The sequence below is a fragment of the Folsomia candida genome, unplaced genomic scaffold (assembly GCF_002217175.1).
Source record: "Folsomia candida strain VU population unplaced genomic scaffold, ASM221717v1 Fcan01_Sc030, whole genome shotgun sequence".
In the NCBI taxonomy this organism is placed as follows: domain Eukaryota; kingdom Metazoa; phylum Arthropoda; class Collembola; order Entomobryomorpha; family Isotomidae; genus Folsomia; species Folsomia candida.
In genome coordinates, this window is record NW_019091222.1 from 1,464,122 (window position 1) to 1,536,210 (window position 72,089).

Genomic DNA, 72,089 nt, shown 5'->3' on the forward strand with positions numbered 1-72,089 from the left:
TGATATAATTTACTTTTCAGGCTCCAAAATTTGACAATGTGAAAAAACTTAAAAAAAAAAAAAATAGGTTCATGAAGATGTTAACCAGCCATATTTTGGTATTTAATTTTTACGTGCAAATTAGATATTTTTAAACACGCCCGTTTTGATTAACGTCAACCTTTCACTACGATTAATTTATTTTTTGCGCTTAGCACTATGAATAGGCATTCCATGAACATATATTTCAGGAAGATATTTATGGTTCATCTCAAATTAATAGACATTCGGCCAATGCTAATTTTTCTAAAACGAGTTGGCCGACCTCGTCCATAACTAAATACATTGGAAACTTGTAAATTTGCTGTGGGGTCAGTTCTTGACGGATTTTCAAAATCCCGACTGTTTTGGAAACCTTAGACCCTTAGGCGAAATACATAATTTCAAAGACAGTGATCGAATTTTATGCTCAACTTTGGGGCCGGATAAAATGATATCGTAATTGCGCCGGTTTTTCGAGTCTATTTTTATTAAATTGCAAATGTGTTGAAGATTGAGAAAATACAAACATAAAAAAACCGGCGCAATTACGATACCATGATTTTTGACCACAACCATACATAGTTTTGCATGCATTTCTCATATGTAACCCACTTTTTACTGATTTATTTCATACATTTTGTTGCTAATGGTTGATTTTTTTTTGTAAAATAAAAAAAATCAACAATCAATAGTGATGTTTTTGCAAAATAAAAAATTACTTCTGAAAACTTTCTTCTCACCCCACATATCATCTCGCACCAACTACTTCAAAAATGCCAAATATAAAGTGTTTCATGGAAGATTGTAATCATCATATTACTACCACCCAAAAACGGAGTCGATTAGGGCAGCCTTCATTATGGCCACTTTACCAGGCTTACATGAATGGAAAATCGGACGATAGCGATAAAAAGGAGATCATTTGTCAAGGATGCTATATGAAGGTAAGTTGATATTTGTATAAATGGACGCTTATTTAATAATTAAATATAATTCCAGATACGGGGTCAATTAAAACCTCTCGGTTTGAAGAATTTCGTCCGGAAAACTCCAATTGCTCCAACCCTTGTACCAATTTTTCCGGAACAGACAAGGTCGAAACGGAGGGCCAATCTGAGCGGAGAAGTTAACGCAGAGGAAGGTGGTGTTCGTGTCGCACAAAATGACGCTCGTGGCGCTGAAGAAGATGATTCTCGTGGCGGAGAGGAAGATGATGCTCGTGGCTCTGAGGAAGATGATGCTCGTGGCGCTGAAGAAGATGATTCTCGTGGCGGAGAGGAAGATGATGCTCGTGGCTCTGAGGAAGATGATGCTCGTGGCGCTGAAGAAGATGATTCTCGTGGCTCTGAGGAAGATGATTCTCGTGGCGGAGAGGAACATGATGCTCATGGCGCTGAAGAAGATGATTCTCGTGGCGGAGAGGAAGATTATTATCGTGGTGAGGACGACGCTGTTCGTGGCAATGAAGATGCTCGCGATGGTTGCGACGACGAAGCTGTTCAGCAAGAGATTGATCGTTTCGAGTATGGACTACTGGATATGGAGCTAGATGACTTCCATTTAAATAGTGAGTGAAGTATGTTTAATTGTGACAAGAAGATAGTAACCATCTCATCTATGTACCAGGTGGACAAGATATTGCATCCCACGATGAGTTCCCAATGGCTATTTCAATCAGCGGCAGAAGCGAAGTCGTGTCAGAATGGAGCACTCAGGGAACAACTATCACAATGACCACGACCGGAAATCATTCGCAGGCATCAACCATTTCTTCTCAAGGTCACGACTCATTTATCTCTCAAGTATCGATGTCCAGCTCTACGTCAAGTAAATCCCGGCGACTTCCGACTATCAACTCTGTTGGATCCACGCAGAAGCGGTGCTTTATATGCAATAACGACTCTGGCAGACATCGAATTCCCAAATCCGCCATCACTCAAGTTTGGACAGAGAAAGAAATATACATCCCACATGATAATCGCTGCTGCGCTTTACACCTTGAGAGAAAACTTTTTACGGATGAAGCGATGGATTTGATCATCCCGACTAAGCATGGTATTTTGATGTCGGATGAAGAGCTTGCACAGTGGATTCTGAATCTCAGCAGTAACAAATACAAGATAGGTGCTAGAAGACGTCGCTACAACTTCGATGATTATACTGACGTGAATAAGGACGACTATCCCAACCTTGTCGGCTTCTCCAAGATCCAATTTAATTCGTTGCTGACAGAAATATCCGGACACGTCCATAACAGTGTGAACAGGAGCACCAGAAATGCTTTAGCCATCTTCCTAATGCTGCTTCGCCACAACTTGTCTCAGGTGCAATATATAAAATCTATTCTTATAGCAGAATTTAGTAAAATTAGTACTCAATGTTTTTATTCCATTCTATGTAGAAAGTCTTGGGCAGTCTATTTGGAATAACCAACCAGTCTTGCGTGAGCGAAACCATTGACGCAGTGGCAACAGCTTTGGACAACAACTTCGTTAAGAAGTACCTTGGATTTGAGCACTTGTCTCGTGAACAAGCCGTTCGTGACCACTCCAGACCGATATATTCCAAGTTATTTAAAGAAGACGACCCGACCAAACTATTTCTCATCATGGACGGAACGTATGTCTACATTGAGAAGCCAGCGGATTTTCATCTACAGAAACTCACGTATTCTGGTCAGAAAAAGCGTAACTTGGTCAAACCATTTATGATCGTTCTTCCATCTGGGTATATATTGGCTGCGTGTGGTCCCTATTATGCTAACGGTAAGTGGATTTTAACAATAAATCAGGAAAATATGACAAATTCTGGACTGACAACTGATCCGCAATTACTTCTCGCAGGTAAAAATAATGATGCTGGGATCCTAAAATCCATCCTGTCAGAGCTACCTACTGATTCTCCTTATCTACAACCCGGGGATCACCACATTCTGGACAGGGGGTTTAGGGACGTGATTCAGATGCTGCTTCGTCTTGGACACCTTACACACATGCCAGAACTGATGGACTCAGAGGACAAGCAATTTACTACTACACAAGGAAATGAGTCAAGACGAGTAACCCTGGTTAGATGGCTGGTGGAAGCAGTGAACGGGAGAATTAAGAAAAAGTTCAAGTTATTCAGAGAAACCGTCCCTGGAGGTAAGTTTGTATAATTGTTATGTATTCATGTCAACGATTGTATGATTGGGATGCAATTTTTAAATCTTGCTACACTGCAATTTCAGGATACCTCGAAAAACTTCCAATGTTGTTCAGAATTGGATGCGCGCTTATCAACTGTTTCTGTCCTCCTCTTTCCACTCACTCCCCAAAACATGACAAGATAGCCGAACGAGCCCTGGAACTCGTCGACCAGGAGAATGTGTTACAAAAGCGAGTGGAAGTGGAGAAAATGGATCGGCGGACCCAGGAATGGAAAAAAGCCTCGCTGGATCAATTTCCAGAATTCCCGAAACTTTCCATCGAAGACATGGAAGATATTACACTTGGAGTGTATCAAATCGGATTAGCCAAAAGATATGCGACGTTACACATGAAAAATTCCACCAACTTCGAAATCAAGCTGAATTCAGAGTTTCCCAACATCGTGAGAGCCAAGATCGAATCCAGATTTACGGCGAACAAAGCCCATGATCTTTGGATCGAATATTCTTCCGACCCCAATGATGAAGGTGCTGACGCCATAAAAGGTTTCTATTGCAAATGCAAACAAGGCGCACGTACTTTGGGTTGCTGTTCACATATTTGCACCGTAATTTAAAATTGTTCCATGCAAATTATCGTAACTGGTAAATAAATGATTATCTTGTATTTTAAAAGGTGCTGTGGTACTTGGGATACCAGAAGTATCAAACCCCAACAACAATCAACGTGCGGAAGCGAAAATTGGAAATACTTGACGCCGGGCGTCCAATGGAAGTGGTGGCAGCGATCTGAGACGCAAAAGATTTAGCTTAATTTTTTGTATTAAAGTTATGTATGCACTTCAAATCATTTTACTCTCTAACGCACAATCATTTAAGTTAGTAATTAAGTCAACATTTTGTATTTTTTGATCATTTTATTCATTGTATTAAGTTGTATGTATGAAATATGTATGAAATATGTATGTCGTCGGCCTCATTTTAAATAACCCTAAGTGCAGTCTCGTCTCAATTTTAAATAACCCTAAGTGCAGTCTCATCATAATTTTAAATAGCCCTAAGTGCAGTCTCATCTAAATTTTAAATAGCCCTAAGTGCAGTCTCATGTTAATTTTAAATACCCCTAAGTGCAGTCTCATGTTAATTTTAAAAAGCCCTATGTGACATATAAAAGCGAGTAAAAACCCCTAACTGCAACTTAACTTTCAAATCATGCATAATTAATTAGTTGTGATAAACTACGGTATGTTTTTATAATTAGAACTTTTTTCTTGAATTTTTTGGTATGTAGATTAAGTGGCCGACCTTCTAATGCCAAATACATTGGAAATTGACATGGTCACCAATTTGTCAGTTTTTGACCCATTTTCAAAGTTTTGACCGTTTTCTAAGCCTCCTACATTTCTACGAAATATATATTTTCAGAATTTTCAAATACGACCACACCCCCTTGAAATGAGGGTCACAAGTTAAAAAACTATGTTAATTACTGAAATTGAGTTTCAAAGCGGCAAATTCTAATTGTATGGCGAAAAAATAAACCGACACCTAGGTCATCCTCCTCAAGGTTGAGGTGGTCACATGCCCCACCTCAGTGGGTGTGGCTCTCCGCCTCTTTTCGACTTTTATAAAAACATGGGTTGTGATATGTCACTTTTCTCACCTGGATGAGGAGATCCCCACGCAATAAATAAAATTCACGAACCACACCCCCAGTGGGTGTGGCTCTCGGCGACTTTTCGACTTTTGTCAAAACATGGGTTGTGATATGTCACCTTTCTCACCTGGATGAGGAGATCCCCACGCAATAATTAAAATTCACGAACCACACCCCCAGTGGGTGTGGCTCTCGGCGACTTTTCGACTTTTGTCATAACATGGGTTTTGATATGTCACTTTTCTCACCTGGATGAGGAGATCTCCCGGCAATAATTAAAATTCACGAACCACACCCCCAGTGGGCGTGGCTCGCGGTAAATTTCTGACTTTTGTCAAAACATGTGTTGTGACATGTCGTTTTTCTCAGAGCAATGAGGAGATCCTGATGCAAAAATTAAATTAAAATTCACAAACCACACCCCCAGTGGGTGTGGCTCTCGACGACTTTTTGATTTTTGTCGAAACATCGTTGGCCTAATTCTTAAAACCCCTAAAAGTGCAGTCTCATCTTAATTTTAAATACCCCTAAGTGAAACTTCTTCCTAATTTTAGAAATCCCTAAGTGTTGTTGCTCGTTAATTTTTAAAACCCCTAAGTGTATTCTCGCATTCATTTTAAAAAGCCCTATGTGAAAAATAAAAGCGAGTAAAAACCCCTAACTGTAATTCAGCTTTCAAATTATGCATAATTAATTAGTTGTGTTAAACTAATCAGAGTATCACACAGTATCATTATAAGTATTATGCAAAGCTTCACTCCTCAGTGAAGCTTTGCATAATACTTTAAAAATCTAATTTGTAATCATAGAGTATCATACAGTGATAATGATACTGTCTGATACTCTGATTAGTTTAACACATGTCTTGACAAAAGTCGAAAAGTCGCCGAGAGCCACACCCACTGGGCGTGTGGGTTGTGAATTTTAATTATTGCATCGGAATGTCCTTATCGAGCTGCGAGAAATGACATATCACAACCCATGTATTGACAAAAGTCGAAAAGTCGCGGAGAGCCACACCCACTGGGGTGGGGCATGTGACCACCTCAACCTTGAGGAGGATGACCTATTTGTCGGTTTATTTCTTCGCCATACAATTAGAATTTGCCGCTTTGAAGCTCAATTTCATTAATTAACATAGTTTTTTAACTTCTGACCCTCATTTCAAGGGGGTGTGGTCGTATTTGAAAATTCTGAAAATATATATTTCGTAGAAATGTAGGAGGCTTAGAAAACGGTCAAAACTTTGAAAATGGGTCAAAAACTGACAAATTGGTGACCATGTCAATTTCCAATGTATTTGGGATTAGAAGGTCGGCCACTTAATCTACATACCAAAAAATTCAAGAAAAAAGTTCTAATTATAAAAAACATACCGTAGTTTATCACAACTAATTAATTATGCATGATTTGAAAGTTAAGTTGCAGTTAGGGGTTTTTATATGTCACATAGGGCTATTTAAAATTTAGATGAAACTGCACTTAGGGGTATTTAAAATTAAGATGAGACTGCACTTAGGGCTATTTAAAATTTAGATGAGACTGCACTTAGGGCTATTTAAAATTATGATGAGACTGCACTTAGGGTTATTTAAAATTGAGACGAGACTGCACTTAGGGTTATTTAAAATTAGGCCGACGATGTATTTATAGTTGTATTGATGAAATATGTATGAATGTCTTAATAAATAATCTGAGTTCATAAATCTAATAATATATATTTCCAAAAAAAATAAAAAAAGAGTTACATTGTTTGTAAATACAAAAAAACCCCACAAAGAAAGTGGGGGGGATTGGATTCGAACTCGCACCCTGACCGGTGCGACTTTCAGCCCGCTACTACGGTTAAGTAGGTGAGGAACTCTTCTACTCACTGAGCCACATTGGCAGCCGGCTAAGGAGATGAGGGCGAAACTCAGTCTTAACCTCCACCATGCATATGTTCTGACATATGTACATATTTATTTATTTCATCCATTTCATTTGACATGCATGTATATTGTCATTATTTGTAATAATAAATATGTATCATGTGCAACTCTTAAATATGATGCTCATAATGTCAAAGAAAACGAAAAAATAGTTATAAAATAAAATTCTACAGATTTTTTGCATTGTTAATTATGTATCTCAACTTGCACAGCAGCAAATATATACGCTTTCTCCTCTTGATTAATTTTCTCATCAATTCATATTTTGTTACCACACAACCAAAAGTAATATTTATGTCTAATAAGGGGGCCCAGCATTTTGCATGGAAATTAATAAAAAATAATGCAAAGGGGCCCACGGTTACCATCAATTTCGATAACTGTCTTTTTGAAATTCGACCCCACCCCCTCGATATCAAGGTCACAAGGTCAAAAAAATGAGGCATATTCTGGTGCCAAGTTTTTGAAACTATGCAACGTAATTCGTGCGACCGGTGGGTAAACTCTTGGCAAATTTATTCGACACATCTAGGTCATCAATAGAATGGACGTGAGTCACACCCCCATGCCTGGAGGCGTTCTGGGGGTGGTCGAAGTCTGAAAAATATACGTAAAAGCCCAGTTGCCGACTGATTCTCAAAGTTAACCGTCGCCATTGAACATGGTTTTGAACATTATGTCCAGCTCAACACCATTACCTGGCCGTAGACGTTATGGCGACTTAGGGGGCGTGGCTCTCAGCGCTTTTATGATTATTTGAGAAATGCATGGCATGCGACATATCATTTTTCTCAGCAAGACGAGGACATCAAGCTCACGCTATTAAATTTGAAGACCACTCCCCCTGTGGGTGTGGTCCTCGGCGTTTTATTAATTCTTACGGCGATATGGCATGTGATATATCATTTTTCTCAGGAACTCAATAAAATTTAGGTTATTATGTTAAATTTGAGAACCACACCCACTGTGGGTGTGGTCCTCGACCCTTTCTCAACTCTTTCGGTAACATTGCATGTGACCTACCATTTTTTTCAGCTAAATGGGAAGATGAAGGTCACTCTATTAAAAATCATAGACAACACCTCTTGGGGGCGTGGTCCTAAGTGGTTTTTAGCTGTTACGGCGACATGGCATGCGACATATCATCTGGCTCAGGAAATCAAGAGGGTTAAGGTAAATCCATTAAATTCCGAAATCACACCCCCAGGGGGTGTGGTTTTCTACGTTTTTAATTTTTCTGTAATATGACATGAGCCGTATGATTTCTAAAAGCTCTTCAAGTGGACTACGTCAAAAAAATCAAATTCAAAACCACGCCTACGTCGGGTGTGGTTCTCGGTTATATCCTCAGTATAGTTCTGACATTATCTTCATTGTATTCAGTCTGGTAAGAGTGAATTGGAATAAAAGCCATGCACCATATGGGTAGGGTTAATATTTATCAAACTTTTAACTCTTATATAATTAAGATAGCTTATATTACATGTGCAAGTGATAAAATGAAACCCTCATGGTGGCCATGATTTGAAAAACAATCTTGATGAACTTAAGATTATTTGGTAGTCAAGTCCATGGTATCCGTATGTTTAAACCGTTACAAAGGCAAATAACCAAGAGGCAGCCCAAGTGTCACACAAAGAGACACGTGCGAAACGTTTAGAGCGGCAGCACGAGTTTAAGAGCAAGAGCGCGAACACACGCAAAGGTAGACGGTGGACGGGGAGACACAACGATATTACATATAGGTTTCGCCCCTTAATAATTCTCCAAAGGTACATTTGGTAAAGGTGCAACAGTGCAATTTTTATCCGAAAGAAATAATGTTTTTATCAGAAAGAATTAAAAAACGTAGAAAACCACACCCCCTGGGGCTGTGGTTTCGGAATTTAATGGATTTACCTTAACCCTCTTGATTTCCTGAGCCAGATGATATGTCGCATGCCATGTCGCCGTAACAACTAAAAACCACTTAGGACCACGCCCCCAAGAGGTGTTGTCTATGATTTTTAATAGAGTGACCTTCATCTTCCAATTTAGCTGAGAAAAATGGTAGGTCACATGCAATGTTACCGAAAGAGTTGAAAAAGGGTCGAGGACCACACCCACAGTGGGTGTGGTTCCTGAGATCCTGACTTCCTGACTTCCTGAGAAAAATGATATATCACATGCCATATCGCCGTAAGAATTAATAAAACGCCGAGGACCACACCCCCAAGGGGCGTGGTCCTCCCTGATTGCGATTTGAATAGTATGGCCTTGATGAGCTCATTTTTCTCAGAAAAATGATATGTTGCATGCTATATCTCCGTAGCAATTTAATTAGCGCCGAAGACCACACCCACTGTGGGTGTGGTTTTCGATTTCTTATAGCATGGCTTTGATGTCTTGGTTTTGCTGAGAAAAATGATATGTCACATGCCATGTGTGGCTCCAGTAATCACAAAAGCGCTAAGAGCCACGCCCCCTAAGTCGCCATAACGTCTACGGCCAGGTAATGGTGTTGAGCTGGACATAATGTTCAAAACCATGTTCAATGGCGACGGTTGACTTTGAGAATCAGTCGGCAACTGGGCTTTTACGTATACTTTTCAGACTTCGACCACCCCCACAACGCCTCCAGGCATGGGGGTGTGACTCACGTCCATTCTATTGATGACCTAGGTGTGTCGAATAAATTTGCCAAGAGTTTACCCACCGGTCGCACGAATTACGTTGCATAGTTTCAAAAACTTGGCACCAGAATATGCCTCATTTTTTTGACCTTGTGACCTTGATATCGAGGGGGTGGGGTCGAATTTCAAAAATCTGGAATTATATATTTCGACAAATTGGTCAAAGTTTTCAAAACAGTCGGGATTTTGAAATTCCATCAAGAACTGACCCTGAACTGAAGTTTACATGTATTTAGTTATGCGCGAGGTCGGCCAGATAACCTGACGAGCTGGCCAAATGTCTAGTAATTAGAGATGAACCATAATAAATATTCACTCAGGTTTTGTAACCAATTTTTTCTAATCAATTTTTTAATTTGTTCAAGTCTCACTATAATTTTCCGTACTTTTTCTGAATAAAAGTGAAATGCTGAGGTTGTATGAGCTAAAGTAAATTGTAGATATAAGGAATTTGCTAAATTATGCATGTTTTCGGTACTTTTTATAAGTATTTCTAGAACCCTCTTAAATTAAGTTTTTCCTAATTCGAGTCCACTTATTAGACGGAGTGAATTTTGATCTGTACTCTTAATTTATTCGGCGGTGGCACCTCATTTGCATATTTTGACGCATTTGCGAGAGTCATAGAGTTTACTCAACATGAAAACCCCGTATCGCCGAAATTGGGCTATTGAGATTTATGCAAATGAGGTGACTTCGCCCAATAATTCTAGAGTATCTCAAAATTTCTGAACTAAAAATGTGTAGATTCATACTATGACGTTTTACACACGCAAATAAAGTTGATTAAATTAAATGTTTCACCTATAAACCAAAAAACTAAAAACATTTGTTAATCCCCTGGCGCCACAGTCTTTTAACATTGGAAATTTTCTAAATGAGTTGCGATTACAAGACGTTACAAAGTCTTATCACGACAACCCGTTGTCGGGAACGCTTCCGGAATGTATACCTGATACATTTAATTCAAACCATAATTTACGTGTTCGTTCTAAGTTTTGTCCAACACTAAGTTTTCTTAAAACAACACTTGGAAAAATTTGAATGGCATGAACATTACACAAAATTAGTAATGACTTTCTAAAATACTTAATTGTATAAAAACCAACCAACGATATTTTTTGAACGCAATAAAAAATTAGAAAAGATTGATATTTAGAAAATGCCACAAATATGATTACCTAAATTTATGTTACATAATTTCTGCTTTAGAATAAGGAAAGAATATATACGGAGTGTAATGCATTTTGTTATATTGATACACATTATCACTGTTATTTAGTTCAAGCAATTTCAAAGTCAGAAATTCATAGATGCAGGAAATCTACCTTAAATTTATAATTAATTCCTCAATATTTCTTCACGTACTTTTTCGGTGTGGAAGTCTGACAAGATTTTAACATGGTGGACGCTGAGCATGTAAAAATTTTATTAAGGGACAAAGTTCCTTTATGGCAATGGCAAAGTCGTCCGTCTGCCCGTCCGTCCGTCTGCACGATAAAACCCGTAAATTTCACAATTTCGAAACGAAATTTGTATATGTTGTTCCTAATAGCAAAACACAGCTCAAGTTCGTAAATCAGCGCTTCGAAGCGCGCTTGTGGGGCGCAAAAACGCTAGAAAAATAGGGACCGGTCCTATGGATTTTTCATTTTCATGGACTTGCATGCAAAATTTTCATAGCGTGGTATGAAAATTGTATGAAAATTGAGTTCCATGAAAAATGAAGACCTAACGGTTTTAACATAAGCGATGATGTCAATCCCAGCAGTTATCACTCAGAACCCACTAGATGATGACCCCACAGGTTATCAAACCCCCCTTCCCCCCACGAAAAACAAATGCGACTATGATGATGACCCCATCGGTTATCAAACCTCCCTCCCCACAAGGAAAAAACTAGGTTATAACGGCCTAAAATGCTAGTATAAACAGAATCGTGAGGGGTCATGTCGGTCCAGTGATGTGAGTACCTCATTAGGTCATCACATCACTCGCTTCAACCATTTAAACCATTAAATGAATTTTTGCCACTTAACTTCGTCCCTTGTGTATACTGTTGCTGAAGTTTATGGGAACGTCTGGTCTGTCTGTCTGTTCGTCTGTCTGTCCGTCCGTCAGCGCGATAACTTTCGAAGGAATAAAAATATCAAGGTGCGGTTTTTTGCAACGTCGATCTAATTTTAAGGGGGAGGCTAAGCTCTAAGATGGATAAGAAGGACCACACCCACTACCGCAGTGGGTGTGGTCATAGTCGTTTATGTGAGTTATTTTTTATTTCTATATGTAATTGTTCCCACATATCGAACTACATCGAACAACACATAAGCAACTTAGAACCACACCCCCTGACACTCAAGGGCGTGGTTCAAAGTGACAAGAACTAAAATGAGATTTTACGCGGAATCGATGCGTAAATAATGTTAGATTCGTTTACAAACACAGATTTTGCTCGAACCGCGCCCACAACGCCCAGGGGGTGCAGTTGGGGGAAAATGAGATTATACGCGGAATCGACATATATACATACGATATATGAACGGACGAACATATGGTCTAATATACGGATAATTCGTCTAGCGCTACATATTTACATCCGTTTGGTAAAGGTTTATTTATTTAAGATATCTGCTCCTGATATACTTGTAAATTTGCCCAAAGTTTATAGTAATAGTTTTCCCTCTTGCAGTATATTGACCCCTTGTGTGCCACATTTTAAGGGTTGCAGAAAAAAGTTGAATATGGACCTCTAGGTTTTCCGCCAATTATAAGATTTGTAGTCTTAAAATTTGTCTATAGAGATGATGTTGATTTCTTATCCGAAGCTTCTAAAATGGTCCAATTTTTTGTAAATCGAAAATATCCTAATCAACTATTATCGTCTCCCCTGACTTGATCGTGTCCACCTGCGTCTCAGGTGTTCGCATACCTCGTTTGAGGCAAATGAAGAAATATGTTCTACGTGGTATGGAATTATGAAGAATAGAAAAAGATTTGCAGTCAAAAACAGAACTTATTCAATTTTCTAACATATATGTTGAGAAATTGAATAAGCCGGAAAAATTTTACGGCGACGAGACATATATGTCGATATTTTTGTCACTTTTTCATTATTGCTTATTTTTATTTTTTATGCTCAATTTTAATATCGCATGAATGATTCTAGAATGTAATAATATAGTAGTAATTCCGTAACAAAGTTTGATTAGAGGAGTAACGAATTTGTATAAAGTAATAACAAATAAAATTTTTTAATTCCCGACTTCCCCGATTTCTAAGACTGCATAAGTTTGAAGGCTGAAGTTTGATCAGAACTATTCACCGGACGAATTGTTCCTACAATTTTGAAATTTAGTAATTCGTCCACTTTTAAAATTTTTATTATGCTGAAATTTTTCTTACCAATTTTCTCAAATTCAACGTCGGAAAATCAAACTACTCAATATTAATTTAACTTTAGAAAATTATCAGATTTATTAGAGGTTTTCCGGGCGAAGCTATTTTGCATTTTGGTTTCATATTGGGTTGAGTGACGTCACGGATGACGTCATTATTTCCTCCGCGAAGCTCAAATCGTAAGCCAAAATGAAACTGTTAGCCTATGGAGCTGGTCCAGAAGATAAACTTTTAACTTAACTCTTGGCCAATCAGAGAGCTCACTCTGAAGTGGAAAAGGTTTGAATTTTCCTTTTACCAAACAGTGAGAGAAACTACATTTTGCGCTTAGTCCAAACTCATTTTAGCATGTAGCGGAAAGAGCTCTGCAGAATAATATTTCTTCATCTTGGCTTCACGAATTTTGAAGCCAATCTGAAACCAAAATGCAAAAGAGCTTCGCCCGGAAAACCTCTATTGCCAGAAACCCCTCCCCCCCGGCATAACTCGCAAAATGTCTATGAACGGTCCTTGGTCCATCATGTATTCTTATGATGGACCAAGGACCGTTCATAGACATTTTGCGAGTTATGCTCCCTGGCTTAGATAACTGTTTGAGAAATAGTTACGGAATTTGAATGTTCTAAATGAATCTGGTTGAAGTCAATTTGAACTAGAATGTTCTTTTTTCATCAAAATAAATCTGTGCATATTTTATTTCTCACGTTTATATTAATAATTTCTATTAGCGTCAAGCCCTTCCATTGGGTAAATTTTAATTTTGACATACACTTTTTATACCGTTTTTGCGAAATTCTGCTCTTGCCAACATCCCAGTTAATTGCATTCCTGAAGTGATTTTGTTTTTTAACAGATTTGAATAGTAGGTTCACCAATACTTACATTGATTTCACATCTATTATAATCGTTTAATCTTATACTTAGTTAATGATAAAAAACAGCCAATTTTTAATTTGGCGTCCAACTTAAAATAGTCGTTGTTATAGGCGTTAGTGGTGCCAATTTACGGCATTTCAGTAGCACATTTTCTGCTTTTATTAAATCCTGAAAATTACTAATTTCTATTGGGAAGAACCAATTAAATTCATGGAGTAATTACAATGTAGAAATTTACCAAAATTTCCAAAATGCAGAATATATTTTTAATATTACAATTAAAAATTGTAATTAAATTTTATCCACAATTACTGACGATTCCCTTCGCGATCCCGATTCCCGTTACACAATCATGCTCGTGATTAAAGGAGAAAGCTGGGAATGGGGGAACGAATTTGATGGTGATGCCATGGGAAATCATATCGTCGTCACGTTTAATTACGGGTGAGCGTAACCAGATATAAATCGACATTGCCGAGGGTAATTTTTTTGTGATATGTGGCATATAACTAAAAGTATTTTCTATTAACGTAATTTCCAGGTTGGGACATTTAGGTGGTGGGATTTATTTAGTTTTTTAATAGAATTATAGAAAAAGAAGGTAATTGTTTATTAATAATGCTTATAAAGGCTAATTTGTCCTGGTCACGGTTTCGCATCCGTTTGGTTGTAGTGTTTTATTGAGGATTTCTGACATTCTGACATTTTGCAACTAATATGTTTTTTATACAAATTTAATTATATTTTAAAGTTTGAATCATTTTGTCCCCAACTTCTGCAGAGATAATTTCATCATTAGATAACTCGAATTTATCACGAGCAAATCTGATGATAAAAAACAAGTTTTACATTTCTGCATGTAGTTCACTGTTAAAAATGTGTGTAACTTAGTGCTGAGTTACTTGCCAGTATACACTGACAGGGGTATTGGTAATTCTGTACAGGGTAAAGTGGCAAACCTATCATCGGGTTGCCCCAATACTTACTCTGTTTAGTCTACTTTGCTTGGATTTAATCCAGAAAGAGTTAACAATGCATAACTTACCCGTGGCAGAGTTATGTGAGTTGGGCGGGAGGTTGGCTCTTACACCACAAAGCAGCGCATTTTCCACTCAATCGCCTTCCACCACGCTGCGAGTGTAATTCGGGCAGTGGAAAAATTTTCATTTCCTTGCCCCCGTTTAACCACCCCCACTCAGAAATGGCAACGCAAGAGGTGCGACGACTTCTGCAGCAGTGCGGATTAGAAGAGTACGCCAAAAAATTTGAGGGTAAATAGTTAATTTAAAGTTGCAAATTGTCGAAATTGTACAATAAATTTTATTCTCATAAATGTGATTGCAATTTTCCCTCTTATTTTCAGAAAACCATATTACCGATGATGAATTGCTGGAGTTATCGAAGGAAGATCTCGCAGACCTCATCCCCAGTATTGGACATCGCTCAAAACTCAGCAAGGCCATTGTTAAGCTAAAATCAGGGAGTATTTACGTATGTTTTAAATGTACAGATAAATTTAGAAATTTAAGGCTATTATCCCTACATTTAACAAAGTTTCATAAACTAAAGCTAGAGAGTGAATATAAATGCCCACATTGTAGTGGTTCATTTGCACGCAGGGCTTATCTTGGTCACTTTGCGAATATTTTTAAACTTCATTCCCAACTTTTAAGTGGTGTATCACTTACTGATTGCCATACCGATTTGCTAAATCAAGAAGAGTTAGAGGAAAAAGATGACGAGTTTTTGTCCCCTCCTAAATTAGAAGACTTTTCTGGTCCTGAGTCAGTTATACATTTCGAATCATGCATTGCAAAATTATACGCTAGTATCTTGAAGGAAAGCATAGCAGAAGTAATTAAAATTAGCGAATTTCGTAACAGTTATAATGGAAATCCAACCAAGTACAGTCCGGTTAGGGATTTATTAGCCGTTTTTGACCAGTTTAGTTCAAGATACAAAATGGATAAGTATTTATTAAGTAGAAATTTCATGATTGAACCCAAAGAAATTGTCCTTGACACCGACATATCCTTTCAGTCTAGAAGTTTGGGGTCACGAAAGCAGGAATATAAGAATGTCACTATGCAATATATTTCTATTAAGAAATCCATTCAACAGTTGCTTCGAAAACCAGGATTTTTCTCAATTTTGCAAACTAATAGTAACTTTAACGGTGAAAATTTCTCTTGCTTCCGGGATGGAAAATTTGTAAGAGATTTTAATCAGCCCAGAGAAACAATATTTATCAATCTCTATTACGATGATGCAGAAGTAGCCAATCCTCTGGGTTCAAAAAGTGGAAAACACAAACTTGCAAACTTTTATTTCTCTATAATTGATCTTCCACAACACCTCCTTTCAAAATTAGACAATGTTATTCTTGTTGCATCACTTAAAACCGAGGACTTAAAATTATGTTCCTCAAATTCGGTTTTACGAGTAATTACTAATGAATTGAAGGAGCTTTGGGAGGAAGGAATATTGTTTGTACACAATGGTGAGCAAATTAACTTAAAAACTGCATTAGCTCAGGTATGTGGAGATAATTTAGGATTACATACTCTTTTAGGATTTTCCGAAGGTTTTAATGCAAATTATCCCTGTCGGCGTTGTAAAATGCATAAAAAAGAGTGCCAGAGTGTTTGTTTCGAATCAAAATCTAAACTCAGAACTGTAGCAAATTATTCGTTAGATGTGGAGATAAATAATCTCAGCGAAACAGGGTTGAATTTTTCTTCCATTCTGAATACTTTACCATATTTTCATGTCATTAACAATTTTGTCTTCGATATTATGCACGACTTATTTGAGGGGGTGGTGCCTGACTTATTTCATTCCGTTGTAAATTACTTGGTTTCAAAAAATAAGCTGTCGGTTGACAAATTGAATTATCGCCTAGAGTCATATGATTTTGGTCGCCATTACGGGAAAAGTAGGCCGTCACAAATTAAACCAGCATTTATGAAGGGAGAAACCAAATCTGGCCAAAATGCTTCGCAAAATATATGTATTGCTCTTTATCTTCCTATTTTACTTGGCGATTTGATCGACACTTCTGATAAAACTTGGTCACTATTCTTGTTATTAAACGAAATAGCCAGGATCCTCCTTGCAAATTTTATTTCATCTGGTGGGCTTGTTTTACTTGATTCTCTTATCGCTGAATTCCTGCACCAATATCAGGACATGATTCGAAAGCCATTGAAACCAAAACATCATCACATGTTGCACTATTCTTCCGCCATTAAGCAGATAGGACCCCTTCGTCAGTTTTGGAGCATGCCCTTCGAGGCGCGCCATAAGTTTTTCAAAACAACTGCACATGTCGTAGGCAATTTCAAAAATATTTCGAAATCATTGGCATATCGTTTTCAATTATCTCGTTGTTTTAAGCTGCTTTCTTTGGAAACATTTTCGCCACACTCATTTGCTTGCAATGATTACGAGTTAATAAATTTGGCAGACACGATAGAAAATGAATTATTACTGGGAAAATTTAGCAAATTGGCGACGGATGAGATAGTTGTGACGACTAAAATTACAAAAAATGGCTCTGATTTTGAGGTGGGTGGATATATCTTGTTAGATTATTGCAGAGAAATGCCAATTTTTGGTCGCATTGACAGAATCATTTTGGACAATGACGATTGTCACTTTGTAGTTAAAAAGTTTAGTAGTGAGTATATTGCTCAATATGCTGGATACAAACTTTATGAATCCGGACTATCCATACTTATTGACTCTAATGATGTAAAATATTTTCAATGCTTTTATTCTGCTATATCATTTAGCAATGACTCAGAGCATTTTATTATTCTGCCAATAATATATATTTAAACTTATTGTGGTAGTAAACAATAATTTATTGAGGGGATGTCCAAAAATTAAGATAATTTAACTATAAATGAACATAAGTTCATAACATAACGTAGGTTCACATAACTCCCATTTGCGCCATATGTAAAAATGGGATGTACATAATGCATCACGAGGGGAAGAAGGGTTTGAAAAGTCTGCATTTTTTCGTGAAATAATTTATGGGCGTTCCCTTCAAATTATTATGTAAGTTGTTAATAAATATATAATTTAGGATTCGCAGTCATCAGTTTTTAGCGGATCAATATTAGATGAAGCCGAAATAAGAGAACGGGGGTTAAACATTTCGCCAACATTGTTTAGCAAACCTGAGCGGAAACGTAACCCACCAAATTTTCAGCCAAGCAATTTATTTGTAAGTTAAATCCAGTCTTATTTCATTATCAAGAGCGCAAGGATATGATTTAATTGCGAAAGTTATTGGTTTGGTCTGTACTTAGGAAGACATATCACCAAATCACGAAGAATTGACAACCAGAGAGCCTATTATTAACGAGTCGTCGCAAGGAGAGATCATTAACCAAATCTCCGATCCAATTCCCATAGAGATTGATGGCTCATTTCTGCAATTACATAGTACCGATGAATTAGAATCTGGACCATTACACCAGGTGTGCCATCGGTTTGATTAAGCACATTTTAATTTTTTAGATTAAAGTCAATAGAAAATTGATTAAATTACAGATTAACTTCTCGAACAACAAATCCAATGTCCTGAACGTTCCGACCATCCAGAAAAAATTTTATGGATTCGTAAATGATTATTTTTTGCTATTTATTTTAACAGCCTTAACAATAATTCATAGAAATTAACAGTAATTAATTTTGTAGAGCATCCAGTCCGTGCTTTTGGGAACCGAATCCACTAGAAGAATTTTAAATGAAAAAATTCCGGCCAAAAGGATGCTAATCCGGGAAGATAGGATTGCAGTGACTAATGCGTTGGTTGATGCTTTGATAGCAAATTTAGGAGTTAGGTAGGTATATACTAGTAAAAATGAACCCTCGTTTTAATTAATTTTGCTTATTTTATCCCTTTAAATTCGTTTGATTTCAGTCCAAGCAAAGAAGCTTTACATCAATTAGCATTGGATTTAGTGACTAGTTATCCAGAACTAGGAGATTCTAGGAAGAAGAATTTTGGATCTACAATGTGGTTCCAAAATATCACTCATGGTTCAGGATCACCAGGTTATTTAATGGAACGCATTAAAAACCAGCGCAAGAAATTGGAGTCACGTAAAAACACCGACTATCATGACGAGACAGATATTTTGTCCTAGTGCTGGGATTCTGAACTTGATAATGGTGAATAACTAATTGTAGTAAATAAACATTATTCGTGCATATACATTATTACAACAAATCATAGATAACCCTGAGCCGGATGAAAAAGTTTTAGAATTTTTACGACAGAATAAGGGTCAGGATGTTCTTCCTACTATGAAATCTTCCACATTTATGAGGCGAACTGTAATTCGCGAAGAAATGCAACAGAACTTGGTAGGGTTTCGAAGGATCCCGTCAATTTTACCACGCTTGTTTGATATTAAGGGAATGGTAAGAATTATGTTGTGTACATAATATGCTTAATGCTATTTATATAAAAACATAATCCTTTCGTATTGTTCAGATTGTTGAAGACTTCAATTCGAGACATCCAAGGCTTAGTCTTGTGATGTATGAGCGGTGGCCGAAAGCCTCGAAATTGCTCCTCACCTATGCAGAGGAAAGTGGCGTTGATTACCAAAAAAAATTGGATATTCGAAAGCCAAGGTGTGACTTAACTGGGGGTGAGTTAACAACATTATTTGCTCTTCAACTATAATTACAATTACCTAGCTAATATTCAATGATTTTTAGATGACATAGCATTGATTGCGTTCAGCCTCCTGCCACATATTCTCCCATCCTGTGCTCGTAAAATAAACCCTGCGCCCACTGGGGACAATAATATTAGTCAGTCGGACAGCGGTCCTAAGCCAAAGCGAGTTAAGAGATCAATAAAAGCAACAGATTTGGATGCTCGGAATAGCTTGATAATATTTAGATCTGTAAGTTGAATGATTATATAAAAGTATTAAATTAAGGTAAAAATAACATGAAAGTAATAGCATTTCTTTATTGTTGCAGAAAAATACGCATGTCGCGGAAGTCCTGAGTGAGAATAAGAATGTTGCCCCCCTCATACTGGCTCTTGGTTCTACATACGATTTAAGGATTGAGTCTTACTTCGTAATTTTAGATAGGATGGCTATCCCTTGTGGGGATAGTTTCTTTGTAGCCTTAGATACATGCATTAAAAGCTTTAGTGTTTTCTACCTGCCCCCTCCGGTTGAAGCAAAAAATGTATGGTTATTTTTGTTACACGGTATAGCTGGAAAACCCTGCGATAACTCAACATTAACCCCGGTTGTGCAAGCTCTAATCGGCCAAATAATGCCCAGGTTGTAATTTTAACTAGTAAATTATATTTTATTAGTGAAATTTTTAATTGTTGCAATATTTTAAGCAATACTGTTCTTGTAGAATTTTAAAATTAATGAATAATTAATAAAATTCCATAAATAAATTATGTAAACAAAATTGAATGGATTTCAAATTATTTGCATATACCGCTCTCATAAAAAGAACACCGTACTGAGTAAGCAGTACTCCAATAAGGGTTACCGACTCACAGTGCCCTTGTGGAAGCGTTACTCCGCTGAAGGTAACGGTGTACTCAAACGGGGTAAAACGCGTAACTCTTTTGCATTTAAGCTCCCACGTACACCATAGAGAGTGCAAACACTATTAACTCTGCCACGGATAGTATTTTACTCCGTAGGGGTTTATTTATTCTTACAGTGTTGAGCGCCATTTAATCAAAAATGAGAAGGCTAATGTTAAGTTGAAGAGTTAAAGGTGCACTGTTTTTTCACTGGAATGAGGATTTGACCTTTCTGGATTTTAGGCTTACACAAATCTACTTTCTGTTCTGATTCTTTTTCCATATTATCATAATTTCGTGGGCATTACTATGGTTTGGGTTTTTAAACGGTGGCAAATTTGACATGTATTACTTATGTAAAATTTGACTCTTTGTAATAAGTAACACAATTTCCAAACAAAGTCAGGTGTGAATAAAGCAGCTAATCATTTAGTAACTGCATGCTCTGTGCTAAACACAAGTTAACTACTTGAAGCTCTATAAATTCATGAGATGACAATAATTCGTGTACCTTTTGATGCATTACTTGTGATTAGTCAAGCAGATTTACAGTTGTAAAGCGTTTTATATGCACTGGCTATCTTTGGGGTCAATTAATAAATTAATGAATATTTCAAGTTCAAATACTAAATTAGATTTTGACAATTTGCGCATCTTTATGGTAAGACAAAAAGTGACATACCATTAATATTCTTGCTTAAAAACATGTAAATAAATTGGTTGCCTGAACTTATTAAATTTGAGATATTTTTAGCTATGTAACTCCACCTGTTTATTGTCACTCATAATAAGGATTATGCGAGTGAACTAACATGTAATCGTTTTCATTTGAATGAAAACCTCACAATGCAAAGTTATTGGGGGCCATACTCAGATTTTCATGGGACCAATTTTAATTTGTTCACCAACAAAATTAAGCAGACTTCTTAAATACTTCTCGAATGGGCGGGTTTGATTGCGTTGCAGAATTTTCAAAATAAGTTTCAGCCAATATTGAGTATTTTCATAATTCTACAACTTTCTCAATTTTGACGCGATTTAAAAAAAATCGAAAACAGAATTGTATTGTTCATTTCTAGAACTGGAATATATTTATTTTTTGAAAATTACAAATTGTCGAGATTCTTGGGAAAGGATTGCACATTTTTGAATTGTCAACATCGAATGCATTTCATGAATCACTTACGGCTAGCGGGAAATGCCGAGTAAGTAATTTCTTCATGGGGCAAATTAACTAAATTTAATTTTGTGCAAATTTATGGCCTTGACGCGAGAAATTATAGAGGACAAAGTTATAATTTGTCTAATAAGAATTCAAAATTCTTGCAAAATTCCAACACTTGAAGATGTTTCACTTCACATTGTGAAGTTCACAATTTCGAATCTGAGTATTCAACTGATACTCGGAAAAATCACAGAACATGGCGTGAATATTAAACACAAAATTTAGTATCTAGGAAATACCTAAAATATTCAGAAAGTGTTGAATTTTTTAAATAAAATCCATATTTTGAGTGATTAGATATGAAAAATATTTCGGGCGACGTCATTTCAAAATCACAAGGTTTTTAGAAAATAATGTTAGCAATACTCTCTCTCACAGTGAAAATTCGGGAGGCCTTATACCGTTCATGAGTTATGAAAGGTCCAAAACGATAATTTTTAAAACTTCGTCCTCCATAATTGGCAACTACTAACCTGAAGATTGTGTAAAATTTTGGAATAAATTTCTCTACCGGATTCGTGGGTTTTGATTTTTTTCTATAATAAAAAAACAAACCGATAACAAATGTATGCGTTCATTTATTGACAATTTGTTTTGTTGACGAACATTATTTCACACATTAATTATTTCAAATAATGTAATGTGGAAATCTGCACAGGTTTTTTAGCTGCTTAATATAACGGCGCACATAATTTATACAATAAAGTATATAAGTTAATCTGAGAAAAAAAATAAAAAAACATAACAAACAATTAATCAAAACAATAAAGACACGAACAAACAAACAAACAACAACATTTACGAAAACTTGAATAGATTTGTGCGATTATTATCTATTAAAATGGTGACTTGAATTGGAGATTTTAGCTCAAATTGGTAGATCGTATCTGTAGAAATACAGACATAATAAAAAAATCCGGCTATTTATGATAATACCGGATTTAGATACGTATAAATAATTTTTGTCTGACTCCCACACCGAAAAAGCCAATAAATAACTTTTAACTAAAAAACATAACGAAAAGATCGACTCACTTGCAGAATGAAGTCCTAATTTATTGAAAAATTTGTCATAATGAAACTTATGTAACTAAATTTCAGACACGCTAAACAATTGGATATTACCGACCGGTAGTCACATATAACTATTCCGCGGTAACGTCGTCTGGTCCCCGTAAATATATTTTATTACCCTCCTTGTTACAAATTTTTATAGGTTGGAAACACATAACAAACTGGAAAAAAAGTTACACAAAGTTTTAACGTTGGCATCCAAAACTACCAGGTTTTTACAAAAGTGTGAAAGTAAGTACTAAAGTGCTAAGCTACAAATTCTAATAATTTTAAATCGTGTCAAATACACGGCTACTGCAATGAACTTAATTTATCCACTTATTTCTTGAAAATTTTATGGTTAAATTAAGATTTAATCTGATTCGTATTTATTTTGTAAAATTGACCTCCAAAACGTGAAAAATAAAGAAGAAATTGTGATTTTACAAATTCTTAAACCTATAAAAAATTGATCATAAATGGAAAATAAATAAATTTCTGTATTTCAGCATTTCGCTGTTTGTGTTAATCATCAACATTTTTAACCTTAATTTCACTTTTGAACATATCTATTTACCAAGAATGGTAAACAATTTCTACAACATTTTAACATTGACATGAAACTCTAGCATCATCAAAATTTCAAATATGTTTGCAAATATGTGGAATAATATTAAGTAAATAATAAAATATCGTTATGCTTTTTCGAAGGTTTCGTAATTTATGAAGGATTTCAACACTATTTACGACAGAATAAATCAGGGATAATGCTGTTTATGTGGATATGTAATATGCTTGTGCTTAATTTGATGATTTTGAGGTTAAGTGAATCATTTAACCAAAAAGCTCTTACAGAATTTAAATTTCTGAATAAATTTTACTTATGTTCTAAACATTCTACACTAATAACCATTGTAACGGGAATTTTTGATGGACGGCCAACGGATCTATTTACTTAATTTGATTTAAGTAAAGAATAATTTTTCAAAACGGTGATTTACAAATTATGTAAACGAAATTTGGCATCCTTCTCCACAATCTGGAACAATCTCCACAAACAAAACTTTATTCAAATTCATGGAAATTCATATAGAAATTTAACCAATGTAGAGGAGATATTACAGTTTCAACTTATTCATCCTGGTTTATTTAACTGAGAACAATTGACCTCATAACTTTTGAGGTGTGAAGAAGAAACAATTCCAACTGATGGATAAATTATCTTGATTTTATTCACCAAGCTGCGACCGGTTTCGCCGTCTGATATAGCTTCTTCAGGCTATGGAATCACAAATTTGACAAATAAGATAAACTTGTAAATTTAAGATTAATTATGAAATTTCAATTATAATTTTAAGTAAAATTACAGACATCATTGTATATAAATATGTACATTTTGAAGTATAAATATCTACGTCGTTAAAATAAGTGTAATTTACTAGAACACACAATTAAAAAAATATAGAATTACCTGCTGAGTGAAATTTTGAAACGTATTTATTTGAATTGGCTTTGTTCAGGCTGATCGTTTTATTACATGTTGCGCCTCGAGTTGACTTAAAACTAATATTTGTCTTTGCTTAATTTTCTGGTTTACAAACCTTGTCTAATTGGGTAGTCTTTGTGTATGATACGACGAAATTAAGGTTTCTTATTATTTCCTGGTATTACACATTTTTACCTTTCATTGCTTCCTTTACAATAAAATCCAAACACAACCTCTTAAAATCATACATGTTTTTGTAAAAAGGCATTACTATAAATACTTTGTCTTTTATAGCTTTATTACTTAAATTTACATCGGTATACTTATTTAACACTGCAGGGTTATTATGCTACAGATGTTTAATGACAAGTTGAGTTTTTGGTTTAAGAATCTCATGCCTGCTCATTTCCTTAACTTTTAAATTACAATCATGTAATACCTTCGAAGGGTATCCTCGTTTTTCAAATTTTTCAAATAACAATAATATTTCTTTTTTAGCATCTTCATAATTAGAACAAATCTTTTTTATACGCAAAGCTTGGCAATATGGTATGGATTCAGTGAGCGACTTTGGATGGTTTGACTCATAATGTAAAAAAAAATGCTTTTAGTCATTGGCTTTGAGTACAGTGATGTGGTTATCGTATTATTATCATTAATTGCCAATTTTACATCCAAAATTCTATAGAATTAAAAGCTATCTTAGTAGTAAATTGTAAATATTCATGAATGAAAATTGAACCACACCATTCCTCCATGTCTGAGATATCCGTGCTATCTACTATCTATAAGAAGTCCATCATCTACAAATCTGGCGTTGAAAACAATTTCATTGTGATTTTTGAACATTTTTTCTAATTCATAGTGAGCCGTTATATTTGCAATTGTGACTGACGCTGAATTCCCCATCTGAATCCCTTGAATCTGCTTATAGTATAAATATTTAAATTTAATATCGTTATAGTCAAGACTATATATCAAGACTATAAATTTAATAGACCCTTAATTTGCAGTGAAGTAAAATTAAATGGAAGATTTAACTCGTTTTTGTACACCTCAAATGCATGAATGCAATATTTTTTACATTTATGTAATTTAAGACTGGTATAGATACTTGAAATATCATAAGTAACTAAGCAGTATTTTGTTGCATACTTCAGTTTAACATTTTCAAGTAAAAGCAACAAATGGCTTGTATCGATAATTAGATTAGGGATGAATGTCGTAATTGGTTTCAAAATAAAATCCACCAGTTCACATATATATGCCTGTTTATTGTGTTACACGTACCCCTAATTGGTCTTCCAGTAGGAAATCAATACATCAAATTTCTTATGGATTTTTGGTAAAATATAAAAATTGGCCGGTTGATATTGTTGATTAATTAAATAAGAAAGTTTTGTTGCGTATTTATCATTGAATTGGATTTTCATGCTCTTAGTTTTGTCAAAAAATTCTTCTATATGAATACTGAACTGTGATTTAATGGAAGGATGATAGATATTTTCATCATTTAGCTGACGTAAAATTTCATTATCATAATCATTTTTGTCCATGATGCATATACCAGCATATTTGTCGGCGTTTTTTACAATTAGATTATTGCTCATAAAGAAATCATGGAATCTACTCAATATTTCAGGTGGGATAAAATGTTCCTTTCTATATTTTGCCTGAATCAATGACACGAATTTTTTAGTCATACTAGAGTCTGGGAAAATGGCACCTTGTTCATTACAAAGCATTTTATTTGGATTGTTAACTTTTTGAATATTGATTAATAATCGATCAAAATCTGATAAAGTTGACTCCTCATTTCTGGCTTTAAAAAATCCACCCAATTTTTCTCATCATTTCATTGAAACTATTTGCTATGTGTTTATAATTGACAGGCTATAACAAGGAAAAATTAAGACCAAACGACAAAATAAATAATACAAACTCTGGTATTTTTTTCATTATGGTTAAATTGTGGCTCCTGTTCTTTAAAAATCTTATACATTTTGTAAAGTTTGCTATTTTGTTTTTTAGATAATGGAACCTGGGATTCTAGAACGTTTTGCATGTTTATAAATTTTCTAGAATTTATATGTACACTTATCTTAACGACGTCGTTTCCTCAAGTGAACGCATTGAAGATGTTTGTGGTATTAGGTGGGTCGATCTGCACATCTGGATGATTGGAATCTGGGTTGCTTTGTTGTCCTTGTAGTGTAGGATTAAAATTCCTCCGTGTCAAAATTCTCCTAGAAAATATTTTCTTCCGAGTTGTCGTGTTTTGTAGTATTGGCTTGGAAGGGGACTCTGGGAAACGCTAATGTGCATTATCTTGATCATTGTATCCTCCTCTGCCAACTCCATGAAACTTATCAAAACTTCCTCTAGACGATATATTTTGATTGTTGTGGCCACCCCTGGATCGATTGTTGTCTTCCTCGCCATCCACCTCGATGGTTGTACCAACCTCTATTATAATTTCCTCTGTATTGATTCTGAGGGAAAGTTGTGTTTCCATCCATCAAAGCATTGTACTCTTTTTCGGCCATTGCTCCTTCAATTTTTAATTTTGTGGTGAACATAATGTTTGCTGCTAATCAATTTTGAACATTTTCAGGTGGGTTTTCTGGGTCGACCTTTCTCCACATAGCAAGAGCATGAGTTGTTTTCGTCCAATCAATTGCATGTACTTTTTTTTGCTTTGGGGAACTCGATAAGGGCAAAGAAGTAATTGGTGGGCAGTATGTATTCAATTAAATCTTGCTCGGTCTGATCATTCAAATCTGTTTCTCGTGTTTTTATGAAATCCTTGATATGTTTTAGGATCTTGAGTAGAATGAGTTGGAAAGTAAAAGTCGTGGCTTGTGCAGCTTCTTTTTGTATATTGAATACGTATGCTTGTTTTAGAGTTGTAAATTTCTGCAGAACTTTTTCTGGAAGATTTTTAAAGTTGGGGATATTAAAATTAGACTTTGGGTTAAATAATTTCTTATTGCTTGCTACGGCCCCATCCACATTATTCTTAAAGTATTTTGCTTGGAAGTAATCCATGAACTTGGTGATTATAGTAGTGGCTAAATCTGTTGGAATTTCAATGGATTTTTTCTGTAGCCAACCCTTCATGACATCGGTCATGAAGGGAATATTTACATATTTCTTAAGTTTATTTGTGATAGACGTATTCACGGCAATGTTCGCATATCACCCAAATTAAGCAAGACAACATAACTTTTGAGGTCGTGGAAATTTCTCGCCGTTATCAAATTGTTTGTCCAACTGAAATAACTTGGATTTTGAAGATACAAAAATCTTTCAGTTATCGGTATATTCTCCTCAGTTGGCTAATTTAGCGAAATATGTGCTAAATAATTTTGAAATATAATAAACTGCCTCACCTTTGTCGTATATGAAGTTCCTATATAATATATGAGTAGTTAATTGAATAAATCGACTTCGAACCGATTATATGACTTTGGTATGGGAAGCGTTTTACTCACAAAACGAGAAATGACGGATAAATCTAATAAAAATTAGTATTCATAGGTTGCAAAATGATATACATATTTTAAGTTAATTATTTTGACCAATGATCAGCAAAATCATAGTGTCACATTTTAGGTTTGTGGTTACGCCAAATATTTGGACCCGAGCAGCTTCTCTGAAATATAGTCGATAGTATGTACTCGATACCCTGACGACCTGATCACGTTGTAATATCTATGATTTATTGGAAAATTGCAAAACGACGTCCCGATAAGACAATTAATGTTCAAAGAATAAATCGTCGAACTAATTCTAAAAAGACGTAACTGCAGTCTTGTGTTAATTTTAAAAACACGTAGGTACATATGTTTTATATTGCACTTTTTCATTTTATTAGTAGTTTAAAAACTATGACAAGACTGCAGTCACGTATTTTTAGAATTAGTTCAGCAATATGCAACTTGGCACACCTAAGAATGTTGAATAAGTGAATTTTTAAATTATAAAACCTTCATACTTTCAAATTATTTCATTTCCATATCAAAAATATTTTTCTCTGGAGAAATATGTTGAACCTAAATAATCAAAATTATGAATTTTTCACTCATTGTAATTCACATGTTGCTAATGCCAAGTTTCAATTTCGTAATCGCCATTATGCTTGAAAGTGGACAGGAATGTTGACGAGGTTATTTTAATTGTTGCGCATTAATTGCGTCATTGCGTCTTAAATGAGTGGATAAGTATGACCCAGCCTAAGTCTACGGGCTCTTCGACTACTATTTTACGACTCACTCAATCCTAACATTATTCTAATCTTGGTCAATATAACGACGTGATTTATGCAAGGATGCAAACCAAGTTTCCAATTTCTTCCAAACTCATTGGACATATGGTCTGTGTATTTAAAGAAGAGCAAATTTTTCATGGGTTTCTTATGTATAATTTGCTCTCGTTTTAATGCACCGACCATAGTACTTATTGGTTTGTGGGTTTCACAGTTTAGAGAGACATCCGAAATGTTTGTTCCTTAATGAGAATTGGAGTAATTCTATGTCCGGCAAATTTGTCATATTAAAAAGCCGGTTTCAAATGTTCCTGCGAGTTATGATTTTGAATAGATATTATAGGTTACATATTTTGAATAAAGTTATTTTTCCAAGCTTTTGGTAACTGTTACATTCTTCAGGGAGCAATATTCAAATTACAAATCCTCAAGAAACAAGTGGTGCTATTCCTTTTGATTCTGCTCTAATTGAAAGCATGCGAATGCATGGACACTAAATCATTTATTTTTTTAACCCGTGGAAAATCCGCACTCTGAAAAACCACTAAATTGTGTTACTTATCCGTCATTTAATGATTTATAGATAATTTTATTACGTAATTGACGGTTGATAAAATTTGACACATTTGAAAAACAACGGGGAAGAGGGTTTATTATTATCAAGATATTCTGACAAGTTTGAAAATTGTAATAATTTGTGTTCATTCATAATTTCTCTTTTCTTGTAAATCTAAAATTTGTTTTCATAAAACAATTTGGATTGGTCTTTTCGCATTTGCAAACCTAGAAATAATAATATTAATTTAGTTATGAATTTTGCTCAATAAATTTTGATGCATCCATCAATAATCACTTTATTGATAGAATCAGGATTTCATTTTATTACATTTTATCAGTTAATCTCGTTTTCTTGAAAATCTATTATTTTACAAATCATAAAACAGATCAAGTTGGTATTCAATTTTGTGTATTCAATTTTGTGTAATTTAAATTTGTTAAATGTGACACGCTTTAATATCATTTTGGAATCTATGAATAATAATTTGTATGGGATTTATCCGTTATTTCTCGGTTTGTAAATTTCGCATACAAAATTCATATGAAAATGAATTGTTGGGGACAGTGGGCGTAAGTGCTCATAAATTATATAGAAACTTCGTAGATTATGTGCGACAAAAAGGTGTCAGTTTATATTATTTCAAAATCACTTTGCACATATTTGGCTAAATGTTTATATAAATCTTAATTCTACGCACTTTGTTATCATTAAAAATTGGTCGGTGCTGTGCTTAGGTTTTGCTAGCACTTAACATCCAGATGTGAATTGCTGAGAGGATTTTATATCAAAATAATGCATGCATTAGTTAGATATGTTAGGATAATGTATATTTTAATATCATGAATTTCTGCAAAATCTGAAAAATTTCCAAGACCTCACAAGTTATGTTGTCATATGCTCAATTTGGGAGATACGCTAACGGTGTCGTGAATACGTCCATTACAAATTCACTTAGGACATAAATATTTACAAGAAGTTATTACGTCAACTACGTTATCTCCTATGAGTAAATCGGGATGAATAAGTTTAAATCTGCTATACATTGGTAAATTTGGATATGAATTTCCATGAATTTGAACGAAATTTTGATCGTGGAGATTGTTGAGAAGGTGGTAAAATTTCGTATATATAATTTGTATGAGTAACCCACCGTTTTCAAAAAAATATTGTTTTACTTAAACTAAATACGTGTAATAGATTTGCTCGCCTTTTCGTAAAATTTCCGGTTAAAATTATTATTAATATCGAATTTTTAGATGATAAAATAAATTCATTCGGAAATTTAAATTCTGTAAGAACTCAAAGTTAAATTCAAAATTACCAAAGGTATTTTTTAGGTTAAATCTCTGTTTTGTAGAACAGTTTGTTTTATAAGAGCTAATTTACCCTGTAAGATCTACCGGCGGTATAAATGACATACACACCGCTGCAAAAAATGCCAAAACTTTTTCAGGTACACTTGGGAGTCAGAGATTTGGCGGATTTGTCTGGTCGACGGCGTGGTAAAATTTTTTCTTTTGAATTTCTTCACTGTTGATCAGTGTATATAAACAAAATAAAGGAATGAGTAACTCTTTAAAAAGATATGGAAATGGTACAAAAAGTGATGTTTTTGGACTTCTGGTAATCTGTGAGAATCGGCCTATTGGTGTCAATTAGTAATCGATCTTGATAAAAATTATTTGTCTTGAGAATTTCTAACACTGACGAGCGACCATGTCTACATGACACACACCGAATTCCTTCATATTGATATCAAACTAAAGATTCTAATGTGTAGATTAAGCTGTGAGATATTAGTTTTGGCTGTATCGGATTTACATAAATATGTATTTAATTATTAGAGAGTTTTCAAAATGTCAAAATTATCAAGATTTATTGTCGCCCTTCCAAAATATGACGTCAGTTGGCATTCTGTTATTGTATACCATAAAAGTTTTATTTCGTATTCCGTAAATGTTAATTAGGGGTCGCATCCCCGGGGATCCCCGTCCCCCATTCCCCGAAGTTGGGTTATCATATCCCCGGGGAATTTTCAAGTTCCTGATAACATCAACAAAAATGAACCTGGAAGCTTAAAAACAATAATTTACAACATTAATTTAAAACTCATTAGTGCATCGTATTTTTCAACTTAAAAAATTCTGTTTTAGTTTGAATCTGGATGCTCAAGACGGAGGATAGTTGGACCGAAAAGTTTCGAACACGAGTAACGTGACAAACGTACTACATATTTCGGATAAAGTTACTAAAACCTGCAACTTCCACCTGCCAACTTCACCGAAGACTCTTTGGGAAAGCTTTTTATATTTATTTTTGAAATTTGTTGGGTCATAATTTTTACGAAATTCTGGGAATTTTCAAATTTTTAGAGTTTTTACGTTTTCCAAGCTTATTATTGTAAAAGTAAGGAATTAAATTTGCCAAATCATATTGCACATATTAATAAAACGATCCATTCACAAAACTTTTTTAACATTTCAAAATTTTCTTTAAAATAGTACTAAATTAGAAAAATTTATAACCAATTATCCTTACTCCACCTGATTTGCGTCTTGGTGTTTTTCAACCAAGAATTTTTCTGGATAATTAGATTTGTCGGGATTAATGTCTAAATGCTGTAAAGTTAACAAATAAGCGAAAATCTCCAGTTTTCCCAGTATGTCAAAACTTAGCAAGAAACTTAAAAATTATGTTCTGGGGAACTTCCATACCCGCGTTTGGTGAAATATTCAGTAAATACATCAAAATGTAGACATTTTAATCAGATTTCAATTGCAGACACACTTTAACCGAAAACCGGTACGAAATTACCTAGTATTTTTTCAGTGGAAAAAATTAATTTTAATAAATAAATAAATTAAATACATTTCCCCCTATATTTTATGTATGTTTCCCATATTCTCGTTAATTATATGGAATAATTTAATTGCACGAAATATCGGGGAAACCCCGGGAACGGGGAATCTCTGATCCCCGGGGAATAGAAAAAGTGGTCCGGGATTGCGACCCCTAATGTTAATAGGTTAACCTGTAATTTCTACAAAAATTACTAAAGGAGCTAAAATTGCCATAGTTTTCAGACTTTTAGTTCGTAAGTTGTTAGGTGTTGCTTTTGTATTCCTGATTTCTTTCGAGCCTTCAATCTGCTTAGTGTAACGAAAAATTCATCCAAACATAACACAAGCAATGTGGAATTTCCACACTATATAGAAATGACCTCGACATCTAACAATATGTAAATTTAAATATAAAATAACTCTGTTATAGAATTTGTAGAGTACAAATGCTTTACAGTGTATTTGCGAGCATTTTTTACCTAATTTTTTTTATCTAATTTCTTATTACAAACTAATTATACAATTGCGTTTATTTCAAAAATGAAATTATAAATCGTACCAATTTTCTGGCAATTAATACATATTAGATCCGGAATGTCCAAAATATTTTTCAGAATAGTTCAAATTTTGGCTCAATTTCAAATTTGAAATTTGAAATGTGGGACCCGCAGGTTTCATGTTTATAGAGCAAGTTCAGTAAGAAATGGGTACAATTGTAGAGGGGGATTTGTAACTTCTGATTAGGAGCAGGATCGAAAATCATAAAAAGTCACATTTTAAGATTTATTATTCAAGTTACTGAATTAATTAAATCCACCAGAAGTTTGTTATTTTATTTGCATCATTATTTACAAAATTTTAAAAAATGCTTACAAAAAAACTTTTGCTCAAGAATTAATGTGCATAAGCTGAATACAGTGTCAGAACGTGGCCACTGACAATTAGACCTCCCATACAACGAGGCTACCATATAGGTACCCACGGCATTCGACCAAATTCGACCCACGGCATTCGACCTCTTGTTTTGCAGATCATGTACCTGCATATTTTCAAGTGGTGCAAATTTGCTGAACTTTTCATGTTCGACGCCAAGTTGAAACATTATGAAAAATGTGACCGAAACCTTACGCCATTTAGTAATTAATTTTCCTAGCATAAAGTTGAGTAATAATTTTTCCGGTGTGTTTTAAAATATGGTGCAGCTGGATATTCATATAAAGGAATTTTTCTATCCTTATGTACATTGTGAAATATTTGTGTAAAATATTTATATCATCGTGAAAAATTCGTTGTTTTCCAAATTTTCAAATAATTGGCTACAAATGTACGAAAAATGGAGAACATTTCCAAAACCTGACTGAGAAAATCGTATATCTTGGCAACAATTTGTATTTTGTTTATAAGTTGATTAAGCTGGCAATGAATTTGAACTTATTTGATTTCTTCAATACAAAATAGAAATCTTATTTAAAACGATACATTGAACTAAGAAGAATTAATAATGTAATGTAAGTCTTTCACTTGCCCCCTTCACAAGTATCCTTGTCCGGAGGTAAATATGTCGTGGGTCCATTTGTCGTGGGGCCATATGTACATGGGTCCAAGTGTCGCTGGGTCTAAGTGTCGCTGGGTCTAAGTGTCGCTGGGTCTAAGTGTCGCTGGGTCTAAGTGTCGCTGGGTCAATGTGTCGCTGGGTCTAAGTGTCGCTGGGTCAATGTGTCGCTGGGTCTAAGTGTCGCTGGGTCAATGTGTCGCTGGGTCAATGTGTCGCTGGGTCTAAGTGTCGCTGGGTCAATGTGTCGCTGGGTCTAAGTGTCGCTGGGTCAATGTGTCGCTGGGTCAATGTGTCGCTGGGTCAATGTGTCGCTGGGTCAATGTGTCGCTGGGTCTAAGTGTCGCTGGGTCAATGTGTCGCTGGGTCAATGTGTCGCTGGGTCAATGTGTCGCTGGGTCTAAGTGTGCGGGTCAATGTGTCGCGGGTCTATCTGAACGGGTCAATCTGGCACCCATTCATTTTTTGCTGAACAATTTTTACAATTTCTGTATTCTCCCGTAATATTGTTTAACTATGTGAGTGATTTTAAACCGACAGAACGCGGCTCTTCTTAACGTAAGTATTTGTCAACTTAAATGAAAAAATATACCAGCGTTAATCAACCGACATATTTAATTTAACCATATTATAATACTTGGAAACACATTGTGTAAGCTAAAGCAACTTTCATCCATGATTGAAAAATAGGTTTGTAAATTGAAATGCTGCTTTTTTAGAAGGGGCCAATTTATCTGAAAATTTCGAAAGTTTTTTTAAAATTTTAAATATTCATAAACGATAATTAAATTATGGTTAAAATGATTTCCAAAACATTTCTTAACTTTTTACCATAAATATGCGTAATAGCATGCCGGAAACATTTGAAATCTAATTTAGTATTTGAACTATAAATATTCAGAAACGTATTAATTGACTTCAAAGGTTGGCAGTGCATATAAAACTTTTGCAACTGTAAATGCTCTTGAATAAGCAAAAGCAATGCATCCAGAAGCACACGAATTATGCATTGTCATCCCCCGAATTTATTGACTTTGATGTCGTTAAGTTGCACAGAGCAAGCAGTTACTGAGGTGCTTTATTCACACCTGAATGAGGAATTATTTACTCGGCATTTATTAAAGGATAAAGTTCCTTTATGAACGTTCCACACGGATGGGCATAAAAAGATGTCATTTTCGCCAAGATTTTCCTCATTCCACTCAAATTAATGTTTTCAAGGATTCCTTGGTTAATTGCGCTGTTTGGATTCGTGAAGAAAATTGATGCTCCAAAAACCCCAGCCCACAAAAACCCTAGCTTTAATAGATGTATAGATACATCTATTAATATTATCCGTGTAAAAATAAATTTATTTTTCATAATAGGTTGGTGAATCGTGTCACCGTGAATCGTGTCGTGAGTCATGAAAATTTCGTCTGCAAAACACGAAACGATTTTACAAAATAATATTAATATATTTAGCCTACAATCGAGCCTGAGGACAGGATCAAGATTTTTTATTATGAAAATTTTCAAAATACTCGCGTTACAAGAATGAGCATACGTTCTAAAACTCTTTTCAGCAAAAAATTGACCCACGTCAGCATTGAACAATTACTGTCAAGTTATAAAAATGCCAGACTTACAGGCCAAACTCCATTATAATGAAGAACCAATGAAGTTGAAATCTTCACATTTATTTAGGAAATATATACATATAGTATTGAACAAATATGGTTTTTGTACATGGTCGAGTTGTGAAGCCAGTGATGCAAAATATTGATGGTTGACGTATATAAATGCAAAACAGGTGCATTTAAGGAATTAATACGTGGCCAGTTGACTTTTTAAGCTTCCCCTGCCCAAAATAACTGCCTCTGTCTATTTACATACTTGCACGTATTTAGATTATAACAAAGGAAAAATATTCTGGCCAAATACAAAATACATCAGGTTTTTCTAACTGCATGGTTTTTTTAGTTTATATTCACACAGTTTACTCTTCCGTGATTTATCTGAATAAATATGTAAATACTTTTGAGATTTTTTAAAAATTCTCTGCGTTAGTTCATATTTATAAGAACCTTTTAAAAATCTTGTCTATTCAAGCTGAATATGTAATAATTCTACACAACATAGAATTGACGAATTTTTTTATTTCAATGAAACATTTAAAATCATGTTCAGCACAATCGAGTTAGTGGGTTTACTGCAAATTTTGGTCTAAAAAATTTCTTGTTGCGCGCAAATATTGGGATACACAGGGTTTACGTTTCCCTCCATTTTGGGAGAACCACTGAACCAAATTTGTCGAAATTAGGCTGAAGATAATCATAAACAATTGATCTCCTCCTGGCGCTTTTGCTGATTCGTGACCTGTGTCCTAAATTTTTAATTTGGGGGTAAATTGAGAACCGTTAATGCCTAAATGGGAGTTGTGGTTTCTCGTTCACCAAAAGCCATTTCCCGCGAAAATTTGCCATTAAACAGATTTTTCGCCGATTTTAACAAAAACTTGGAAAAATAGTAAACGATCTCATTTTGCAGGACGGACTTTTGAATGAGTTTTTTTTGACCTGACATGAATTAATCACATGTAAAATCTGTCATCATTACTGGCTAATAAGTAGGAATTTTTATCCTGGGAATGGAATAGTGGTAGTAAAAATCACAAAGTGAGTATTAGCAAAAAACCTGAAGAAGTATCACTATTCTCGAGATGAGAATGAATATACGCAAACTAGGTATATATACTCCTAATTTCTTTTAAAAGATTTAATAAACTTGTTTCAACTTTGACAACTTTAAAGTCAATAAATTAAGTTCAGGAATTAGTTTATGCAAAATAAAATCATTAGGTCACCATCTTGTGGGAGAATATGAGGCTATCAATACCGTAAACCGAGTAACATTCATACTCATATTGCGAGTTCCTGATCTGTTGGTGGGGAACTCCTGCAGCCAAAATCTCAAACCCATTTACTAAGGGCTGAATTCAAATCAAACTCCCACCAAGAGTTCTGGAATGCACAATAAGGGCAAATAAAGTTCAACAGGTTTCCTAAACTCTTCAAGGTTTAGGAAAATAGAGCCTCAAAAATATATTATGCATATGTAGTAAGTAGTGTTTTTTTTGTTAAAAAGCTCTTACAATAATCTTTGATAAGTTTATCGTCACAAATTGCGACGATTGCACACACAAATTCACAAATTGCCAAATGTGTGACGTTTCCTAAATGTGCGACGTAAATAGCTCCGCAATGTGTTGTTGGCAATTAAATTTGTACGTGTAACTTGCAATTCTTTTTTGAAGAATTTGGATTTAAATATCTAAGTCACAAGGTACAATATCCGGGAAGCGGTATTTTGCTCAGCGTTAGCGCGCTCTAGCGCCTGTTCGGGGACGGATTGGAACAAAAGTTTTATACAGATTTGTGACATACACATATGCATTGCTTGCAATATGCGTGGGATTATGTAAGGTTTTCAAGACAACGAAATGAATTGATAAATTTATCGCGAACTTACTCGAATTGTATAAAAAAAACTTTTCTTAGGAAAAATTAAAATTTCACATTTTGAGTATTGAAATTTTGAAATTTTGATGTTTCAAAGTTGAAATATTTCAAACTAGAATCTCTGCTTAAATTTACATTTGTTGTCATCGGATATTTCCTCACCTAAGAATTTTGTTACATAAATTGTTCCTAAAAATAAATTTTTTGGCATTGAAATTACAAAAAATGAAGACATTTCTATTTAATTGTGAACACAGATATGAGAATTGCACTTTTAGATGTTCCAAACCAGCCAAATGAAAGATTCTACGGAGACTCGAACTCAGATTGTTGGATTCAAAGTCCAAAGTGATAACCGGTTACACCATAGAATCAATTGTTGGAATATGGTCTCCTTGATCAAAATCGCATCGTAATCCAATTTTAAATTCATCTTTATCACCAAGCAATCGTACGCTTAGCTCGATCCCGTCTTCAGTCCTGCTCTACGAAGAGCCAAGTAATGAGTTTTCTATATCAACTCGTCCACTAAAACCAGGGTTACACAAGCTTAAAAAAAGTGTTGTCATTTAATTTTTCAGAAAGTTTAATTAAGGTGGAATTGAAATGTTTTAGATTTGTATTGAAGACAGGAAATTATAAAAAAATATTCACAGATTGAAGGACACTACACGAGATTAGTTGAGTATTTGGTATTTAGGGAATAATTTTTTTTAATCAGCGTTGCAAATCGATACGATATAGCAATCAAATTGAGTAAGAGGTTGCAAATTTGTCTGAATTTCATAAAAACAAATCAAATTTGAAGGAACTACTGATCAATTAATTTAGACAATGAAAAGTTTTTTATTACAAAATAATAATACGCATTTCTGAAATTCTGAATCCCTTCACGTAGACAAATTTTTAGTAGATTGGCAACTTTACGAAATGAATTGCAATGTTAGATAAGCCGTTGTGGTGAATATTCTGCTAGTGTTCGACGTCAATTTCAAAATTTTGTGGAACTTATTTAGTCCAATGGAAAAAACAGATTAACTGGATTTTTGTTGAGTCATGCAAAGCTTATTCGTATAACAAGTATTTGACACATACCTGTTCACTTTCATTTACAATGGCGATTATAAAAGTGAATGAGATCGCATAAAAATGTTAATGGTGACATGCGAATGACGGTCAATGAAAACTCATTCCAACTGTCTATATTTATGAGTAGTTTTACCACCCCACAAAGTACATTGGTTTCCCAGCTAAAAAAATATGGATAAACAAGACTTGAGACCAGGTTTTTCAAGTCCTAAACTTGAAAGTCAGACCAAGACCAAGTCCTAACTCAGCCAAATTTTTGGGGCCGGGACGAATTGAAAGTTTAAACCTTCCCCTGTAATACAGTCAATATCTCAATCATCCTGCTTGTGATGCCTTTCTGTCTGACATTGTGCAAAATTGCACAATGTGAGACAATTTATCAGACAACTACAATTTTGTAAATAAATTGAAATAATAAAAACAAAAATTTTCGAAAATGGTGTGTACTGCTTCCAATGAATTGAATTGCAAACGTTTGTAAATTTTCATTCCTATGTAAATAATGTTATATATATAGCTCGATTTACACAAGTTGGAAAATCAACAAAATGGTAATATGCCAGTTCAAAAATTTAAAATTCACTTTAGAAAAAAATTTCCTGATAAACAAATTCTTCGATACCTCCGGGTATGTCTCCGAGTTATTGGGCGAAGGATTTTCCAACGTTGATCTTAATTTAAATAGAATAGCCCTACACGAGACATTTTCCTTATAGTGGTTTAAAATCAGCGTCTCTGCTGTTAAAAAACAGCTGCACAAAATTAGTGCATAATAATGTTTTTATGCGTTTAATAACACCCACGAAAATACATAAAAGTGCACAAAAATGCACAAAAATAATTTTACTGCCCAGAACGAAATCTTATTAAGTACTTAATTTTTTAAATAAATATCAACCTGTTTTATTATAATTTCTCATCATTATCAATAGTCTCAATTTGACCTAAATATTATTTAAAACTCAATTAATATGAAAGAATTGGTAAAAATTTCGTTAATTCATAAGCAATCTTTGAACACAAGTTCAGCTGCAAATCGGATTTCATAATTGTTCAATAAGTGATATTTTGTTTATTTACCTGCAAATACATTTTTATGCATTTTTGTACATATTATGCACTATGCATGCGAAAAAAAAAATATTATGCGCACAAAAAGAAACACTGTTTAAAATATTGTATTTGCTCCTGAACTATATTTTGTTAATCCCCGTAGTTATATCACCTTTAACCCTACAACATCTGTCGTTATAACTTAACTAATTGAATGTTGTACAGTATACAATATGACCAGAGTAACACCGCTCAGCTAAACCTTTCATCTAAAACGTATAAAAGCCTATGTAAAATTTTGGTAGATGTCTTTAAGGAGTGCCACAATTTTTGCTAAGTTTGCATTCTGATTTATTTTGTAGAAATTGTCATATTTTAATAATTACTAACCGCCCTGGAACGGTGAAACCTCAATCGATCAGCACGTATCGACATATCGATGGAACTTCCAGAATTTGAGATTACGGCTTACTTGCTTGATCCTAAGGTCCTATTTTATCTCCAGTTTAGTTTGCCACTCATTAAATTTTCCGATTAGAATAGGCTATATCATTTGCTATCTGAATTTGCTATATATATATATGACCTATGTATATGACCTTTCCATCGCAGAAGTCGAAAGTGAACTTTCCCTGGTATATGATAAACAGTTGGGTTACCTACCAACAAAAAGGAAAGTAGAAATTCACAGAAAGACTTGCAAAAAGAAATACAGGTTAAATTTGCAATATATGGTAGGAATCGTTTCTATAGCTCAGTGGTAGAGCATCAGTCATGAAAACTGAAGAGGCGTGGGTTCGATTCCTCGCTAGATTCCAATTTTTATCCTATAATTGCAAAAATTGTATTTCAACTTTAAAAACGAATAGTCGAACAATTTAATTCATTTTATATATATATATATATTTGCTCCCACCGAGAGGCGGTTCTTCACAGAACCCAAACAAATTGATCAGATCAGAAGTAAATAAATCTAACTAACTGTAAGCATGGACAAATTCTGCATTAGACGATAATACCGATGCAACCTGGAATAAAAATGCATTTTAGAAATATTAATGTAATTCGATCAGGTGTTAAAATTGTCCAATTATTTGTTTGCGTTGAAAGTTCAACTACCCCTGTAGATCAGTTAAAATATTCAAATAAAAATTTATCACCACAAAAAACTACCCTAAATGTCTAAAATTTGTTGATTCTCGGGAACAACCGAAGATTAAAAATGCTCCAAAATGTTGGCCCCTTGTGAGGAATTTAATGACTAACAAAACTAAAACTTGAAATCTACGACACAGAACAATTTTGACATTAAAAAACTTAAAAATTTTGTAACACTGACGAACTTTTCGGAGTAAATTCATGCGCTGAATTTCTCCCTCTCTGACACAATGTCCAACAAAACCGAGCGATTGGATTCCTTGTGTTTGAGTGTAAAATGGTAGCTTTCTCTTCACGAGAAAGTGAAGTGTGCAACTGACGGCCAATTAGATATCTGATTTCACTTCGGATACGAACATTTTACTTTCACTTCAGTTGCACGTGGCGATTCAAATTTATATATAGATACTGGTAACATATGTACGAGAATTGATGCAAGCTTTTTTCATTTTGGGACTGAAACTGAATGAGAATTTTCATTCCTCTCATTTCTGTTCACTATAAATAGGCTTCATGAACAGGGCACAATACGATGAAGCAATTAATTAAATGACATGAGGATGATAGACACCATTAAAAGGAATCTATTCAAATCATGACTCCGAAATCTGGATTATTGATTTTGAAAAGAAATTTTTATTTCTTGAACACATACTGTTTCAATGATGGAAAAATTACGTCGGAAACAATTAAACTGCTCCACATTGACATTTTACAGTGGGCTAGATTTTTTTCTAGATTTTTTGAACTAGACGGAAATCGTCGGCAGAAGTTTGCACATGGGTTGACCAAATTTCGGCAGATAACGGCATTAATGGACCAATAGATAGTAAATTAATATTGATAAATAATCCATCAATTGTGTCAACAATCCTGAAAGTAGCCACTTCTGAATTTTACCAAATATAAATTTAACATTAATGTAACAAGGTTTCTTGTAATGCAATCTCTACTGGACGATATGCCATCATCGAAATATTAAATTTTAGGGGACGGTCTTGTCTACTTTTTGTATCAATAATTTTAGAGGCTGTCATACATATTTGTGCAATTAAAACAAGTTTCTGAGCAACTCGCACACAATTAATTCATTGTGCAATTCGCACACAATAAATGTTTTGGGAGCATCATTTGCACACGGTAAATAAGAATTATGTCTCTTGGGGGTAACCAAAATAATTCAATAGATCAGATGATTTCAATTTGAAAATAATAAATCTGCGCACAAGTTAAGTTTCATACATTTTTCCGAAAAATAATAGCCCTCATCTTAAAAATTCCATCGGGAATTTATAGTTAAGTTTATTTACGTGGTATAACCTGATAAAGTCTAATGCACTCTGTTCTGGTAAAGATTTGTTACGGAATGATATTAAATACCTTATTTCGGATTAGTTAACATTATATTACTAAACCATGATGATCATTATGACCAACTCGTTAAAGTCAGATCGTCCGTTAAATAATGTTAGCGTTCAACCTAAATTACTTCATAACTTTAAAATTATATACGATTTCATGTGGATTTATTATTTGTGCTTATTGTTTTAACGTGCAATTGTTAGATGCGAAATAGTGATTTGTTTAATTGTCTCCATATAACAGATTTCGTCCTTGTGTCCATAATGACACTATACATGTTCAAAAACAAAAATTTCATTAAATGTCATATCATTTTGATTTCTGAATGACGATTCTCAGTCATTTTCATTCATTTTCTATCAAAATCATTTCATTTCATATCATTCCGTATCATTCTTATGGTGCCCCATGTATTCAGTATATGGTGATAGGAAATGAAAGGAATGACAATTATCATTCACGCTCATAGTTGTGAAATGATGGAGTTTTTCATTCGCAGTCATTCACATTTCACCTATATCATTTTCATTCACTATCATTAAGTGTGATAACAGCTCTTATGAATGACATTGAACAGGTATGAAATTTCAGAAGTATCCTTCCTCCCGTTAATTTTTAAATCGTCAACAAAATACATAGAATTAAAAGTAGTAAATGATTTTTGTAGGATAATTTTTGCATTTCTTAAAGGTCGATGTTATTAAGTGAGCAATTTCTAAATGGCAACTAATTTTTAAGGTGAAGTATTTCATTTCTATAGGGTGAAGTAGTTTTCAGTTTTTCGTAAATTGCTAATTTCCACGTTAATTTTCACCTGCCTAATTGATGCGCATCTAATTAATTATCAAGTTTTCATAGTATTTAGCGGATATTAGTTTCGGGGGGAGGGAGGTTATACAACATCATAGAAAAGTAAAATGGATAAAAATTATTAAAATTGCTCGTGGTAAACGTGGATGTCATTTCGTTAGCAAGTTTAGTATTATTAATTAATTTACAGATGGTTCGTTTGAAATTCTGCGTTTTTTGGAAATTCCCAACTAAATTTCTACCCGACAATTTTTCGCGAGCAACAGTTTATGAAGAAAATTATTATTAGCTGATTTGAATTTAATGTGTGATTTGTCACGTATAATTGTTAAGGTCAAACTGCATTCTTAAGTTTGTAAGATCAATTTAATTAACCTATTGCGTAGAGGTGACTGTGTCTGGCACTATTTCTCGATAATCAATTCGTTTCTTGGAATGCAATTCAAATTTCTAAGTATATTCCCGTCAAATGAAAAAAGTAGTAAAATGCTTCTTTGAAATTTGTGCAGAATAAAATGGAAAGTCATTAGTAATTTTACCTTCAATTACGATTCGATCCATCTTTTGATATTTAGAGATTAATGCGAGGGTATTACAAATCTTGATATCATTCTTCCGGATATCTGGTATGTTTCCGGAGAAATATAATGTACATTTTCTAGATAAACTTGGCAATTGCAAACGTTGATGTCAATAGAGGGTGAAAAACAAAGAAAGATGACTACTTTCAAATGAATGAATTTGTATAAAAACGATCACGCTAATAATGAAAGGTGACATTTTTTATAGCAAATTTAACTGGCTGTCAGGATCTGAAAACCAGAAGTGGATATCTAGCTCGGTTCAAAAATGAGGTCAAAAATTTCGAAGAAACTCGTGAAAGAGCTCTGCCACTAATTATGTGGTTAGTTTAGTTTAGTTGTACGCAGTTGTAGTTAATTTGTACATATATTCGTTTATTTAAAGTGTCGCATGTGGCAGAGCATGGTATTTACTGTGAACTTGTCTGACCTTTCATAATAAAGCATCATCAATCAATCAATCAATGTTTTATGTAAATTTCAATTCGTCATCTTTCTTTCTTTGTCACCCTCTATGTTGTGCTACATTTTCTGTCACAACTAAAGGAAACGATATCGAAAATAGCGAATAATAATATTGCTATGCTTAAACGTCGATACTGTTAAGGTGGCGACTTCTAATGTTATACGCTATAGTAATAAAGTAATATATGTGTCTTTAAGGCTTAGCTTCAACCAATGTTATGAGAATTTTGGCATAGCACCTCGCCTTCGCCAGTGAGAACTGGATCAACCCTTTCCTCAGCTCCACTTTCTTCACCAGCTCCTGCCAACTTCCCATATTTTGTTCAACCAAACTCAACGCTTCGAGTGTTGAGTGAACAAAATATGAGAAGTTGTCAGGAGCTGATGACGAGCAGCTGGCTGCTGGTATGCTGAGATTTCCTTGTTGTTGGTCTACGGTTGAAGGTGGTTTGGTAGTGTGATTTGATTCTATTGCCGGGGAACATGCATCTCATATTTCCCCCGAGATATCACAAATTTCCGAATCAAATTCAAATAAGTGCACTACCTTTGCACCAATTACGAAATGTATCCTACCAACAATGGGTAACACTTGTCTCCATTGCGGGTAGGATACATTTCGTAATTGGTGCAACGGTAGTGTACTTACTGAATTTCAAGGAAACATAAAAAATTCTGCCTTTATTATAGCATTGCTGCTTTACTCACTACAAGATTGTAGCACCGGCAGTGAAGCTAAGCCTTAATGAGAAACTAAATTTTAGTATTAGAAAAATTACACGTGCTTGCGACCCACTGTTAAAAATCATAGAATGCAATTTTTACATTCTAATTATACCAATTGGTGTGACAGGAAATTAATATTCCCGATGTTTAAATAATTTGCTTAATTAATTAAGCTGTACCTTGTATTACCATTGTAATTTAAAACTCCACAATATTTTCTTCTGGTCTTTAACCAACTTATTTTTGTAGCGACGGGAAAGATATCACACAAAAATGGATGGATTCTCAGGGAGTCGTGATGTCCAGATCTGTCCTGTCGTGACGAGGAAGAAATCCGTCACAATTTGACCAAAATCGTTGATTAAAATGTAATGACATTAATAATAATTACTCGTCAGAAAACTGGACCGTAAGTCAATATGTGCAATTATTAATCCTTTGACTTAATTTGGCATGCAAAAAAGAGGAGCATCATAATTTAGATGCGAAACTGGACTGTACAAATAACCGAGAAGAATGGAACAACTTGAATCTGATATTTATTAGTTTGCATACAAACAGTGTCCACATATTGTCACTGACGCTACAGCGATGCAATTCCATATCGGCTACATTTATTAATCGAAAATGGTTCTCTCGTATCACATGGTACAATATGAAATTTTATTTTATCGAACATTTTTAATTGGGAACTCACGTCAAGTTTTGTAACCTTCGTAACTGCATAAGGTTTCTAAGCTTACGAATTTTTAGAAATATTTCTGGGTAAAGTATTTAACGAACTAGTGAGAAACTTGCCATCTTCATAGTCATGTTTTTCCTTCAGAAACATAACCTCATAAATTATTTAGATGCTTGATATTTGCGATTTTTGGATTGAAGTCATGATGCCATCACGAAGAAAACACTAAATCTTCCCTGCACTTCGCCCAAATATTAAAATCATACAGATAAATTTCTACGAAACTTTAAACAGTCCATTCTGGTCAACCTTGTTTATCTTACGCAGTTACATAATAGTATGTAAGCATATCACGAGTTGGATAAGATCCAGAGTTTGATAAGTCGAACTCACCCATACAGGAATGTGCATACATTTTAGAGTATGGAATGATAAGCTAAACCATATGCTCCATTCATAATTATGACAATTCATGGCCCTTATCTTACCTGTTTCATGATTTCATGAAGGCAATTCAAACCACCCGAAATAAGTACCTTGCATATTTGCACATTTTTGAAATAGTACATATTTTTACCCTTTAATTTTCAACCACAATACTCCAGATTTTTTTCCAAGCTCCCCTCACCCACCCATCATGAAAATGATGACCAAATGCAGAGATTAGCCATGTCTAAATCTGACACGAATCTCGACATCGCTTTAACCGTCTGAACTTTATATTTATAAAATTATAATTTTTTTGCAAAGTGTAAAATTTTGATATCTGCAGATTAAATTTGTTAATTTTGCCTGCAAATTATTTAACCTCAAGTTGTTGTACATACGTCTAGTGAGCTTAATCTTTGTCGACGAATGAATAATGCATGACTAATTCCTTATTTATGAATGGACCACTAAATTATTATTTCATTCACTTTTTACTCTATGCGTAGAAATGAATGAAAATGAATGAAAATCATTACTCAGAAATCTGAGTAACAGATTTTGAAATAAAATTTTTGTTTTTGAACATTTGCTTGTTAGTAAAAATATGTCATACTTCTGAAAAAAATTGTAGCATTTTTAGGTTACTTTCACGCCAAAAAATTATTGTGACGACGGCGTTATAACATAAAATAAATTCAGATACGCTCATCCACCGGGATTAATATATTTTCTTCCAAAGGACAGGTTGGCTCACTCCTTTCGGTAAGTATAACATCACGAAAGTAAATAGAAACTCTAAAAGTTTGCAAAAAATTTCTAATATTTGAAACTCTAAAATAGTTCTAAAAGTATTTGGCAATTGAAAGGTATTTTTTAAATAGTTGGCGAGATTTCTGAGTAAATGTTTACGTAAATTATTCCTTAAGAATTTCACATTTCCCGATAATTCATCGATTACATTAATTAATCTTCCAATCACCAGAAAAATGGACTGATTATTTTGCACTGTAAAATGCGGATGAAAGCGTATTGGCTAATTTCTTCATCTAAAGCTAATTTTTGCAGATGCGTTATCCGTATTGTTCGTAGTTTCCTGTTACTTATTATAAGTAACAGAAGAATGGGCTTAAGTTGTGTTAACTGTGTCCAAAGTGTAATAAGCGTTTAATTACTAAAATATGGGCAAACAAATCTCCCAATCTTAATGACTCGCGCGTTTTAACTTGTGCATTTATTACTTTCACTAATTTTGGAATTTCAGCTGTAAAAGTTACACAATTATGTGTGAATATACTAAAAAAATCCATTGGAATAATTTGATGCCAATAAATTCCAGCCGATAAAAGTTTGTTATGTAATTATTGAATCACACCCAATATTCAATACCCAATATGTTTTTGACCCAATATTTGTTTACCAAATCTTGAAATTTGATATTTTCCAAGATATTAAAATATTGAAGACCTTTTGTTTCATTGTGTATTCAAATTGATAAAAATATTTGTGCCATTTCATAATTCAGTTTATCTTATTTTATTTCATAGATATCAACAATAAAATTTTTAGCATTTGAGGAAAATGGTTGATGCCTTAAACTACAAAAATTCATCAGTATTACAATCTGATAAGCCTAACGCCGAAAATTAATTCTGACGAATATTTAATGTGATCTAATCTTTAGGTTATATTGGAAACTGAATGTAATAAATGAATCAACAAGTGAATGAATTAATGAAATATTGAATAACATTAACGCACAAATAAGATCAAAAACCAGGTGTAAATGACTTTAACGGATTTAAAGTCGAAGGGCATCGGGGAATATGGCCAAGCTATTCCGAGTTATCGGGAGCGCTAAAAACATCTTTGTTTAGAAACACAACTCGCAAAATGCGAGTGTATACTTCCAATCCAACGGGATAAATATTTTATGTACAAATAAATTTCGTATCTGATGATGATTTCATCTCTGAACTAAAAGTGAAATTCCCTCATTTGGTTTTCAGACGTCCAAATTTTACAACTAACAATTCAGTTATATTTTTCTGAAAAAATACAGAAATATTCAAGCAAAAATTTGTACGGGTGTTACACACGGTGTGTAGTTTATCTACATCCTGAATCGACACGATTAGGTTGATTAGTTATAATTGCTTAACTAAGAAATATCCCTTAAAGTGATATTAACCTGGGGCGTATTTCCTCTAAAAAATTGTATCCTTGTGTTTTTGTTGTAATTCGTGTAATTCTTTTCTTGTTAAATGTAAATTGATGACTTTATTCATTTTGTGGGAATGAAAAATTAGAAGTTGGAATTACGTATGAGCGCGGGAATTATGACGGAATTACGGCGGGTATGTTAGGTAGGTTGATTGTGCTGCTTTAGTGATTTTACATTTGTTGTACAATATAAAGAGATTTGCCTTAAAGTCGGGTGGCCAGTGTAAATGCCATGAGAGGTCGTTATCATAGCAATTTTTTAAGGAGCAAACCCACAATAATTATCGGTAATAATAGTATATGCATATTTGAAGACAAGTTTGTCACCAAATATGCATCAATACCAACCCCAGATAACCAGCAACCGTAATAAAACCCTTCTAGGTACGTTCCACTGGTACGCCAGGACGTAGCGTTATACGTACTGAGCACTTAATTGGTATGTACCAGTATAGTGAAAGTGTCGCCAGTTGAATGTACCTGCAAAAGTCATAAGACGTACTTTTGGCTCAGTTTCGGCCACATTAGTATGTAAATTATACGTACTATGTACGTACGTAATGGTACGTAATGGTACGTACTATATTTTATGCAAATTAATACACAGATAATTAGCTTGGCTATAATTTTATTACATAGACCAACTTAAAACCATTATGAAAACACAAAGAAATCTCAAAAAATTATTAATATAATTCGGTATTCTATGGATTTTCAGCGTTCACTTCTGACTCCTCAGTTTCATCATTATCACGTCGTTTCTAAAATTAATTAATAGAAATTGATTATTATCATTCGATTACAACATGTCAATTATAAGGTGTATACATTACTGTAAGGTATTTTGTAAGTATTTTGCCTACGTTTGCTCTGCTTAGTCGCGACGGTCCTTTTTTAAGCCAATACTTAATTGCTTCGTCAATGTCCTTTCTTTTCGCATCAGGACAATTGATTCTGACAGCCACTAAGAATCCAATATATAAATAAGTATGAATAATACATAATTTTTATATGCAGCTTAGAAATTAGGTCCCCCGAAACTAAACTTACCAAGCACTGCGGAATAAATAAGTGGATAACTTGAGAACGCTAGTTTTCCTTTTCTTCCTTCAAAACTAAATTCTGCAGCAACAGCGTCTGACATTAGCTCAGCCATCGCCCGGTACGCTGCATCAGAAGATTTAGTTCCTCCCCCTAAAGAAAGCTGCTTGCCCTAAACATACAATAATAATAATTACTACGAAGCTATGCAAATTAAATATAAATATTATTACTAAAATTTTATTTACCAGTGCGGCTTTCTTTTCATTACTTCGGGCGACACCGTCTTCTATAGTTTTTAGCTCCGTTTCCAATTCTTTCATCTTGGCAGTGGTTTTAGTCGGCAAGTCAAATGTCCGTGAACAATTTGATGCAACTTTTTGCAACATATCCCGGTTGAGCAGAAGGTTCACGGAATCTGCCATCTGGTTCACAGTTGCAGTCAGGAAGTCCAACTTAGGGGACGTGCATTTATTACATAAACAAAGTTGTGGGTGGGTGGGTGCAGCAAAAGCTTACGGATGTTGACAGGGGGTGGGTGGGTAGGGAGTATACGTTTATGTAATATGTGCACAGGCTCAACAAAAATTTCACTCACTTTTTTTCTTTCACTCATACATGAAAACAGGCCTAATTCTCATTCCACCCTCAAATGTTACACTGCACCGCTAAATTCGTGCAACCTACGACATAAAAAGCTTGTTTTGCACCTGTTGGCCTTCTGCCTTCATCTTCATCTTTACAACAAGGATTATTGTCTGCCAGTATTTTTGTGCTACATATTTTTGTGTCCCTTCGAAGAACAAAGAATTTAACTGATCAACCATAAACTAAATATCCAACGCATTGTGGTACGGAAGAATCCAATCATTTGAAATGTGATATTAAACCTTTTATTTTAATAAAATAAAAGGTTTAATATGATTTAATATGATTTAATATGGTTCAATGAGTTAAACTGATCATCTTCATTGACTGTTAAAGGTGGTACTTGTTCAAGGCACGGACTCAACCTTTGGCATTTAGCATTGCGAAAATGGAAACCGGAATAAATAAAAATTTCTATGTAAACCTGAGGAATTGTTGGCAGAAGGCATATCCCTTAAATAATAGTAAGTAATCTTGAGTTATTCTTAGAAGAAAGAAATTCCCAACGGTTTAATTTTTTCACAGAACTGCACAACGATCGTAAAGCCCAGGAGTGGTATAGCCGTCACAAAGGCGACAAGGGAGCTGTGGCTGAAAAAATTGCGGAACTAGAGGTTTTAATTAAATCCAAGCCGAGGAACCCTGTCGCAGAATGTTATGCAAGAGGTGTAAAGAGAAGGGTTGAGGAATCTTTACCATCTCCTGTAGAGCAGGGAAACTCTGCCAATGAAATCGAGGTTGTTTCAGTGGATGAGCCCGTAGCTTCCAGTTCTGTACCTCCCACAATCCAGCAGCCACAGAGGAAGTTAGCTGAATGTCCTAAACAAAATCAATACCGTGATGAAATGTTATCGGATGGGAAAAAGATTAGGGCTTTGTTGGATATGAAGTACTCCGGACTTCCTTTCACAGCTGACAATGAAGCTGACCTGAAAGCTCTAAAAGCTTCAGAGGAAAATAAGATGAAGAAATTGAAAAGACTTAAATCCTTGCAAACGTCCCAGCAGAAATCTCGAGGGAAGAAGAAAGCCGTGTTGGAAAAGGTGAAGGAATTACATCCTGCTGCGGCTGCGGACTTAAGTAAATTAGACCCTCAGCCATGTGGACGCCCCCGTTTAGAGAGAGATCAGCCTGCCTTATTGAAGTCTATTATTGAATTGGTAACGCCTGCTTCCGCAGCAGATGGTAAAAGAAGTTCGGAGAAGATGGAGTGCTTCCTAACCCTGGACGAATTATTAAAGGAATTGCATGCCATGGGTAATATGAAAATTGCACGGGTACCATGACGCAGGCTAATTTATCTTTCCCATTTTTTGTAGGTTTTACTTTAAGTAGAAGTGCATTGTATCTACGACTTCTGCCTCGTAATCCAGCAACTAGAGAAGGACAGCGACATGTAGTGACTGTTCCAGTTAAGATGATGCGAGCTGAAAACGATTTGCGGAAAGGGCACGAAGATGACAGATTTGCAAAAGCCACGATTAAGTATTTACACAACCTCGCTGTGATTATGGGCCCTGATTTAGTGTGCGTGATTTCCCAGGATGACAAAGCTAAAGTTCCGCTTGGTCTTCCGGCTGCTAAGAAGCAAGGCCCGATTCTCATGAAATTGGATTACCAGATTAGGCTTCCAGATCACGACTTTGTGGTTGCTTCCAGACACAAGCTTATCCCCTCAGTTTCCGCAAAGCTGGAAATCAAAGATAATGCAGTGTCCTATTCAGGAGCAACATATATTGCCATAAGATCCGGTCGACATGACAGCAGTACCGCACCACGTCATGCTGATGACCTTCACAGATTACTCATGTTCATACTCATGTTAGCTCCCGGAATTATTGGGCATGTACCTCCGATCCTGATTCTCCTGGTGGATGGTGGGCCTGATGAGTCTCCCAAGCATGAGAAGACTTTACGGTTTGCAGCCATGCATTTCCGGAGGTTTAATTTGGATGCCATGTACGTGGCTACCCATGCTCCGGGACAATCTGCAAACAACCCAGTGGAAAGACGGATGGCTCCTTTGTCCAGAGATCTTTGTGGATTAATTCTTCCCTTTGATTCCTATGGGTCACACTTGAACGCTTCCGGAAAGACTGTCAATGTAGAACTTGAAAGGAAGAATTTTCAAAGAGCTGGGGAACTGTTGGCCGGTGTATGGGGAGATAAGATAATTGATGGGCACCCTGTCATTTGTGAATACGTTATGCCACATTCTAATGATCGCCGCAAACTAGAACTACGGGGGAATCATCCCAGCACAGACTCTACTGCCAACCGCAGCGGTACGGGCATTCAGTTTTACTTGAATCACTTGAATAACATCTTGATTGATTGATATATTGCAGCCACCACGGTTTCAACTTTCTCTGGTTCTATGGCAGAGGACGAGGATTTTGGATTTCTGACAGAAACTTGGAAAAGTCAGCATGTTCAACAATCTCAGTATCTCCTCCAACTAGTTAAGTGTGGGGATCCTACCTGCTGCCCTCCGGCCCGAACTAATGTGAGGGCTTTTCTGCGTAATCAATTTCTGCCACCTCCAGTTCCTATACTGAAATCATTGTATGGACTTAAACTTGGGACCCTAAGCGACAAAGAGTTCCACTTCATGGACTTAACTACCCGACTCGCATTCGAAAATGTTATGGATGTACGTGTTAAAGTTTTCGATCAATACTGTCCATCAATGCAGAAGAAACTGAAGGACAAAGATTACTATTGCCCTGTCTGCGAACATTTCTTTGTAACGAAGGCTGGTCGCAATAGTCATAAGCGAATGCACCTTGTTATGCCTTTGGCGGAAGACGTTCCTGACCCCGTGCTGCAAGTGGAGGAAGATTCTGTAGTTGAAGATGGTATATACATTATCGACGATTTGGCTGGTTGGCTACAACCAGTTTTTGTTCCAGCCGATTAATTACACTATGTTCGTTGAAATGTAATAACAATAAAGAGTTAATTACTTTAAGAGGCTTAAGGTAGACGGTTTTACTAAATAAAGAAATCTTTGTTACAAGTTAAATAATTCGACATAGGGATAATACTGCATTGAATTGGCAGAGATTGCACACTGTTGAGTATGAGTTGCATGTATACATATATTATGTAATCAAAGTTGTGGGTGGGTGGGGTCTGCAAAAGTCTTCACTTGATGACAGAGTGGGTGGGTGGGTCGGAAAACCGGGAAAATCTGTTTATGTAATATATGCACGTCCCCTTACGAATTATGTATCTTTCAAAAGCTACAAAATAGAAAATAGTTATGCATACACAATCCATACTCCAACATATCATATTTTAACGATCACAAATATTTTATTAATTAGTTACCCGTATTCTCACTACAACTGACAGCATAGGGAACAAATTAAACTAAATGACGATAAGACCGAACATCATACAAATTAGCATTTAACATACATACATACCGTTTGGTTAACCGTGGTTGCCAGTTCCCTAGACAAGGTCACTCGGTCCGGTACAGTAACCCGAGGATTTAACTCATCAACTAAATTTCTACATCCCATACCATTTACAAAGCTGAAAGGGAGTCCGTCGACTGAGACTAAATCTTGAAGGTTGGAGGTGAATCTTGCCTGAATAGGGTCATTTTTGCCAAATTTTGTTTGAGTCGATTGAAAAAACTGTTGAACTTTGTGATCTTCTTGTGGCTTTTCTAGGATCATGTCTGAAAACAATAGATTTGTATATCTGCATTGATGCAATTATTTAAAATATGTACATACCTTATATCAACAAACCTTATAATGGCGATTTCCGTTTGTTTTACAGTTGTTAGAATCAAACGAGTAAGAACGACTGGTGCCTGTTTCGGCGCACGTTTTGCAGGTTGCAAAAAACTTGTTCGACCGACTGTCGTGTCCAAGATAAGAGAATTGCTTCTCGAAAAACAAACGGACCTTTGGTATATTTTCAAATCGTCGTTTTACTAATCTAGGTAATTTTGAAGCCCTCAGTTCACCATCTTGAGTTCCATTGGCTTGGTGTTCTTGCACATTATTTGCCACACCGCTCGTGGCACAGTTACCGGGATCAACTGTGGTGACAACTTCAAAATGTGATGTCACTGATTTCCGTCTTCTTCGTTCACTATTTTCGGCACTTAAATCTAGATTATTCATATCTAAATATGGTATATGTTAAACGTTAGTCTTTATTTAATATATAATTGCAATTCGGAAATCTTTAGGAATAATTAATTCGCTATACTTTGTGAATTTGTGATATCAGAATAATTACTTCATTCACCACGAGAGAAAATAAATCCATCCCGCTCAGCGGAAGGTGTGGAAGTGCAAGCTGCGACAAATCAATAGCCATCTTTGAATGAGTAATAAATGCCATACGAAAGATACTCATTCGTTGATACGAGTATCCAGCAACGGAAAAATTCGTTCACCACTTATTCATTCAAAGATTAAGAACCATTATTCAATCTTCATTCATTTGAGAAATTAATGTAACCGACATGTTAATTCAAAATTCATTTTGATTTGACTCACTCACATTCATTCATTATTCAAATTCAATTCAACGAGTGAACATGAACAGGTATGCTTTCAGGTCGAATCACAAAGTGATCGGGTTTTAAACGCGACAGTTCTAACTAAAATTAAGATATCTGATATTGTAAGCTAAAAATTACTGTTAATTAAGTTGTGTTAATTTCTTAATTTTAGACCAATTTAGCCTATTGGCACAGTCGATGCTTGCATATTTTGATTATGTTCTGAGAGAGATAACTGGCGAATTAGATAAGTGCATGGGATCCATGAATTTAATTTTGTTTGCTGAAGGTGCACACGTACGGTACGACTTTTTTAAACCTCTCTATAGTTTTATAAATGATGATCATTTCTCTAGGCTAGGGTGCAAAATATATCAAGAGGAATTCCTTACTTGCTTTTATTTAGAGGGGAACAAGCGGGCAGATAAGGGCTCGTTGGAGTTTAGGAAACTGTTGCACGATCTCAGGCGAAAACAACTCAGCACCTTACAAGTAGAGCAAGATTGAGGGCCAATTCAGGTTAGAGTTGGCAGAATTTAATAATGCAACTTGCACTATGCCTGTGAATGTCAATATCTCCGCATTTAATGAGTACAAACTTCGTTTGATTGAGAAATCCATCCTTAAAATATTTCCAACTGTTACACCCAAGGGATTAAATATTAAACAATTCGGAATATATGCAACGCTGATGTTATCTGAAGGGTGTCAATTATTTTTGACGAACAATATTAATTGTAAAGTCAATATTTTCTCGGGGTTTAAATGTTATTTTGTTGCTCCATTCTATAATCGCATTACTAAAAGTAAGGTTTTAGCTGAAGATGAATTAGAAGAAAGGGACATATTTCCAGATTGTTTACTTGTTCGGTTTGAAGATGAATTAAAATGTTGCACGTTACCAAACAACGTTTTACCAATGTTCCCAAAAATAGACATTTATTTTGATCCTTCTACCGCGAGGAAAGTGAGATAAAAACATTTCCTTTTAAATTTTCGTATGCAATTAGTCAATATAACTGTCAGGTTAGAAATCAAATAGTACTTTGCTTATTTAAAGTTCCAATAAAATATTATTAATAAATATTTCGTATATATATATTTATTTAAGGCCGTTGAACAAACGGATACGGATACGGAGCATTTTGAAAACTCCAGTTTCACATGCTTTTCAAGATGTAGTTGTCTTGGTAAGTTATTCCAGACATATAAAGTGACTTTGAATGAGCTATAATTTATGCAACTTAAGAGCATGTTTTAATTTCAGATGGAATTTGTATTGCCGATAAAAGTAATACACGATTACCTGAATTATAAAACGAATATAGGCGCTTGGGTTTACATAACAAAATTTTTGGTGAATATAGTATAGAATAAGGAATATATCCGTGGTACTTATAACACTTCTCGTGACAATAAGTGATACATTATCTCTAACAGTGTATGCACAAGCTACTACCCCTACAAATAATTTGAGACTATCCGAGTTCATCGACAATTCAAGGAAGAACTGGGGTAGAGACGCTAAATTTGTTCAACGGAACTGTTTTAATTAGAAAGAAGTTTATAATTCAGTATTAAAGTTTTCAGTGGTTAATGCGTACATTAATAATAAACACCTTCGTCAAGGGGAAATAATAAATTACCAAATACGTAAAGTTAGCTCATCATTATTCTGGGCTTATGCAGTTCAGATTATAATAATCATGATAGAAGTTATCTTACTATTTCTTATGTTCTACATGAAAATTTCAAGGATCTGGGAAAAACAAGTTGAGAAAAGTAAAAATGACGAGCGCCATCGAGATCAGGTCTTCACAGTTGCCACCGCATTGGATAGTTAATGGAACTTTTAGTGGCAATGCTTTATACACAAGCTTAATATGCGCAAGGCATCTCTATGTTTTGAAAGGTTTGACTGGGCTAAAAAGCAGGTTTGGGACTTTCTCCACCGACTACATGGAGTCACGGCTTTTACATGGAAAATATAGTCTCTATTTTAATTGTGTAAAAGAGAATGTCTTGCATCCCCATATGAGTGCATCAGCTTCCTCATCGTACTTCAAATTTGAGGATATAATAAGAGAATTGACCCCCTTACCATCCCAAAATTTCGACATTAAACAGACAAATGTATGTATATGCAAATACTTCTCCAGTCCATTGTATGTAACCTGGTCTTTCTCGTATTTCAAGTTTGATGTGAAATGTAACTGTAGTTCAATGATATTGCCCACTTATGCTCCAATGCACACATGGTCAAATAATATAAAAATGAGAGTGAATGTCGAAGTTATGCACTCTGGAAATGGGATGAGAAATTGTTCTACCTGTTAATTATGCAGTATAATCAACCAGTCTCCAACTTTTAATTTCCAAAAATGTTGGCTAATAATATTTATTTAGCTTTAGATAAAAGTCCAAAAGTTATGAGTTGTCTGCATTCTTCGTATCTACTAATAATAAGTCTGTGTATACGTAAGTGATTCACCACACATGCCCCAAGCGAGCATATTCGGCTGCCTTGAAAAGCGATAAGCAGGATATCTCTTGAATGGTTCGACATAATCGAAATCGCTTTTCTGCGCCATACGTATAATTCTTAGGGGATGATTCTTTCAGGTGATGGGATTACTTGGACCAAGACCAGTGACCTGGCGATGGGGTCAACTGTCAAAAATGTCGAATTTTTGGCTAACAATGGCTTTAGACGTTATTTTTGACTTTGACATTTTGACATTTTGACACTTTGACACTTTGACATCCGATGTGGTGATGATGTGGTGATGATGTGGTGACGATGTGGTGACCTGCGCAGCGGGGTCAAAAGGAATAAAAAATGTCGAGATTTAGTTATTAACGGTCTTAGGCGTTATTCGAAAATGGGGATAAGATCGTTGTTTCCGTCCATCCGACTGTTAGCGCGATAACTTTCGGACCGTCCGTTCGTTTCGAACTTGAAATTTGAAACCCTTCTTTCGTATTTTCTACTACAGGTCAAGTTCGAAGATGGCTCTGTAGGTCAAAAGGACACGGCGCCATCGTGATGAGGTCAACTGCCAAGCATGTCTTTTTGTAGAGAATAAAAACACTTCAAACTGATGGAGTAGAGAAGTTTATTTATATAATTGGTAGCAGCGACCGGTTTCACAATCTTTCATCAGGCTGCAGATTTATAAGTAAATTAAAAATACTAAAAAAATCACAATAATTAAATTTTAGAACATAATATGATTGACTTCGTACCTGTAAGTACCAGTGCATTTTATAAAAAAGTTTTTAAAATGGATTCAAAATAGTGGGATTCTTCATTTCCAAGATATGAGAATGTAAATAATATCTATCCTGTATAATACATAATATAATGTGATACATGATTACGCTACTAAGTACAATAATATTATTAATATTTACCTGTATTTCTTAATTCAACAATTTATGTAGGTAAAAAATTCCATAAAATAATTCTTTAATGCGGAAATCCGAGTAAAATTCATATGATTCAGTCAAGATACAAAGCTGAAGTAGTTTGGTTGGGCAGAAGTTAGCTTCACTTGAGTATGTGTGTACAATGATTCTGTAATGTTATGTACATATCTATGTATTAGCTATTACAAAGTTGTCTTTTAAGCGAATTCACTTTTCGGTAACTAATTTTTACATTGAGTGTATGTAATATGTGTATATATCGACTTTCACTTTCCTTCATGATAAAATCTATAGCAAGACTACTCAATGTAGATAAAGATTTATAAAATGGGAATATAATGTATGATCTGTGTACAACGGATTGGACTGTTGGCATTTATACGAATCACATTGTTTCACGCCTTCTTTACATTCGTTGTAACGATTTATGTACAAAAATCAAATAGTCCTGTCAAAATCAAGTCTTTTCGCCTATGAGAGGTAGCTCATAGATTTTCCTCCCCTGGACGGATTTGCTGAGGTGACGATTGTGGCAGCAGTAAGGCATGAGCCGACCCAATTCAAAACAACTCATAACCAAATAAGTATTTGTTTGTATACTACGCAAAGTGGTGGTTGGTGAACTGGCCTTCACTACCGAGCAATGAATCTCAAGGAGATTTCCGCTGTTGCGTGTGCTGAACGGACGGGATGAGTTACATGAAGTAGTGGAAGGAACTTCTAATTACTGAATGCGATCGATTTTTTTATCCGGGAGTCATCAGGATAACTCACGAACGTATCATATTTTTCAAGTTTTGTTTTCGGATATCCACATCTATTTTAGACGTATACGTCTATAATCTTTTAAGATGGAGTTCGTTAACCAGACATAAAGGTCTAGAGCTCACGGCAACATGATGATGAGATCAACAGTCACATATGTCGAATTTTTAGTTTCACCCATTTTAGGCATACGTTTGGCAGACATTTCAGAAATCCACATCATTTTGATATACGATGACCGTATGGAAATTCAAAGACGTACAAAAACGCAAAAAAATCAAATTGCCTCTCGAACAGGCCTTTCGCCTAGTAATAATATAATAAGTGGGTTCGAGAGGAGTACTTCTGACATAATGAAGATATTTAAGATATATGTATAAGTCAAGTCAAGTCAAGTCATCCTTTATGGTTCATCTCAAATTAATAGACATTTGGCCAATGTTAATTTTTCTAAAACGAGTTGGCCGACCTCGCCCATAACTAAATACATGTAAACTTTGAAAATTTACTGTGGGGTCAGTTCTGGATGGATTTTCAAAATCCCGACTGTTTTGGAAACCTTGACCCCTTTAGCCAAATACATAATTTCAGATTTTTGAAATTCGACCCCACCCCTTCGATATTAAGGTCATGAGGCAAAAAAATGAGGCACAGTTTGGTTCCAAGTTTTTCGAAACTCTACAACGTAATTCGAGCGGCTGGTTGGTAAACTCTTGGCGAATTTATTCGACACACTCAGGTCATTCTTGGAATGGATGTGAGGCACACCCCTATGCCTGGAAGCGTTGTGGGGTTGGTCGACGTTTGAAATAATAAGTAAAAGCCCAGTTGCAGACCGATTCACAAGGTTAACCGTCGCTGTAGAGCATAATTTTGAATGTTAGGTCAGCTCAACACCATAACCTGATTGTTGACTTTATGGGGAGATAGGGGGTGTGGCTCTCGGCGCTTTAATGGTTACTTGAGCAACACATGGCATGCGACATATCATTTTTCTCAGCAAGACGAGGACATCAAGCTCGCGCTATTAAATTTGAAAACCACTCCCACTGGGGGTGTGGTCCCTTGGTGCTTTTCTAAACTTTTTTGCTATTATGGCATGCGGCATATCATTTTTTTCAGAAAATCATGGGGATCAAGGCCGTTATATTAAGTTCGAAAACCACTCCCTCAGGGGGTGTGCCTTCTTGCGCCTTGGTGATTCCTGCGCGACCATGGCATGCGACATATCATTTTTCTCAGCTGGATGAGACGGTCAAGACTCCACAACCCAAATTAAAAAACCACTCCCCCAGAGGGTGTGGCTACTGAAGCCTTGGTACACCCAACGCCACTATGGCATGCGACATATCATTTTTCTCAGCTGGCCAAACGGATAACGACCTAATAATTAAAATTCATGCATCCCACCCCTAGTAGGTGTGGCATCTGACAATTCTGTTAATGTTATGTATACATGACATGTGACATATCATTTGGTTCATCACTTCCAGGCAATAACGAGCTCGTTATTTAAATTAGAAAACCACACAGCCTGGGGTTGTGGCCCTTACACCATTTCTCAATGTTAGGCAAATTTGGCATGCTACATGCCATTTTTCTCAGCGCGATTTTTCTCAGCAACGACTACAAAATTATAATTCAAATGCCACAGCACCTGTGGGTGTAGTCAAGGTTGCTGTGGATTTTTCAACGTAAATACCGCATGCGTATTCAGCATGTTAGTACGATCGCCAAATATCATGCTCAACATCACATTCACATGCTATTAATGAAGGTCGCTTATTTGGGACTAACGTATGTACGTCCTTTTAAAAATGCCCATCTATCCGCTTACATATACATTTCAGTGTATTCGGAATTCACAGAGCTTAGAAGAGTACATACTCTTCGTACGTATGACGGAACAGAGATTAATTTTTTAATAATTATTTAAACACATTGATACTATTACGTATTGTTGCCCTATTTATAGGTACATCCCTATAAGTGTGGAAAACCGAAAATAAAATAGTTCATTTCCGGGCTACTCTGTTCACATTATGTCGCACACCTTTTCGTTTGTCTTTAATTTAGTGGGCCATCGATTGTATTACCGTGGCTATGAAAGTTGGTGATAATTTTAGCATAAATAACGGACACAACCACACGATATTACCAACACTTGCTTAAGTTAATTATTCAGCCGCATTGACACCTTTACTTCATCGCATACATAAATTCGAATAATTACAGATAATATTCACAAGGACAATACAATTTAAACATCATTAAGCGTCATTCAAAACCTACCGTTATTATTTTTCAGCATTTTAAAATATACATTGACCGTCTCATCCAGCTGAGAAGAATGATATGCCACATGGCATACCTTTAAAACGTTGAAGCAAAAGCGCCGAGAGCCACACCTCTCGCCTTCAGGGGGGTCTCCCACAAGTTGCTGCTGTTCCCCTAGTGGAGGCAGGTAGGACCTTGAATATTGACGCTATGTAGTTTTCGAAAGTAGCTTGGGAGGGAAGTTTATTCCATAATTATCACTATTATACAGTTGACACACCCACAATGACCCCAAAACAGAGGGGTGTAACCTACAACTAGTTGTCGTCGATGACCTGGGCGTGGCAAGTAATTTTACCTAGAGATTACCACTCTGTATTTCGAATTACATCGGAGAATTAAAAAAATCTTAAATAAAAGTAATACTCGTTTTTTGACCTTCTGACCTAAATATAGAGGGGGTGGGGTCGAATTTCAAAAATCTGAAATTATATATTTGGCTAAAGGGGTCAAGGTTTCCAAAGCAGTCGGGATTTTGAAAATCCATCCAGAACTGACCCCACAGTAAATTTTCAAAGTTTACATGTATTTAGTTATTAGAGAGGTCGGCCAGATAACCTGACGAAGCGGCCAAATGTCTAGTATTTAGAGATGAACCATAGACACCAAATGATTTTATGCAGGTTAGAAAATGAATAAAATATTGGTGAAAATGAACCATTTCCATTCATTAAATTCATATAAATCCATCACACAAACTCAGCACTGCACTGAAATATTCCACGTGTCGTGCATACATACATATTTATTCCTCTAGAATTTGTAATAAGTATTTATGTAAATACATAAGTACAAATGTTTGCATGCAGCTCCTTCACATTTCTGTAGTTCATCCAATATTTTTTAAGCTATTGGATCATGCTGAATTATTTTCACGGGAAGAACCTATTGTATGCGCAAGTAGGACCAAGTAAACACAACGTTTAGAACATCTAAACTCATCCTCAGCGGTGGGTAAGATTTAAAAAAACGGGATTATCTACAAACACATTTAAAATATTTTTAAGAAAGTATGCTTCGTTAAAGTAAGAAAATAATAAATTTCTACTTGGATCGATAAAGTTAAATATAATACGTAGGAAGGTATATATGTATGCAAACATACGAACTTAAATACATCATATGTAACAAAGTTGAACGACCGATGCAAGGTTTGTACATAAATAATGTATGAATGAATACCACAAGGTGGTCACGTACATATGTACATAGTTTAATTCTGTTGTTTTTTAAGCTTATCTTTAGTTATATAAAAACTGGTAATTTTTAGCTTATTAAAAAATATTATTGCGAAGAATTATTGAAAACACACACGCTGCCTAAAAAGGGACCAAATATTTTCAAAGAAATTTGGTCAGAATGAAAGTGGAAATTTTAACATAATTATATCATATTTATATCAATTTGGAGCATCAATCGTATGTATGTAATATGGGAAATGACAAGATTCAAACTCACTGTATTCTTCACATCATGAATTATCACTTCTTTCCGACTTATGTATGTACATATATCCAATATTTCATCAACAAATGTATTCGATATACATACATATGTATGCATGTATATCTGATCTTAGATTTATGCATTGTTTGTGCAAGGCATACGTATGTATGTGTTTACATGTGTACACAATTTTCTCTGTGCGAAGCATAGACCTGTATATAATTTAAATTATGTTATAGTGAAGTTTATGTGATATTTATGTTTATGTATATATTATGTGTTTTATGATTAGTTAGGTGTGAAGTTTATGTGCACGACAACCAACATGCATGGTTCCTACTTTTTTACACGTTATATAAAGATTTGCCATTTTTAACTTAATGAAAACCATTTATAAATAAATTAAATATTTCTCATGTATGTACGGCTTGTGATTCCAATTCAATTAAGCATATGTAAATACATACATTACGGAATGGCAGCAATGTCAATAGATGTACATATGACAAACATACAAGGACTTTTGCTCAACATCACCGTTCTATGATACGTACAAATCTGTAAATATTTACTCTTGAAGGTTAAAAATTATTCGACTCCAAGCATTTTTAGAAGGACAAACCTCAATATCATTTCGTGCACCGACAATAACAATCTCCATACGTTTGCAGAAACCAAGAAGATAATAAAAAACTGCAACATAATATTATAAAATGAGGCCAATTCTGATCATCTATCTCATCAGTTCTTCTACAATTTATTCTTCATGTTTAAATTTGAGTACTTTCACAAAAAACAGTCTGCAACCCGAGTCATTATTTATTTTATATCTCTCACAAATTTACAGCCGTTCCGAATTGTATTGTAAACATGAACACATTCAATAAAGTCAAAACAATTAAAGATAAATTCTGGGATGACTTAAAGTCTTTCATAATTTACGCAAACCCTCGGAACACCTGTATACTTGAGGAGAACACTGCAACCACCGACAGGGTCACTATTTTACCCGATGTAAGGAATGGAATCAAGGGATACTCGTTACGAGGAAAATGTTCCATTACAATTTTGACGAATATGATCGGAACTCAGAATGACAATTATAAAAGAAGAGTCTTCATGAAAGTTAATCCCAATATGGTTTCCGGAACTTTGACTCATTCCACGATTATTTTACTTTCGAGAAATCCCCACAATTTATTCCACAAGACCCGTTTAGATAACCACTTTTCTGTGCGAGTATTTTTTATTCGAATTATGTTTTTCGATTCTTTCTTGGATGCTAAAGATCCAATTTTGTTATTCAAAAGTTATGAACTTCGTAGTGAAATTTATTACTTGTACCCGTACAGTGTAACTCAACCCTTTATTCCAATCTCTGAAATCGGAACCCAATTATTCCACGAAATATCACCGGCATCAAGAAGATTTCGGCCATTTTATTCTAACACCAAAGTTTCCATAGTAACGAATCGTTTAAATACAATCGATGAAGCTGTAAAAGAATGCACTTCCCATTTTCGAAGAAGGAGTTATGCGTGTCCCTCAAATGCGAGGAAAATTGATACGTTAGTAAAGATTTTTAACATTACTGGCAGCCTTACCAGCAATTTCGCAGCCTCTAGTCACGGATACATCGAATTGGGAACGGTTTTCAAACGATATCTTCCATATCAGCTGAGTCGAATGGAATATGAGTTGGAAAAAGGGTAATTGTTACATGAAGGTCTACAAGGTTGGTGGGAATTTGCTACAAAAACTGTGTCAATTTTCTGGTCGATGGGTATTAAATAAAGCTGAATTGCAATAAATTTAATATTACAATTATTGTAACAAATTTTAGTCAACGTTGTCCTGTCTAATAGTGGCTTCTCAAGATCATGATTTATTATCAGATTATTTCAATTTGCTAATTAATATTTAATTTAATAATTCCAGATTTGCAGTAACCTACTGCGATTACAATTATCGTCCTGAGAAATTCTCCTTCTCAATTTGGATAATACCGATTAGCCTCATGGTCTGGGTTGCTGTTCTGTCCACCGGAGTTTTCCTACTCTTCATAATGTGTCTCACAAAACTGAGGAACGACTCCCGAGACGAAATTACATTTCAAAAATTCTGGGGTACTGTGAGCCTTTCCATATTTGATATTTACTGTTTGTTATTACGTCAATCGGTTGCAGAAATATCTTCCCCAATAATTTTCCTTGTCCTCTCCTGTGGTTCGCTAATCCTTCTTTGCCAATACGAATTTTACGTCACTGCTGAACTCGTGGTTCCAGAAGTTCCACGAAAACTGGATACACTAACTCAGATCGTATTGGCGGGATATGTTCTTCATAACTCAAAACAGAAGGTTGATCTGGTACATGAAATGCTTAAAAACGATTTTGACAGGTACAAAATATCAAAATTTCTGTATAAATCGGTACAACAAACGAACCTGAGTCTGCTCCAGTTCCCCGAAATGTTTACCAAGAATAATCCAACATTTGCTTGGATTCTCAGCATAATCGGGGATTCAAAGGAGGAGTTGTTGCTCAAGATGGTTGTGGAGCTGGAGTTAAAAAATCAGTATTCGTGCTTCCTGACAAAAAATGTGGCCGGCAGAGTTGCCATTTTCAATAATTTTGCTATCGCAATGTCCAAGGAATTTAAAACCGCAGCGTCCCGATTAAATGAGGCGGGGTTTAGTGACGTGTGGAAAACGTGGGACACGTTCGGCGGGGAGTTGGGGTACCATACTAGGTACAAGGGAAAGTTGACGTATAACAAACGTATAGATTTTATCAGTTTTACTAATTTACTCTCGTTTAATATTTTGATTGTTTGTTTGCTCATGATCGCCATGGTGTGTTGGATTTGTGAAGTTTTATATGGCAGGAAAAGAAACACGGTTCAAGTTGTAAACCATTGGAGAGTGTGGTGTCGTAGGAGCAAATATGTTGAGTTTGCGAAATACGTGACAATCAAGGTTTCCAGTTTCAAGGAAATCTAGCTTAAGTAATCAAATGTATGGTATTACTAAACGATATTTAGATTCCTGTTCCGTACAGAACTTGTTTAACATGCACTGTTCCCTAACGTTCTCATTTATGGCTTGTCCCCAAAGTAAATTCAGTAAATTCGAATTTAATCTATTCCGGCATCTTAAACGCAGGTAACATAAAATTTACCAACAACATAAAGGAACTAATTGGCTGCAATAACAAGTTTTCAATTAGCGGCTACGGTGCTCTTATACCCGATAGCACGTCGGCGTTTACGAGCACTCTGCATTAGTGCTGACCACAATTTGCTGACACTGCGCTACTCATATTTGTCCACATTCGCTTAATTTCTTGAAAAGTCCTAATTTTCCTTGTCGTTGCGAATATTTCCTTGTGTCTAACCCCCAGAATCGTTGGATACCACGAACAGGTTGTACATTTCGGGGTTGTCTTCCTTTTGGACATCATTTCTGTTATTGGCGTCAAGAATTTCGGTTGTGATGTTTGCATAATTCTAAGTAGCAAGATCCGACCAGCAAATTACAACTTCATGGTCGTGATGCTGACGAATAAAGGTAAAAAATCGCTTCTTCATGCAGTCGTTTACGTAGACGCCAGCCGTCGTACTCCCTTCGGAAATGTATGCAGGGCAGATATTGCAATTCTCGTCTGTCAAACGTGGATTATTTTGGTGAATTTTAATTTTGAGTGGACCTGATTGTCATATCTCACATCTTCCTTAGATGCAGCATAGAAAAATTAACATCTAGGGAATACAGAAGGATCCAAAGTTACGTATGTCTCGTCGTTTAAAATGAGAATATTAGACTTTGGGTTTCTGTAAATTTTTGAAGAGCCTTTCTTCACTCGTGACTTTTGTAACATGTTTCTGGGATTTTCTCTTTGTATATGTTTTGAACCCCAGGGTGCAGTTCTTCATTCGCGATACTGTTCATTAGGATATAAATATTTAGGAGGGAAGCTTCACTACCTGTAACTCACCAATCTTGATGCCCTTTGGTTGGGTTGTAGTATCCAATGAGTGAACAAGAACCCACAAGGGGTTTGATGCCATGGCCACATTTGCGTCCGCCACACCCACTCAACGGCGCCAAAACACGAAAAAAGCCCTGTTTTCGGTCGCTTAAACCTCCACCAAAAATCCAATTTTGCTCGGATTTTGAAAATTCTTTCAAAATTGCACTGCCATATAGTTGCTTTAAAATGCATAACCACAAACTCAACTTTTTCAAAATTTTGAATTTTCGAAGACATACCCCTGGTCATGAAATTTTGAAAAATATGGAAAAAATTAAAAAAATTGAATTTGATGTCGGATATTACTGAGAAACTATCTGGGAGTATGAAGGTGACAGAATTTTCAAAATCCGAGCAAAATTGGATTTTTGGTGGAGGTTTAAGCGACCGAAAACAGGGCTTTTTTCGTGTTTTTGGCGCCGTTGAGTGGGTGTGGCGGACGCAAATGTGGCCATGGCATCAAACCCCTTGTGGGTTCTTGTTCACTTATTGGATACTACACTTTTCTCGGGGCCCGCAAGTTTCCATGGGTCGATATGGATTCGAGCGACAGGGAATATTTTCATATGTTACTTTTCCGATTCTTTATACCTTATAATTATACGAGAAATCGATGGTTCGGGGTTTCAATTGGCGACAAAGTCTAAAACCATTCGTCGTTTGTTGAAAGTTGCGACATTTTCGCAGTAGTGGACAACGCGTTTTTCAAAATCCTCGTTTTCAGAGCGTGTAATTTTCTAACCGTTTCACGGAAATCTCTGTAATTTTCAGAACTTCTTGCTTACATATTGTGCAATAAATTTATCCAAATTAATATTTTTGGATTAGCTTTTGTGTGTGAGCTGCAATATAATTTCGAATTTACTGAATTTACTTTTGGGACAAGCCATATTTTTCTTAGGTGAGACAAAAAAGTGCTTAGCAACTTGCCAAAAAAAAATCACCTAAGTATGTATTTAGGGGGGGTCATGAAAACGTTCCGTCAACGATTTCTCGGCTATATCTTAACCGATTTTGCTGAAATTTTGCAAGCTCCTAATTATGACCTTGTAGAGGGTCGGATTGAAGGAGCCCTAAGATCAGATGAATATTTCGACCACTTTGTCCAACAAAACTGATTCCGAAATCAGTTTAGTTGGGAAAACGTTTTGATTGGGTTGAAATTCAAAGCTGGGATATTGAAAATGATGTGTAGATAAACAATCTGTATCTTTTAGTCTTTGACAGCATTAATATCGGTTGAGAAATAGATAAGTTTTCCCAAGACAATCAGTTTTGGGTACCGTTGCGGGGCAAAAAAGGTGTTGGCGTTGTGTTATGGTATCCAGGTAACACAACGCCAACAATAAATGTGCAATTTATTCTATTACTATTCCTATGTCTCACCTAAGCTTCAAATTTTTTGATTTATATACTTGTATAAGCATACATCATACAGGTAAAAAACGAGTATATACCACCAGATACGTATTTACATATATCAAATTATTTCATGCAGATATGATAATATGTATGTATGTATTTAAGTGCATATGAACATGTTTATATACATATTTATATAGTTATTTTATTTATATATATTCATACTGTCCAAAGTATTGAACTGCATCACAGTGTGGTACATATACATACATATATTTTGGCACATACAGCTTGAGATAGCAGAAAACGTCAACGCATGTACATACATGTAATTCAGAACAAAATTATTACCAGTAAATAAATAAATCTCCTAGAATTATGAATACATCTTCATACATGTTAGTAAACAACTATGAGTCTAACGTCTTCCTTAGACGAAGGACTTCACTGCATACTCAAGCCCAAAAATTTAACCAGGATAATTTTACACCATTAATATTCGGATCCAGTCACAGTATTTATTCAACCTTAATTATATTAAACTGCCACAGTGGCATGTCGTTCACCGCCATGAAGTCGAGTATTACCTCGGCAGATGCTTTGCTAAACTGGAAAAGTAAATTCCGTTAAGAGTCAATAAATAATCTCAATTATTGTAAAATAATCAGAGTTCATAAATTCGACTCACGTTAAGATTAGAAATTTTCACATGGCTCATTTCACTCATAGCGGTGAGAAGTACTTTTGTCAGACTCATCTCGTCCTCCGACAAATCGTGGGCGACATCAGCATCCCCGTCGTACGTCATAATTTCCAGCCTACTCAGCCCTGAAGTTTAAACAGAAATATGAAATTAGTAAAAATTATATAAAACTGTTTATTTACTGTTCAGATTCTCCATATATGTGGGAATCTGAGGTTGTAACGTGGAGAGGTAGGTCTGCAGTTCAGTGGCATGAAGATGCAGATTGAACGCAATCAACATCTTCACATTGGCATTTCTGTCAATGAATGCAAAATTATATTTGTAAACGTTTGGAAGTTATGCAGGTAGAATATTCTACATAACTTCCAGGTTGTAAACTAAATGTATGCATAGTTGCATAATTTGTCTTATGTGCAAAGTACGTATCATGCAATGCATGCATGTAAATATATACTTGCAATGTTGATCAACAATGGTTTACATGCAAGTATTTATGGAATTCTAGGAAGTTGACTTTGTTTGTCTGGACAAACGTTTGTGTATTTAACATACACGAGTTCGAGTCCATCCGACCTGCAGTACAAGAGCAGAGACGGACCGGATACGAAACAACACGTGTTTATTATTTTGTCAAGCAGGCTGTTATGCACTAGCTTGTATAACAATTCTCAATTTGCCTCAAATGAGACTTGAGATTGTAACCGTTGTATTAAATTGCCCTCAATAATTAGTATCAAATTACCCATAATAAGTTAACAAGTATAACGTGTATCTGTGCCTGAATTAAGATTGAATAAATAACCTAGCTTCTACTAATACGAAATTAATCACTTGTAGTTGTGTACGTATTATTAGTCACCTTAGAACTTTATGCTCAAAACTAGTGCACAGTGCTTTCAAGTTGTAGTGCATTCAACATACACACTCACACATCATAACCGACGATAAAGTACAACTCATACACTACATAAGAATTACTTACGAATAAAAACATTTACATATATTAAATTATTAAAGTTATACAAAAATTATAAGATATTGCTTAATTTCAAACTGTGCGTTCTAATTAAATGAAGGTCTCATAAAATTATCCGTTTATGCGAATTCATGTTTTCCAGGGGTTAAAAAACTCACCCATATACAATTCTCTGGCATCTACAAGAGCCTTAATGACATCCCCAATTTGTTCGGGATACGTGGACAGCGCCAAATTCAAATGTTTCAGTCTCTTCCAACCCGCACAAACCTTCAGAACCACACCCAACTCCATTCCACTCATATCTCCTCTAAAATCCATCCTGTAAAACGTATCCACCTTCAATCTCTCCAAGTTAGGGAAGGCTGTCACCAATCCTGCCAAAAGACTGGCATCATGCGCCTCAATAATCGTTAAATCCCTCATACTTCCCAAAACGTTATTCGATTCACATACGTTTCGCAAAATTTCGTGTACCCATCGCGAATCTTTAAACGTCTTTCCAATCACGAGAGTACTCAAAACCGGAACGTTTTCCACATTTTGGAAGAGATCACTGCACTGAAACGTGTGCAACGTTTCGTTCCGCAATCTCTCTAATTTCCACATTCTCCTCGGCAATTGGAATCCTACTTTTTGAGGCAAGCTTCCATAGTCGTAACGCTCATTGACCCATTTGATTCCAGAATCGTTAACACAGCAAATGTTCAAGTGAACGAGTTGATCGCGCACTTGGTCCAACATTCTGGAAAGTTCCGACAGTTTTCGACAGTCTTCTTGTGCGATTGGCCCGCTAGGTTTCGTCGCGTCAAGGGCGATGGTGAGGGAGTCGAGTTGAGTGGAATGTCCTAAATCTGGGCAGACTCCCATCGGAAGAGTGACCTTTCCCAAATTTGGGGCCGCGTTCACAACAAGCTGAGCAAAACTTGGAAATAATGGGGCCACATTTCTCACACTGAGCGTAAAACTGGTCAAATTTGGTTTTAGGGAAAGCGGTACTTGCTCCTCTTCTGGGGCAGGATTCCGTCTTGTTGAGCACGCGAAAAATGTACAAGTGAGTCGAAATTGTTTTAAATTTGGACAGAAATTTTGCAAAATATGGAGGATTGTTTTCATGTAGAATTCTTGATCGACAGTAAGGTCCAAAATGTGGATCAGGTTGGTAAACTTGGCACAAAGGTTGGTTACTTCAGATGCGAAGGAATCCAACGGTCCGACCCGGGTGAACACGACGCATATCATTTTTGCAAGTCGTGCGTCGAATGTGTGGCACGAATCGTGAATTGAAGTCGACTCATTTTCAAAAATTGGGTTTGGTTTCAACCCAATTCTTGGGTGGGTGAGAGAGAGGGCAATTTCGTTCCAAAAGTGGGAAACGAGTCGACACGTTTTCAGCGGGGCTGACCTCTGTTTTAGTATTTCGGTCAAAATCTGTAAACAAAATGGGTAAATAATTATATTTCAAGTAGATAATTTCTATTTCGCAGGTTTCTCATAAACTTTAAAACAGAATTTCTTTAAAAAAAAATTGCGAAAAGTAATGTTTTTTTGGTAATTAGCATTAGCAAGCTGGCATTAAGAACTATAGGATCCATGCAAATTGTTTTTCATGAGTTCAGGAATAAATAAAAAGAGAACATGGACACAAATTTCGTAAACAATTTAGATTAGAAAATTATTCGTTTTGTTGCATAGTTTAAATTGAGTCGGTTACAATACTGGAGCTACATATAAGATTAAAGTTCTATTAGGTAATTTTAATTCTTTCATATTTACTAAATAATTAAAAATGAATTATGTACTAACGATTGGATTATTCAGTGCGGTCTCGTGCACGGTTAAGTTTCCTCTAGATGATTCCATTCCGATTAAATCCTGTTAAATTTCTTGCACTGATTAGCACATTGTAATTTATTAAAATGTCGATTAATAATATGTAGTATAAGTCCATTAAATAACATATTATTGCATATATAAATATATACATACATACATACATATTTGCCAAACAAATTAAAATGTGAAATAAAATTGACATAAAATTCATGCAGAATATATTGCGTCCTTGGAACAAAGGATGATTTTGGGTCATAGCGTTTTATACATTCGTTTCATGGATAACCAAAATGTAAATAATTGCAACAACGTTTTATGAAATGAAACTTACCTTAATATTTGGATGTGATGAATGTTCAGGTTTACGAGCAGGAAAAATTATTCATGTATTTGCACATTTAAATACTTACTTATTAGCGTTAAGTGTATTTACGTGACAAAAAATGTGGAAAGTATTGATTTGGATTTGTATTAAATTTTTTGTCAAGATCCAACATTTACAAAATAAAAATCCAATGGGTCCCAAACAGATGAGGGGAGGGTGAAAGAGAGGACTTAAATCCCTAATGTAACAGAGGGGAAGTCACCCTTCCCGATCGGACAGTGCGTTAAGGATGTGTCGTAATAATGCGCACCCTCACAATTTTAAATTAGTCTTTTAGCTCTTACCATTTATGGGACGCAGTGTGGTGTTGGACACGTTCAAGTATGTGGACATCATCTATCGAAATCCTATCGCATTTTGTACGCACGGTCTCTTTCGGGCATATTTTTACATACATATAAATACTACGAGACTCTGTACATGATTGTTTTATACATAGTGATTCATTGTCTTGTAAAATTCTATGAATATATTTCGACTTTGAACTTATGTACATATTTATTAGGGTATGTTTACATACATTTGCATGTGCATATTTAAGTCACAAGTTAATTTCATCTATGTAATTTTAATTTTAGTAAATGTACTTATGTGCACTATACTTCTTATGTACAAGCAGCGCAGTCTATGTACATAGTGTATGAAAAACATACATACATCTTAAATAGTAATGAAATTCTTAACTCTGATATTAAACTATTGAAGATATTAATGTCACATATCGACTAATTTATTAAAGACAAGAAACACCCCTTTTAAAGACATGATTAACTCATAACAGATCTTGGTTCAACAATCCATACACACCAAATACTTAGCTCATCATACATCATGATGACATTGCACATTCATCGCATCATACAAACATACATAATATTACGTTTGTGCATAGTTTAATCTAATTAAATTTAACATAAACACTTAATAATATTTTTTCACTCCTGCTCCAAATCCTGCTATTAAATATGCAAGGGCTGCAGTTTCTATTGAGTGTACACAAAAGAAAGTCTCACTTTGCCCGCTTGATTTCTGGCTTTGAAAAAAAGCTCAAAAATTTGTCGCTTATTTGGCTTGATAGGGAATTTCATTAGTGTGAAATATCAGAAAACCAAAATTTGATAACTTCATTCGTTAAAAAATGAGAGCCAAAAACTCCCCGGAAGTTGCAAACTGTGTTTGCCAAAAGTACGAAAATGTGTTTTTTTTGTAACTGAAAAAACACTCGAAACTATTTTATTCTCGAAGAAAT

The 72,089-nt window shown here is 35.2% G+C and overlaps 3 protein-coding genes and 1 non-coding gene across 4 annotated transcripts; 2 read left to right on the forward strand and 2 right to left on the reverse strand.

Moving 5' to 3' along the window:
• The first annotated feature begins 17,304 nt into the window (after positions 1-17,304).
• LOC118439062 lies at positions 17,305-18,863 on the forward strand. Its single transcript, XM_035860086.1, has 6 exons — positions 17,305-17,454; positions 17,795-17,935; positions 18,021-18,191; positions 18,265-18,333; positions 18,412-18,557; positions 18,638-18,863. The coding sequence occupies exons 1-6, from the start codon at positions 17,305-17,307 to the stop codon at positions 18,861-18,863; spliced, it is 903 nt and encodes a 300-aa protein (XP_035715979.1).
• Positions 18,864-18,974: 111 nt separating this feature from the next.
• Positions 18,975-20,102, forward strand: LOC118439093. Its single transcript, XM_035860121.1, has 4 exons — positions 18,975-19,140; positions 19,214-19,373; positions 19,444-19,634; positions 19,714-20,102. Exons 1-4 carry the CDS (start codon positions 19,024-19,026, stop codon positions 20,032-20,034), a joined length of 789 nt encoding a protein of 262 aa, XP_035716014.1. The 5' UTR covers positions 18,975-19,023; the 3' UTR covers positions 20,035-20,102.
• Positions 20,103-37,073: 16,971 nt separating this feature from the next.
• Positions 37,074-37,146, reverse strand: Trnaq-uug. Its single transcript has one exon. It is a non-coding gene; the product is annotated as a tRNA-Gln (tRNA).
• A 30,058-nt stretch (positions 37,147-67,204) lies between these two features.
• Positions 67,205-70,931, reverse strand: LOC118439081. Its single transcript, XM_035860108.1, has 5 exons — positions 70,787-70,931; positions 70,426-70,494; positions 68,778-70,050; positions 67,626-67,765; positions 67,205-67,545 (listed from the first exon to the last, which is right to left on the reverse strand). The coding sequence occupies exons 2-5, from the start codon at positions 70,480-70,482 to the stop codon at positions 67,456-67,458; spliced, it is 1,560 nt and encodes a 519-aa protein (XP_035716001.1). The 5' UTR covers positions 70,483-70,494; positions 70,787-70,931; the 3' UTR covers positions 67,205-67,455.
• Between the last annotated feature and the right edge of the window lie 1,158 nt (positions 70,932-72,089).

Bases quoted from the DNA above. Each gene is read 5' to 3' on its own strand.
- LOC118439062 (XM_035860086.1), top strand. From the start codon at position 17,305: ATGCCAATTTTTGGTCGCATTGACAGAATCATTTTGGACAATGACGAT. The intron at 18,334-18,411 runs GTAAATGATTAT...TTAATTTTGTAG, and splicing joins AGAAAAAATTTTATGGATTC to AGCATCCAGTCCGTGCTTTT. The intron at 18,558-18,637 runs GTAGGTATATAC...GTTTGATTTCAG, and splicing joins ATAGCAAATTTAGGAGTTAG to TCCAAGCAAAGAAGCTTTAC.
- LOC118439093 (XM_035860121.1), top strand. From the start codon at position 19,024: ATGAAATCTTCCACATTTATGAGGCGAACTGTAATTCGCGAAGAAATG. The intron at 19,374-19,443 runs GTGAGTTAACAA...AATGATTTTTAG, and splicing joins AAGGTGTGACTTAACTGGGG to ATGACATAGCATTGATTGCG. The intron at 19,635-19,713 runs GTAAGTTGAATG...TTATTGTTGCAG, and splicing joins GCTTGATAATATTTAGATCT to AAAAATACGCATGTCGCGGA.
- LOC118439081 (XM_035860108.1), bottom strand. From the start codon at position 70,482: ATGGAATCATCTAGAGGAAACTTAACCGTGCACGAGACCGCACTGAAT. The intron at 67,766-68,777 runs GTGAGTTTTTTA...TTTAAACTTCAG, and splicing joins TGCCAGAGAATTGTATATGG to GGCTGAGTAGGCTGGAAATT. The intron at 67,546-67,625 runs GTGAGTCGAATT...TTACTTTTCCAG, and splicing joins TGAAAATTTCTAATCTTAAC to TTTAGCAAAGCATCTGCCGA.